Consider the following 72,089-nt stretch of genomic DNA (forward strand, 5'->3'; position numbering starts at 1 on the left):
ATTATTACATATATTTGAAAATATCTTCCAGATGGGAACAGGTAAAAAGTTCAGGGGTGGTGTCTTTAGAATTGTACAAAAAAATGGTAAAGGCTGATTTTGAATTTAAATTTTGCACTTTTAGAAAGTTGATATTTTCCTGCCTTTCCATTTAGTGCCTGTACTAGGTCATATGACTATGTGCAGTTGGCCTTTGTATATCCTCCTAGACAGACAAACACAAAACAGAGCTAAGGTGTGACTGGATGACCTACCCCTGGTAGAGTGGGAGGAAGGAGCTAGCATAGCCCCACATGTATGTGAATAGTCTGTGTCCTGCCTTCTAACGAATTATTGCATACCCCTGTAGTTAGTCTGGAACCATGGCAGGGGAGGCAGGAAACCTGAGCACTTCAAAGGTAAATGTCTAGAACTTGCTATCCCACTTCAAAGAAGGCACCAGGTAGAAATATTAGACCCCAGACACCAATTCTGCAGTACACTTCTGGAACTGTGGTAGTCTCTGACTGGAAGAATTACTGCTATGCAGCTGAAACAACTGCCATTCTTCCTGACAGCTGCCCTGCTGTGCTGCCCTGCCCTGCCCTCTTGCCTGGGTGAGAAGGACTGAATCCTGCAACCTGTAACCGGGACCACCAGAGTGACGCCAAGGACTACTCTCCAGCACTTGGACTCTGCAGCTGTGAGTCCTACCCTGCCAAGTGGTGGTACCCCAGTCCATGGGAATTGAGCCTGAAGGTGCTCTGCCTGCCCGTCTGTGGACCCAGCAGAACCAAATCATCTCCTTTGCTGCGCAACAATAAGCAGAAATGATGAAACGCCTCAGCTGCGTGGACTTTCCCGAAGCCAGGACTTCACATCTCCCTCACAGCCCATAGAATCATCAGAACTGCATGCTGCTTGATGCATCCTCGACACCGGCTCTCACATGAGAAGCTCCTCATCGACATCAGCCTTGATTACATCTCTTGAACCTAGACCCCAACGTGACTCCAAGGCTAATTATCTGGCCTCCTGATCTGAAGCTACAGGATCATAACAGGATTCCAACAACCTTTAATCTGCACCTGGACTCTGTAATCTGTGAGCCCACCCTGCAAAGTGGTGCCACCCCAGTCCTGGTCCCTTGGAAATGGGCTGAAGATTCATTACAACATTCTGTGGACCTGGTGAAGGCGATGCATCTCCTCTGCTACCCTGGTGCAACACCAAGCAGAACCAATGTATCTCTGTTGCTACTTGGATTGGATCCTTTGCAAAAACCTGCATCACAGCGGAAACCTGCTACACCTTTGGAACTGCCACTGCATGACACATCCTCAGCACAGGCCCACACATCTCTTGTCGAACGGCAGCCTCAACTATGCCGCCAGCTCTGCATCACAGCTTTGCAGGCCTTCAGAACCGACACATTGGCCCATGTGTGCACTACACCCTCGATGCCGAACTTCCCCATGGAAGCATTGTTGAAGGGATCCTCAATGACGAAACAGGCCCTCGCACTTCAGCCTCGCTGTATCTCAGAACCGATGCATCACTTCAGCTTCACGATCAAATTTTAATGCAGATCTATGCAACACTCTGCAATCCAGGATTGAAGGTACTTTTGTTCAGCAAGCCTAAATGAGTCCCTGCAGCTGGCCTGCTCTCCATCGCGGTCAGTCTGAACTTGTGACATTGTCCCGGTCAGGCATGGCCAGGTATCCAGTCAGCACTTTACGCCTATTGGCACTATTTTCTCTAAAGACGTTAAAATTCAAAAGCATTGGTTCTACCAATTAGATTTTTGTTGATTTGGTCTTATTTTATTTATTAAAAATCACTATATTTTCCAAATACTGTTATGGGCTCCTTTTGTTGTGCTTTTTCAGTGTGTTATTATTTGAGGTATTACACAAATACTTTATGCATCACCTTTGAGGTAAACCTGACTGCTCTGTGTCAAGCTACCCGAGGGCTCACCACAGGTTAATTTAGGGTTTGCTTGTGACTTTAGCCTGAGAAATATGGTGGTTGCTGCTTGAGAAGGATTTCACCCTCCTCAACTAGTAGCTCAATTTCATACAAGTAGGGTTTAACCCAAGTCAACCAGTCACTCAGTTTCTTTCACAGGGATTACTAGACTAAAGCATGATAATTGAGGCCTTTTACTCCTAATGTGCAGGGGCCTGCCCTAATATGGATTTTGAGCAACTGGACCAAGTACCCTTTCTGCACTTGACCATCATTATTACCATGGTTGAGCAGGCCAAGGCTCTATTTGTTGGAGGTGTTGGTGCAGAGGAGTGAACACAGACTCCAACTCAAAATGTGCACAGTAGCAGCAATAATTCATTGACCAGCCAAATGCTCACTTTTGTGAAAAAAATAGAAGTATTTAAGTACAACCATTACCCACAAAAGGAACGTTTTGACATTCCGAAACAACTAAACAGTGCCATAGCTCTAGTATTTTGTTCAGCGGTCCCCCCAGGTCCCACTCCTCTTTGCTTCTAGCAGTAGTGGTTTATCCTCATTCATTATAGGCATCATCCAGGCTAAGCCTTACTAGCAGTCTGTGTCTTAAGAGTCCACTACAACTCTATTTTAAAGTCAACATTGGTTTAGCTATGCAGTGCTAACTAGCAGCTAGCTCTCTCTGGGCCCACTGACCTGAAATCAGGCTTACCCGCACCTCACAGGATAAGAGTAGCAGGGGTTCCTGACCGCGTCCCTTCCACGAATGCTGCATTGGCAGTAGATTCAGGTAAGTTCCCTGAACATGGCCAAAGAGAGTTGCACTCAGCGGTTGGAGAGTCCTTACACCCAGTTGTGCATCTGCAGTGACCTGAGGTTTTTTGTGGCTCCTCTCTGCAGGGTAAATCTCCGGTTCCTCCTGCAATGAGGAGACGTAGTGATACAAAGCAGCTCCTGGTGGAAATTCTTTCTTTAGTCTGGACAGGTTTGCAGGTCCCACCACAGCAGCCTCCCTCACCTTGCCTGGGACACAATTTGTGTTTCCTAGAGAACCCCCTATGGCATACTGTGTCACCGTATCCTCATGGTATCGGATCGGATCCGATTGACGCAGCGAGGTCATTGACAGATGCCCTTCCTGGCATACAGCATCACAGACCACCACTGCACACAGGCTATGGCCCTTACCTAGCTGGAGTTTCCTAGCAGCAGTCCCTTCTGACACATGGGGTTTTTCCTTCCAACTACTCACAGGCTCAAGCTCAATCGGTGCAGTGATGCACACAGTTCAATTCACATAAACCCTCCTCTGGCATACGAGGGTCACTGATTTTGTGTCGAACATGGGCAGATACTTGATCGGCGCAGCAGCAATCTTATCACTCCTTACAAATGGAGTACACTCGACAGTGCTTCCAGCTGAATTTCACTCCCTTTAATGATCTCCTCTACATCACAGGGCACACTTGTCTTTGAAAGCAGGCAGGTATTAGTTTTCTAGGGCAGGTGGATTCCCTTGGTGACGTTCCCAGACTAGCAGGCCTTGACCCCCAGTCCTGGTCACAATTAAATACTGGTCTGTCTTTAAAGTACTAATTCATGCAGACACCAGCATGCATAAATGTGCACTTGTTCATGTTTGTGTTTATGTTCACAATACATTTCTAACCAACAGCTTTGCAACTGGTTGCCAGCCATATTGTGAAAAGTAAACAGCGAATATTAGAGTGTTCATAGCAATTGCAAAAAGTATTACATGTATTGCTACTCATGCTTTTCCATTATGGTGTCATTCAGGCGCAAAATATGCCCAGTATGGACAAAATGTAATTTCTGCTAGGGTGCCTCATTTTGGGGAAATCTACAAATTTTTCAAGCAATCCAGTGCAGCAACCAGTTTGCAGGGAAGCATCATGCATGAAGGGAAAAGCGCAACACAGAACAATATCTACTAAGATATGTTGCCTCTCATTGCACCCCCTGCACTGGCACTCATAAATGTTGCCTTTCATAACACACATGTCAGTATGCATTACTTAGCATAGGATTAGTACTGGAAGCGTATCGTTCCATCCAATTTCCTATGCCTAGAGGATCATAGAAGAATCCCTCACACTGGATGTGTGCTAGGCACTGCAGCACAAAGCATTGTCTTTTTTTGAGAAAGGATAACATTTCCTCTTGTTAGTGCCTGATTCAAAGAGGAACTCGTTTTTTATATAAAGGTTTGACTATTTTAATAGATCGGAATTTGTGTAAAAAAACTATGGGGCATATTACCAAGGGCATTTTCGCCGCTTTAGCTGGACTTTTTCCAGCTAAAGCGGCAAAAATTTCATCGCCCAATTACCAAGCTGTCGCTAACACCAGTTAGCGAAAGCTTGAAGGCGATACCGAGCATTTTGGGGCCCGCTTTGCATGTCAGCGATAATTATCGCTAATGATATGCAAAGAGGGCGTGCCAAAATGTTAGCGACTGAAAACAGTCGCTAACATCGCTATCGCCTATTACCTCCAAAGGCGAAGCTATGGAAATATTCGCGCTAAGCGCGAATATCTCCAAAAGCTAACGCCTGCTAATACCAGTTCTTAGCCATGTTATCCAATGGGAGGTGGATAACATGGCTAATAGCTGTTTCACGCTAATGCGTGAATATCGCTGTATTGTCAGCGATATTTATGCATTTCGCCTGATTTTTATCGCTTTGAGATAAACCTTGCTAATAGCAAGTTATCTCAGCGATAAAAATCGGTGAAGCGCAGCGATAATAATTTTGCCGCTAACCCTACTTAGCGATAAATATAGCTGTTTGTAGGTAAGAGGCCCCACGGGGTCTTACCACTGTATTCCCCCGTAACGCCCCTAGGAAGCACAGCTTTTCAAAGCGTTATTGGTACTGATAAAAAGGCACCTTTCTAGATCAAATGTTTTGTGCTGGAAAGTAAATACCCTTGCAAGACGTTGCGCTGGTGCACACCCTTAGTGAAATTGGGCATTAATACTTTTATCCATAACCATCAGGGATCTATTACCTTTCTTCCAATCTAACAATATTCATGAACATTTTCTCTCCCATTATAAACCAATGCTGTCATTTCTGAAGGAGAAATGCTTCAAATATTCCTGTAGAATAATGAACTTAATTCCTCTACATGTAACTTTGCATTAGATTGAACATTAGATATTTTTCTTCTTCCAGTAATGCCATTTCTTTCACCATACTTTGCCTATGGTGAAAGAGATTCCACCTGCAGTTTTTCTCATAAATGTATCTCCTTTCCTGAAATCTGAGGGATTTTCGTTAACTGTAAAATGTGGGTGCAAAAAACACTGGGGTGTACCATTAGTGCATGCTATTCAATCCGATTAGGGCACCAGTTCCTATTTGCAAAGGAAATAATGTGCAGTAACAACCGTCTTTAAACAGTAATTCCTGGGCTGGTATTATGTTACAATAAAGAAAGATCAATAGTCTGTAGGTGTTATCAGGATCATAACTTTATTTCTTCTTCAGATCCATGAGTTAGAGTAGAGATAGACTAGAGACCCCACCAGGAGCAGTTCCACTGCTCAGCCCTTCAAGCCAACTGACATCTCCTTACTGATAAAGCACAGGGAGGATGCACAAGACATGTTACATTACAACATATTACTGCACAGGAATTCGGCCATAGAAATTATTCACTTTAACATCGAGAAATGTGCTCAGACAAACATCAGGGACCCACAGCAACTGAGGACATTAAATATTTGATTATAAAATGTAATATATTATAAAATAAAGACATTGACATTGCCTCCAATTTAATGTTAAACCCATATGTTTTTATGAGATAATTTGTCTGAAAGTACTGAAAATTACACTTCTATAGAGAATACGGTAATTCACAATGTCAGCGTTCACCATAGTGTTTTATTGGACAATTTATTCAAGAGAGCTTCAGCACTGAAAAGCAACATGTTAAAAAATTAATCTATATTTAGTAATGTTAAATGTTGCCTGGTGTGTGAAAAACAACTATAAATTGCAAATCCTTAACCTTAACCTTTAGATTTCTTGGCACAATCATCGGGTGTACATTTCAAGTTTTATATATCACAATGCTACAGTTAAGATGCACATAAAGGACACAGCATTAATATAGAAGGCTCAACGCAAGCGGAGTAAACATGTCTTTCAAATTGAGAAAATCAATTCTTTTCAGACCAGTGGCCAGACGCTGACAACAAAAAGGTTAATATAATCAAATGTCTTTACTGCGCTTGGCAGGATAATTAAGCCCTTCAAAAATGAAGTAACACATTAAAAAATGTATTTGTTACATAAGGTCAGGCTTTAAATGTTTTATAGTCAGGGCTGACAGGTGAGGCGGAGACATGTCCCAGGATTAAATGAAGGTAAAAACATAAAATTCGTCAGTTTTAAAAATATTCTCATTTGCGCTGCTGCTTATTTAGCCCACTCCTTCAGACATAGAAAATATAACAAAAAGAAAAAAAAAAATTAAATTACGATTTGCCATAAATTGCCTTCTGTAGTGTATTGATGGAATACAATATAATTTGGAGTCAATGAAAGTGCTCTTTAGGTAGAACAAAGTGATGAGTTGATGCCATGCAGAAGAGTTGTAACACAGCAATTTTCCAAATGCCACAATATGTTTATTTTTGCCGACTGGTTACATTGATTATTTGTAAAACCTCTCACCTAACAATATTATGACCATTGCTCATTTAATTTAGTTTTACCACAATTATAATTCCAATTGCCTTACGTTCTGTTTTGCACTATGTGAGGGGAGTCCATTTTGAGTCCAGTTGCGTCACAATTGTATCTGCACCATTATTCGATCACTGGACTCTACGGTCTCTCCGCCTTCCCCAGTTCCTGTTGCTCCCCTTTTCGTCACTTTACTGTTTGACCCAGTCAGCTAGAAGGTTTTTTGTTGTTTCCAGTTTTTCACATCTTGCTAGATTTATTTGTGTAACATCACTAGACCTCAGCTAAAATCTGCCATCTGGGATTGCCTCAGGGGATAGAAGGCCATATCTTTGAACCTAGAAGACACTCTAAGCACCACCTAGAAGACCAGGGGCCCGATGTAGGTGCCCTAATACCGGTCGGAAACGGCCGAATTCGGCCGTTTCCGACCGGTATTAGGGTTTTTAGATGTAGGGCATGCATTTACAGAATCGGTATTTTACCGATTCTGTATTTACCGATTCGGTAATTTTACCGAATCGGTAAATACAGAATCGGTAAAATACCAATTCTGTAAATGCAGATGTAGCTGGCACATGTCAGAGTGCCCCAGGGCTTTAAGATTCGGTATTTTACCACCCAATCCAATTGGGTGGTAAAATACCGAATACAGGTGTGCATGCACATCTGTGCATGCACACCTGTGCAATGTGAAACACAGACATGCCCTTAGGGCATGGCTGTGTGCCACATGGCACACAAGTCCGGAATTGGGGTGCTAGAGGGTGTCAAAGTGACACCCCCTGCACCCTTGCAAAAATCGGTAATTACCGAATCGGTAAATACCGATTCGGTAATGACCATTGATTCCTATGGGCTTCAATGACCATAGGAATCAATGGGCTTTACTGATTTGGTATTTACAGAATCGGTAAATACCGAATCTTAACGATTCGGTATTTACCGAATCTGAAATACCTACATCCCCCCCCTCCATTTTACCACTTCTTAAATACTGAATCGGTATGATTCGGTATTTAAGAAGTGGTAAAATGAACTTACCTACATCGGGCCCCAGATCTTGACCATAGCGAACCTCCAATTCATTTCAGCTATTTTAGGCCTAATAGTAATTGCAGCTTCAGTACTAATTTCACATCACTATTTGTACACAGTCTCCTGCAACCAATGCCTTTTCTCTGTCCGTGTGGAACATGGATGACATGTCCATGTGTTAGTTCTCTGTGTAGAAGACATGAAATGGTAAATAAGATGGCTTTCAAGGGCTATGCAGATAACCTTTCTATGAGGTCAGACTAAAGTGGGTGGAGGAGAGGAAAGAAAGGGCTCATTTGAAGCTTAGGGAAATTCGCCTGCCCTCTTCTGCCTCATTGTTCATTGTATAGGTCATCACACAAAAGTTAAAAGATAGTTAAATGGGCTAGTCTCTTCCTCTGTGGTGCCTTCCGTGGGGACATTACCCAATTACACTGATATTCCTGGTGAAACCTGAAGGCAATGACCCCTGCTGGACCATTCTGAGAAGACTAAGAAAAAGGGAAGAATGTTGTAAGTGCTGACTGTTGAAATACAGACACAATTATTGAAACCTCAGTATAAAGACAATTTTAGCCAGTGGTTCAAGATTTCTCTGAAAATTCTGAGCCCCACATAAGTGACGACCAATAAACACTTTTTTGCTCGTAGGTTGGGTTTTTCAGACCTAACGTCCCTTTTCCGTGTGAGAGACCAAATACTTGGGAGTTATACGGCCTTCCAGCAGAAGTTACTTTGAGTAAAGAAGCTAACCGCCAACTTAGAAGGGCATTCAAGGAAAACTGGAATGCAAAAGACACTGTTTAGAAGAGCTGGATAGTTAAGGGGCCGTGAGACTCGCACTGAGGGTTCTGCAGCTACTTGGAAGCACCTACACCTACAAAGCTTCCAGGTGAGGTCTTAGTGTCCTGGATTTTCCTGGTGGGGACATTGATCTATGGAAGTGTCTCCGTAGCCTTACTGAAGAATGGCAATGCATCTGGTAGTTAAGATAGAAGCTAGCTCTTAGAAGGGCGGGATGCAGAGTAACTCATGTCTGAAGTCAGTAGCCCCATCTGACTGACCTATAGTCAGGGATGAAGGGATAATTTTTCAATGGAAAGGCTATTGATTGATGCCCGAAGATCATTGCAGCAACCTGGCTTGACCCCTAGCTTTGTTTTGGTGGGGTGCTTTTTTTTCCACCCAATAAGATTGCAGTCAAGACAAGATTTGCACAGAGGTACTTCCCCACTTTTACTGATATTGCCTACACTCCCCGACTAAGTGAGTACCTTTGCAGCTATCTTACACCACTATCATGTCAGTTGGGCCAGAGTCAGGCAGACAATACCCTCTCATCTGCTGTGCACTGAGCCCAGCACTATGAGTGTTAATGCTTGCTGTCCACCGACAACTGCAGGCCCAGCCTGCACACAACATCAAGTGATGCAAACATTGTACCCCAGACATCGGGGAGAATCTGTATTTCACTGGAACTTAAACTTTATCAGCTTTAGGTATGGGGGTTAAACTGAGCACATCACCAGGTCAATCTCCTGGAGAGTTTCCTCAGAGGGTAAGGTCTACTTGTGCACATTTATTAATTGAGATGTATCTGAGGAGGAGAAGCGGGGGCTGTTCCCCCAGTTGGACTGTGACCAAGGATCACAATAATGCTGTAACATGCGGCATGCCCTTTAAGATGTTTGTGCAGTGTTGCAAACAAAAATAAAGTACTGACTGGACATTATTTTATTGCTTACTATAACATTTTCAATTGATTTCTGAGTCGCTAACCACATACCACTTCCCTGAGTAAGCCTTGGACTGCTTACTGCTTAACTTCACAATCCTCAGTATTAAGTGGCAAAGGAGTATCATTTTTGCTCAGTTTGGGTTCATTGTAAATATCAGCACAAGGACACCAGTGATAAATACCTCTAACTGTCACAGTTTGAGCCCAACAATCCATGATTACCTTGGGAAAAAGTTTCCACATTTTATAAGGTAGTTCTCCTTGCTTAGTCCTGAGTTCTAGGGGAGAGCCAGGAATACTACAATAGTATGTCTGGTATTCAGGAGTAGGCAGGGATGCTTCAAGGATAAATCACATCTACTAATAGCAAAATCTTTGTGAATCAAGCCCCATACTCTTTATATCTGATAAATCATGTTTATTTCGATTTAAAGAAAATGCACATTTCTAGCCTTATAATGTTAATTTTGCTGCATACATATCCAAACATATATATACAAATACATACAATCAATGGTTTAGAAATGTGACTATTGCAGCATCCTCCCCAGTCAGGGTATCAGGCCAATTACTATGCCACTCTTAGATCTTAGTATTACACGTCTTTAGTAGTCTGTGTGTAACTGCAAACTCAACATTCTAAACCAGCCTTCATTGCATTGCTTTGTAAGACTTACAACATAGTTCTAAGGAGTACATCAGGAGCCAAAAGGGTTTCATTATTTCTAACTCACAAGACCCTACATCTGCCTATTATTTAAATAAAAAAAAGATTATTTTTTACAAAATATATTTAGATAGACATATGCAATGAAATCTCTACAATATATGTTTTGGCGCTTTCATTATTCGACATAATCTTGTGCTTGGAAACTGGGAACTTTCATCACCAATGTTCAGTATCTGCATTAATGGTGCAGAGGCAACAGCAGTCACTGATGTTTCATGTCCAGTTTCTCCTTCAACAGTTAGATATGATGAACAATTAGTTAAGTGCCTCTAATGAGTAGAGTCTCTGGTAATAGACTTCCCAGGATGCTGGGTAGTCACCACGTTTCCTTGGTAGACACTACTTGAAAAGGTTTTCAATCAAATGGAGCTTCAGGTTTGCTTCTCCACATCTGTCGTTCGAGCAAGCGATCTCCTTACTTAATGACAATGTTATTTCCACATCATCTTTGGTCAGCATATGCTCTCATCTTTTGTTTGTTCACCAAGTCCTTCTCATGAGTTGCTTTCTCATCTTTCTTTCCCTGATTTGCCCATTGAGGTAACTTGGTTTTCATTGCTCTCCTGAAAATCAATGTTGCAGGACTTTTACCTGTGGTGAAGTCGGGTGTTGAGCGTTAAGTTCTCAACGAACAATTTAATACCACTTTCAAATTGAACTTCTAAGAGTAGAACACTGCATTGCTTTCTTTAGCGTACTTACAAAATGCTCAACATGTCATTTGGCCTGGGGCCACACAGATGTGCTTGTCTGATGCTTTATATTCAAATGCTCCAATAAATCTTTAAACTCTTCAACTGCTGAAAGGCTGGCCATTGTCAAACTTTACCATGACTGGAACACCCTATGTTGCAAAGATGCCATCTAGTCTTTCAATGACTCATTCATGAGTAGTTAATGAAAGATCTTAAATGAATGAAAATCATTAATATTCATCCATAATCATGTGGTGATGTCCATTGTCGAGTAGACCGACAAAGTCAATGGCTATTCTCTTCCATGCATGCTTTGGCGAGTTCTGCCATGTTCAAGATGTGGTGAGTTGTTTTTGTAGAAAGGCAGTTGCATTGAAGACAGGCCTTTAATTCCCTTTTAACCCTGTTGTAAAGATATGGAAACCAGACTGGGTCTCAGAGAGCTCATTTTGTAGCAAAAATTCCACAATGTCCTTCATAGGCCACTTCAATTATTTCTGTCACAGACTCTCTGTAATCAGAACTCATTGTACAACTCCTTCCTGAGTGGTGGATAGTTCATCCTAGACATTTTAGTTTCTTTGATATTTACCCTCACTGGTGAGGGGTAGAATGCGTTGGTTTCATGACTGATTGTATCCTTCAACTTGAATATGTCGCCATCATGGCTTGTGGCAGTGATAATCTAGGTTAACGAAATAGCAGATGGTGTGTTTAATTTTACAATGAAGTTGATATAGGCCTCATTCATCTTGGATGGAGGACTGTGACCTTGTATAGGCACTCTGGAAAAGTAGTCAGCAGGGTTCTGATCCTTCTCTGAATGATACACAATGGTATAATTATAACCTTGTAACCCTTGTCCTGATCGTTCAATGTAAGTAGACGTTTTGGTCTTTGGATTGCCAAATATACGGCTAGATGTATGAAAAGTACATTTACCGATTCTAAAATACCGAATTTTACAGATTCGGCATTTTAGAATCGGTGAATGCTATGTAGGAAAAAAATCGGTAAAAATTACCAAATCGTTAAGATTCGGTGTTTACCGAATCGGTATTTCACATTAATTCACATTCATTCCTACGGGCCTGGAGGCCCATAGGAATGAATGTGAATTGCCGAATCGGTAAATACCGATTCGGTAAAATAGGGAAAGAGTCAAGGGTGGCAAGGTGTCACATTGACACCCTGTTGCACCCCTGAATAGAGCTTGCGTGCACATGTGGCACACATACAAGCCCTAAGGACATGTATATCTGCCTCATGACACTGGTGTAAATGCACAGATTTGCATTTACAGAGGTATTGCTTATTTACCACCAACTAATAGTTGGTGGTAAATAACGAATCCTTAAAGGACAGAAGCACTCTTCAAAGTGCTTCCTACATGTCATTTACAGATTCGGTAAATGATGATTCGGTAAATACCGAATCGATAAATACCGATTCAGTATTTACCGAATCTGTAAATTGGCCACCTACATCACAAAAGCAAATTTCCGGTCGGTAGCGTCAGAAATTCGGTTACCGACCAGAATTAGGCTTCCTACATCGGGCCCATAGTCATCAAAAAGCTTGATGATCAGTTACCAAGGTAAAATGATTTTCCATACAGGAATACATGGAAATGTTGACAAGCTTATACCACGGCTAAGCTTTTTGTTTTCAGGTTGTGAGTAAGCGCGTCCTGTTTTTGAAAAATTTCGGCTTGCATTTGCCCCAGTATGTCTTCAAGCATTCGGGTGTTCGCTGTGTTGTGCAAGGATAGCACCTAACCCAACGTGGCTGGTGTCAGCAACAACCTCAGAATAATGCTTCAGATTGAAATCTGCCATTTCAATAGCATTCTTAATGATTTGCTTGATTTCCTTAAAACTTTTCTCACATTCATAAGACCAATGAAATGTAACATTCTTTTTTGTCAAGTCTCTCAATGGAACAATTGCAGTGGCAAAGTCTTGTATATATCTGGAACAGTAACTGGCAATGCCAAGAAATAAACACACCATATAAACATCTTTTGGGGATCAACATTTTACAGCGCTTGTACTTTGGCACGATCTGGTGCCATACCCCCATCAGAAAAGTTAAGGCAAAATATTTTTAGCTTTGTCTTATATAACTCACACTTTTCTGCATTCAAAGTCAAGCCTGTTTCAGCAAGTAAACTATATACTTGTGCAAAAGCTTTATTGTGTTCTTTTTGTGCAGCTCTGAAAACGAATATGCCATTGTTGTAATTGGATGCATTCATGACAGGCTGTACGATACGTTGAATGATGTCTTGAAACAGTTCTTCAGCATATGACACACAAAAACGTAGTCTTTTGTATCGAAACAGACCAACATGCGTAGAAAAGTTTGTAATGTAATTGCAATCCTTTTCAAGTTCTAACTGATGATAACATTTTATTAAATCAAGGCGGGAGAAGATCTTTGCGCTATTTAATTGCATTATCATGTCAGCAATGTGTGGGCCTGTGAGGTTCCGTGACGGTTCCGTGACAATTTGAACCCGTGTTTTCAAGTTTGTCGGAAATACATAAAATTGGTATCAGTGAACCGCAAATGATCCATTTAGTATATCCTGGTGTTTTCGCTACGCTACAAGCAAGAGCACTCCTTCTATTGACATATTTCTGATCTACCCACGGCATCCATCTTAGATCATGGCCGCCATTTTGTGATTCTTGCCCTCACATATGCAATAGCCTCTGATCACTCCACTTTGATTAAGGACACGTAGCCTTAGCCGGAGATTCACCTCTTACATGACACGTACACCTTAAACCAGATCATGCTGTAGCTGCATGACTCGACAAAGGCTGCCTCCTCTGCCCGAGGCCAGCCCTGCCAAACTGGTCTTCGTGTCCATTGTACCTGATCATGATTAGGCGGCCGAAGCCGGTAGCCTTGCCCATTTACAACCCACAAACATCCCTTATCCCGCTTTCCTATCTTCCACACCTGGCTCTGTTTCTTTCTTTCTGAATCTTTATTAGGGGGAGGTAACGAACTTTACGATGAGGCGGTCCGGGTCCTGAATGCAATATTGACAGGGAATTGTGACAAACTAGTGGGAACCCCTCTCTTCGCAATGTTTGGCCTCAGATATTATCGACGGTTCCTGTGTAACACCAAATATTTATTGTTTTAGACACAAAGGTTTTGGGAATGTATTACATGTAAAGAATTCGCCCCCAGCTTAAAATTTAGTATATAAGGAGCAACCCGCTTTGTACAAATTGAACAGGCTCCTGGTTACTGCCCGTGTGTAGTATCTATGACTTCTGTGTCCCTGCAGTAATAAACCTTTGGTCTTTGACGCCACCATCGAGAAGCCCGTGTTTCTGTTCATTTGTGCACCAAGGCAGGTGGAACTCCGGGGTCTTTGGGTGTTGTACCCTGACACCTCTGGACGGAACCAAAAAGTCCAGAACTCCAATTGGCGCCCAACGTGGGGCGACGTCATTCGGTACCGGTCCAAAAGCCTGAAGAGTTCGAGAAGCTTCGTGTGAAGATTCCTGAGGGAGGCGCCCCACTTCATCGATCCCGGCATATCGCAAAAGTGGCCCAAAGTTCTCTTCCACGAGGGTTTCCCGTTCAGGACGGCTGCAGTGGGCCGTTGGCTTGACCGTCGCCCTGTCTTGGACCCGAAGAGGTGCAGTCCTTAGTACGGCGAAACGTGACGGGTTTCTCCTTGGTGACGTCTTCAGTGACTCAGTTAAGTATTTAGTGATAGCTAGCTGGTTACTCTTGTGAGGATTGTTAAAAATCCTTGATCGGTTCTTGGTTTGGTTTGGTTTTGTCAGATTATCATTGGTTGTTCTAGTTACGATAATCTATTTGGTTTAGTTTGGGTATCGATACATCAGTTCGTTTTGGTAGGCCTAAGTTCTTGGTTCGAGTGCACATATTTGTTCCGTGTTTTGTTTGTTTTGTGTTCCGGACTGAAAATGGTAAGTCGGAAAATGTTGTCTTGTTTTAGTTGCAACAGTGACTCACGATTGGAGGACTCTTGTCTGGTTCCTCCGATTGGGACTCCCCTATATGATTTATATTGCAAGTATGGCGTGGGTCCTATATCTTATAATGAGATATGGGTCCGTTATTGTAAGAAGGATGGTGTCCTTAGTTGGCCACTGCATGGTAGTTTTGAACCAGAGATTCTCGACAACTTAGAAGCGAAATTGTTTAAGAAGAAAGCCCGGCCGGCAATGTTTGATTCTTTCCGTTATTGGCGAAAAGAATCCAAACAGAGAGAAATGAAAAGGTTGAAGAAAGAACAGAAAGAACAAGAAGAGTTAACTCTAGAGCAAGCGACTAAACAGTTGCAGGCTAACGAGTGTGAGAAGGCCATAGATGTAGCAATTAGAGAGCATAACTTAGCGATCGACAAGTGCTATCCTACCTTGCCATCGAAAATGGCTAAGATATTGGAGGATTCCGAAAACGATCCTCTGTTATCTTATCTGTTACGATCACCTCCACCGTATGCACAAGGTGCTGCGGCTCCACTCGTCCCGAATGTTCAATTGCCGGTTGCTGGACAACCTGGTGCTCCTGCTCCTGTCCCCCAGAATCAAGTTCCCGTACCTCCTGTGATGAATGTGAATGTTCCTACAGCTCCTCCTCTTCCTATACTGCCAGCCTCTACATCTACATCTGTACCTACTGTTCCTCAAACTATTTTTCTCGATACTCCTACTGTTCCGTTATCTATTCCTACCTCTACTGCATTTTCTACGTCTGCGAGTGTGCTAACTCCGCTTTCTGTTCGTCGAAGAATCACTGATTCTGTTACTAATATGCTGTCTCCTATATATAAAACTTTGATTAAGACTCCTACTCCTGATTCAGTTCAGAGACGTAGTCAGCTACCAAGTACTGAGGAACGGGGAATTTTAGATTCCACGGCTCTCAGATGGATTTCGAAGGGTAGAAGGTATAGTACGAGAGATGTGTTAGACACATTTATGCAGTGGAAGGAACCAACGCAACGGTACGTCTTTGATGAGATGTGCTCGTTGTTACGTGAAGAGATAGAAGAGGACGATGTCGAATCAGATTTGGAAGATTTAATTAGGGTTCAAAAGGAGTTTGCTGCTGGAATGATAGTGGGTGAGAATATAAAGGAAGCAATGGAACTCATTTTAAGTTTCAGGAATGATCCATCTCTTCGTTCACCGAGAGATTTAGAAAAAGGTAAAGTGAAGCTAAGTCGCCAATATCCTATGAGGGAGGTTCCTCCAATTTGGCGCGAAGCAATACAACGTGATGATAATGCAGGTATTGCAGCTGCTCCAGCACAGTTCCAACGAGTGTGGATACACATTCCATGGAAGCGAGCAGAAGTGTTAGCGGTGAAACAGGCCTTGCCAGATCCACGTAAAAATCCAGCCGGATATTACAAGGAATTAACACAGACAGTTGAGGCTTGTATAATGAACCTAGCTGACATTGATATGTTGTTTGGTAACGTAGTTCCGCAACCAGTGTGGGCTAAAATTCGTAGAGAGGATCATCAAGCTGCTTTAGGTGGTGATTGGGCAGCTATCACTGCAGCAGATGGTCAACAAATAGGTGGTGCGAAACCCGAACCTTTAATTGCTAATCTGCCAGGTAGAATAATTGATCTAATGAAGACTCTGATGCCAGCATTGCGTGTAAATTGGGACAAGTTATCAGCATGCAGGCAGAAGAAAGACGAAAGTGTCTCCGACTTCTTCACGAGGTTTGAAGAGACTTTTGTAGATCATAGTGGTCAGGACATGAGTACAGAAGGAGGACAGAGATTGTTTGTCGATAAATTTGTGCATAATTTGTTACCTGAATTATGCAATAAATTAAAAGACTCAGAAAGTGCGTGGGCTGTATCTACGACAGCGCAAATACTTGCGACTGCACAGTACTACGAGAATAGAGATAAAGAGGAAAAGGAAAAATCAGAGAAGAAAACGAAAGATTTAAAAACTAAAGTTCTTTTGCAGCAGGCGTATCCGCCTCGCGCGAATCAGACTAATACGCAGCAAAACTCATACCAAAGGACAGATTATGGTTCATCAAGACCTCAATATCAGTGGAATCAGTGTGCGTACTGTAAGAAAGAGGGTCACTATAAAAATGAATGTCCGATCTTAGCGCAAAATAATGCAGCAGCAGCTCAGAGAGGTCGTGGTGGTTTTGTGCAGAATTCTAGAGGTCGAGGGCGAGGTGCTATGCCTCCACAAACGAATGATCGTCCCTCCAATCACTTTGATCAACGAAATGGACAATCTACTCAGCAAAATAGATCTCAACAATATCTTGTCGAGGACTATAATGAAGTAGATGAGGGTTATCAACAAAATGGGTACTAGGACAGCCATGGACAGAGAGAGGGAGTAGTATCAGTTCCAGTGGATCAGAGTGGGCCTTATGTCGCAGTAGCAACATCAGGTGTAGTCGAACCGTTTCTGTTGGATACTGGTGCCGCAAAAAGTTCTATCATTCATGCGAAACTCCCTGGCGCACCTTTGTCTGGCTCAACAAATGTTTCCGTAGGTTTTTCAGGCGCCCCTGTTTACAACCCGATATCTGGTCCGTTGTCTATTTCTGTTGGACCGTGCCAATTAAAAGCACCCCTGATTTTGACGACAGGTTGTAATGAAAACCTGCTTGGTTTAGATTTGTTAAAAAGACTATATGCGACATTGTACTGTTCTCCGGAAGGAGTACAGCTTACATTGGGTAAAAATATCACCTCTCCGATGTACTTGTCAATGGACGCACTCCCGCCGGAGCTACGTTCACTCCCTGATTCTCTTTGGGCGACTGGTCCTAATGATGTAGGTCTCCTAGAAATTCCACCGTATGTAGTGACTTTGAAAGCAAATGTGAAATTTCCAAGAATTTCCCAATATAAAATATCGAGTGAAGGTGAGCGTGCACTTTTATTGATTGTGCAAGATCTGATTAAGAAGGGTGTGGTTGAAGAAACTAGAGGAAATGTCTGTAACAGTCCTGTATTACCGATTCTGAAGCGAACTGATCCTACAAAACCTCCAGTTTATAGGTTTGTCATAGACCTTAGAGAAGTTAATAAGATTGTAATCCCGCAGTTTCCTGTAGTACCAGACATTACTGCCTTGTTAACATTGATTCCTGCCACAGCTACATGGTTCTCAGTTATTGACTTAAAGAATGCCTTTTTCAGCATTCCGATAGCTGAAGAAAGTAGGGATATTTTCGGCTTCTGTCTAGGAGGTCGCAGTTTCAGATTTAAACGCGCTCCACAAGGCTATTGTGAGAGTCCATCAATTTACAGTCAAGCTTTAAAAAGCCAGCTAGATTCTTTTGTCCTTCCTCCAGGTTCTGCCCTAGTACAGTACGTAGACGATCTTTTAGTGGCTGCCGATGACAAGGAAACTTGCAAAGCAGCTACCATTTCCCTATTGCATCATTTGTCTAATTTGAATCACAAAGTGTCTCCTTCGAAAATGCAATACTGCTGCCAAGAAGTGACCTACCTAGGTCATCTCTTGTCAAAGGAGGGAAGGAAGTTGACCCCAGAAAGAATAAAAGCAATTACGCAGATGAGTGTTCCACGCACACAGAGAGAAGTACGTGCCTTCCTAGGTATTACCTCTTACTGTAGGCAGTGGATTCCAAATTTTTCTCTGTTAGCGAAACCATTGGTAGCTTTGACTGGGAAAAATGTTCCGAGTCCGGTACCATGGTCTGATGAATGTCAAGAGAGTTTTACTGAATTACGAAAAGCGTTGTGTTCAGCTCCTGTATTGGGTACACCTGATTACAGTAAGCCATTCACGCTCTACGTTCACGAAAGAGAAGGTTGCGCGTTGAGTGTTCTGACACAGAAGTTTGGTGATAAACAACGCCCTTGTGCGTATTTTTCATCAACATTAGATCCGGTAGCCAGAGCGTTACCTAGTTGTTTGAGAGCTACAGCGGCAGCTGCAGCTTCCATTCGACAATCTGCTGGTTTGGTGATGAACAATATGCTAGTGGTCATGGTTCCTCATGCAGTGGATACACTCATGAACCGAACAAAGACACAACACCTTACTAGTGCGAGATTATCTGGTTACGAGCTGACATTACTAGCGAGTCATATTCAGATCAAAAGATGCAATGTATTGAATCCAGCAACATTGTTGCCGACTGATCAAGAGTCGAGTGATTCCGAGCCACATGATTGCTATTTCAAAACGGAGGAAGAGACAAAAGGACGCATCGATTTGAAGGATACTCCGCTATCCGACCCAGATGGTACGCTGTATGTGGACGGGTCATGTTTTAAATTGGAGAATGGTGATGTGACTGCTGCTTACGCGGTAACGACTTTGAAGACGATTGTGGAGACTGCAAGAGTGAGTCAGAATTCTGCCCAAGCTGCAGAATTAATAGCTCCAACGAGAGCGTGTGTTTTAGCTGAGGGAAAGAGAGTGAATGTGTTTACAGATAGTCAGTACGCATTTGGCGTGGCCCATAGTTTTGGCCGGTTGTGGAGAGAAAGAGGTTTCATTACGTCCCACGGGACTAAGATCCAGCATGGTCAGCTAGTTAACGACTTGTTGGAATCTTTAACCTTGCCGACTGAAGTTGCGATTGTGAAGTGCAGTGCTCATAAAGCAATCACGGATGATGTTGGTCGTGGGAATGCTTTTGCTGATGAAACTGCTAAACAGACAGCTAGAGACACGATGAGCAGAATGTATGTTGCTACGTCTGCAAGATGGATTGCTGAGTCTGGAATGTGTGAAGACACTATGGAAAGTGTGAAAGAGATTCAGAAAGAAGCGACTGAGGAAGAGAAACGTGTATGGAGAGAAAGTACGGGCAAGTTGGACTCGAATGGATGTTGGATTGATTTGACAGAACAGCAGCGTTGGATGTTGCCCGATGCGTATGTGCTTGCAGTAGTGACGATGGCGCATGGAGTAGCGCATATAAGTTCTAAAGGGATATGTAAGATGTTGGCTCCGGTCTGGAAGAATGAGGGAATCAGTAAGTGTGCAGAGAGAGTGGTGAAAAATTGTATGGTGTGCTTGATGCATAATCCTGGCAAGGGAACTCCAACTCCAGCTGGTCATTTCGCTCCTCCTTCCTGTCCCTTTGAAGTGATTCAGTTAGACTTCATTCACATGGAACGCTGCAACAATTTAAAGTATGTCCTGGTGGTAGTTTGTGCTTTTTCCAGGTGGATAGAAGCATACCCACTAAAGGACAACACTGCCCTATCTACTGCCAAAATTCTTCTCAAGGAATTTTTCCCTAGGTATGGAATGCCACGGATTGTATGGTCAGATAACGGAAGTGAGTTTATAGGGAAAGTTATGCAGAGTGTGTGTGCCGGTTTAGGATTGAAACAGAAATTTCACAGTGCAAACCATCCCCAGTCTGCTGGTTTAGTCGAGGGTTACAATGGCACCCTCAAGCTAAAAATAGCCAAAATACAAGCATCCACAGGTTTAGCTTGGCCAGACGCATTTCCTTTGGCCCTGTTATCAACAAGAGCAACAGTACATTCTAGAATAGGGCTTAGTCCATACGAGATTGTGTTTGGCCGCCCGGCAAATATCTGGGGTGTGCCAAGGCCTAAACAATTTTGCTCCATTGAATATCCTATGTTGATAGACTACCTTTACGACTTGACTGCTAAATTGAGTCTTATTCATCAACAGGTTTTCGATGCTTTGCCAAAACCTCCGGAGAGTCCAGGGCACCAGCTGAAACCGGGTGACTTCATTGTAATCAAGAACTTCGCGAGGACGAAGAACCTTCAGCCAAGATTTGTGGGGCCTTTTTAGATCTTACTGGCAACGAGGACAGCAGTTCGTGTAGCTGGCCGCAAACACTGGATTCACGCTTCTCACGTAAAGCGTGTTCCGTTGCCGCTCCCTTACGACGACTGGGTGAAAAAGGGAATTGGTGCCTCCGAATCTGAAATCACACCGAAGTTCATCTCTTTCAGCGATGCCGAATTGATTACCGACACTTCGAAACCTGACTCTCCTCCTGAAAAAACTCCTTTGAACATTGAACATTTGTCTCTAGCATCAGAAAAAACTTTGCTATCTGCGAACTTAAACTCTGCAACAGCTGCTAGTGATACACTATTTTCCGATCAGACAGTTCCAGCGAAGAAAAGATACAACCTAAGAAGCCATTAAATGGACAAATAAAGCAGGCAACTGCATATTGTGATTTTGATATATATTGAACTTTTGCCTTCAGCCAGGAAGTTTGCTATTGTTTTATTGTTTTTTTTAAATTGCCTTGCCGTCTGGGTAGCCGTAGGGTCGTGGCTGTGTGCCTAGTTTGAATTTGCAGGGGTCTGACACAAGGTCGATCTTTCTATTGGTTCTGGGAACTCCCAGGGCTGATAGAGGCATTTTCATCTACGTACACATCATCAGTGGTCGCGAGCGGATTGTAGAAGATGGAGCTTCCTGCGCTGCAACGAGAAAATGTGATTTATGTTCGCAGAAACAGACTTAATAGAATTCTTCATAGCAAATGCTTTCTGATGCAATGTGCCATTACATTCTTGATTGTTTTAGCAACATTGGTGGGTGGAATCGTCTTCAGCATAAATTTGATTTTTGTGCCAGTTTCTACAGTACCTCCCCTTGATCCTGCTATTTCTACTGTTTCTTCTATACACTCTTTTCACTCGTTTCCAGAACATGAGCAAGCCCGACGCTCAGAATTTACCAACAACACTTTTGTACAGCTCTTGCACCAACACCAACTGGTAGTTAACACTACAGACTGCTGGGTGTGTGGCTTGATACCTCACACTATGGATAAAGGTATTCCCTATCTGGTTTTGCCTTACAGCTATAATGGATCATTTCAGGCCCTTCAAACCATCTTTGCTTATGCCCTTGAAACCTATCCCCCACGTCCACCGCGTTCCACTAAATATAACTCTGCCAACAAAGCTTTAGTCCAGGGAATTATTGACATGGTCAAGGACGTCAATAATACTCCATCTTACCCTAGAGACGAATTGCGAGTATATTTAAGTTGGAATACTTCAGAGTATCGACTTAGTTTAGGAGAAAGCAAGCGTAAAAGCTCAACTCCAATCTGGGTCGTACCTCACCGAGGTCAGGTCTGTTTGCAAGGTAATGGGAGAAATCCGAGAGCTCAGCTAGGGAGGAGTGAGTGCGTAGAGACTTACGTGTTTCCGGCTAACTCTTCCCCTGCCTTTCTCACTGCTAGGGGTACCTACTTCATTTGTCGAGACAGAGCTTATACATGGTTGCCTGCCGACTTTTCAGGATCATGTTATATTGCTCGACTACTGCCTCCGACATACACTGCTTCACCTGATTATCACAGAACAAGAGTAGCGAGAGGTGTCTTCAGCAAGGAAGATACCGCTGGTCAGGAAGCTGGAGACTTCTTCAAAGGCTTCCTTCCGTTCTGGGGGCCTATGGCCAATAGTAGAAACATACGTCAGCTAACACGGGTAGTTGAATCTACTATTACCGAAACTGCTGGTGCCCTTAGCAATCTGACAGCTGAGCTTCAGGCGGATAGGCTCATGACGTTGCAGAACCGAATGGTTCTAGACGTTATACTTGCAGATCGAGGTGGGGTATGCAGAATGATCCAATCGAGCTGCTGTGTCTTTATTCCTAACAATGCTCCAACAGTCTATGAGGCGATCTCTAAGTTGCACAAGATTTCAGACTCCATACATGTAGACAAGGGAAACTGGTCCTTCATGGAATGGTTTTGGACTCTGATCTCAGCGTGGGGATGGAAGGTTCTAATGGTCATTGGTGTCATCTTAGTATTCCTATTCTCATGTTGTCTGATTATCCAGTGTGGTCCTGCTCTGTGTAGTCTTTGTGCTGCGACTTGTCTCAGAAAACCACCTGCGTTTGGAGAAAAGACACGAGAAAGGATGATGATACAACAGCATGTCACTGACCTGATGAGCATAGAACTAGATTCTGACATAGACTGAGTAATTGCCTATGTAAGGGCAAAAGGAGGGTCTGAGGTTCCGTGACGGTTCCGTGACAATTTGAACCCGTGTTTTCAAGTTTGTCGGAAATACATAAAATTGGTATCAGTGAACCGCAAATGATCCATTTAGTATATCCTGGTGTTTTCGCTACGCTACAAGCAAGAGCACTCCTTCTATTGACATATTTCTGATCTACCCACGGCATCCATCTTAGATCATGGCCGCCATTTTGTGATTCTTGCCCTCACATATGCAATAGCCTCTGATCACTCCACTTTGATTAAGGACACGTAGCCTTAGCCGGAGATTCACCTCTTACATGACACGTACACCTTAAACCAGATCATGCTGTAGCTGCATGACTCGACAAAGGCTGCCTCCTCTGCCCGAGGCCAGCCCTGCCAAACTGGTCTTCGTGTCCATTGTACCTGATCATGATTAGGCGGCCGAAGCCGGTAGCCTTGCCCATTTACAACCCACAAACATCCCTTATCCCGCTTTCCTATCTTCCACACCTGGCTCTGTTTCTTTCTTTCTGAATCTTTATTAGGGGGAGGTAACGAACTTTACGATGAGGCGGTCCGGGTCCTGAATGCAATATTGACAGGGAATTGTGACAAACTAGTGGGAACCCCTCTCTTCGCAATGTTTGGCCTCAGATATTATCGACGGTTCCTGTGTAACACCAAATATTTATTGTTTTAGACACAAAGGTTTTGGGAATGTATTACATGTAAAGAATTCGCCCCCAGCTTAAAATTTAGTATATAAGGAGCAACCCGCTTTGTACAAATTGAACAGGCTCCTGGTTACTGCCCGTGTGTAGTATCTATGACTTCTGTGTCCCTGCAGTAATAAACCTTTGGTCTTTGACGCCACCATCGAGAAGCCCGTGTTTCTGTTCATTTGTGCACCAAGGCAGGTGGAACTCCGGGGTCTTTGGGTGTTGTACCCTGACACCTCTGGACGGAACCAAAAAGTCCAGAACTCCACCTGGATGTCCTTTTCATTTATTGGCCTTGTTTGCCAGGCACCTGTCAACACATATGCATACAGCACCTTGACTGTCCTTTTGGGCACTTCCACAATGGGAGAAATCCATGGCATGGACCAGGAGATTGCTCAATAATATCATGCTTAAGTAATACTTCAAGTTCTATTTCAACAGCATCTTCTAATTGAAAAGCAATTTGTCTATTTCTCTGAGCAACAGGATCGACATCCTCATTATTAAGCAATTTTAAATTCTCAGTCTTAAGCTTTCCCAAACCATGAGATAAAAAAGAGAAATGAATTTCTATTTTGTGGTGAGCATTCATGTTGTAATTCACAGAAATCAGTTCCACATCAGTGGCTATGCTGAAACCGAGTAGACATGCACTTGACGCTATGCCCTGAAGCACATGGACGGGTGCTTGAACCTTCTCATTCTTGTGTTTCTTTGGCGCTAAGATGAACCTTGACTTTTTAAGGGCGTTGATGCAGCTCATGTATTCACTTTGGCTATTAATTCTGTAAGTTGCGGCAATGAAGATAGTTCATTGTGCTTCTCCTTAGGCATAATGTTTATCGATGCACCACTGTCGATAATGAAAGGTATCAAACCACTATTTACTTTGAGTGTAATCTTCAGATAATGTTTGAATGACTTTGGTGCTTTGGCATGTCAATCTTTCTTTGACTGGCATATTTCTTCACAAGTGACCAAACCAACATGAGCACACTTTCTTTAGGTAAACATCGAAATAGCACAATCATTTTCATCACTTTCACTTAGTGCTTATACAGAAGAATTGTTTGACAATGATTTAGATGACAATCGACTTTGTTCATTATCGATTTCTCTTAACTGATGTCGCAGCTTGGCCTTGTGGGTGTGGCCGAAAGTTGTTTCTAGTTGTTTCTAGAAAGCGCCAGGACACTCTTTTTGAGTAGCCGTGCGCTCAACAAAAGCCATCATAACATAACATAACATAACATAACATAACATAACATAACATTATGGTGGCCATTTTGTCTTCGCACAGTGATGCACCTATTTTTACCTTCACTTTGCAAACCATCACCATATGGTTTTCCTTCCCACAGCCTTTAAATATCTGTCCAAAAGTGAGATATTTACCTTCGTGTGGAAAAAAACTTATTTTTACAAGTAGACATCACCTTGTGTCCTTCAGTCTTTGTTTTGGCTTAATTTTCACTCTCATGAGAGATTCATTCTGGGCACTTCTTCTCCCATGTCAGCACACTCTTAAGCTCTGGCAGCCATTAACACTTGCTCCAGACTTAGAGTTTCACTCAGTATTGGTCTTCTCAATAAATCTGACAAGCATTCATTAACCCCTTCCATGCTGATGACGAACCTCAGCCGTCATGCACTACGGTGCTCGTGTGCTGATGACGGTTGGGGTTCGTCACGGCCCGCCCCTGTTCGTGTTGTTTACAGCACACCAGGGGAATTGCGGCAGCATGAAAGGGGTTAAAAACTCTTAGATGCATAGCTTCATTAAAATTCATTGTCCTTACAATGTCTGATGAGTATGTTGATTCTCTCTAATACATTCAGCCCAGCAAAAAAAAGCAGGTAGTCCAAATGGCATTGCCTCCTAGCAACACAACAGTTCTCTGGCAATGTGCATTTTGTGGAGCCAGCAGCGTCTTGTTGTAAGTCCACACAGAGCCCCTGTATTTATAGTCAAAATTGTCTTTTTTCAAGGGATGACTTTAAAAGAACCTTTAGAAGTGCTCAAAAATCCCTTTCAACCCATCCATGGCTCAAGATGTTGGTAGGGTAAATCAGCCCCTTGCATGAGGGCAGGAAAGAACCTATCAAATGTAAAGTGTGAACGACCCCTCTCCCAACCCAGGAAGACTGTCAGTATGCAGATGGGACCCCTGACACCCAGCCAATTCTGTGTTGTATCTGTCTAGAAAGTATGCACAAAGTGTAGCTGTCACCAAGGCCCAGACGTAGGTTAGAGTCAGGCTGCAAAGCACTGAGTAATAAGCACAGAGAAATGTCACTTTCTAAAGGTTTTATAAAGTAACAAAATATCAATTTGCCAAACATTAATTATCTTTGCAAAATAAAAAAGACCAATAGTATTATTTCATTAGCCATTGTGTTTTATTTTACTTTTCTTCTGTATTAACTGCAAGATTTCATATGCATCATCCCACTTGTCTTTTGGGAAGGGCAAACTTTTTTGGGGAAAACAGATTCATATATACACTTCAAAATACATTTAACTTTGCAACAAATACAGACACCATAAAAATTTGATTACAATAAATGAAAACAATAAAGTTGTCCCATCAAATTAAAACAACACAATGTGAATGATCTATCTCAGACCAGTCGTTCATTTAACATATTGATACCTGGCAGAATATTACGTTTCTATTTCACTGCACACTATATCCTGCCGGTGTAGGCTACTGGGGGCCACTGCCTCGAAAATGTTATTAGGTGGAGAATGGATGTTTTTATAATCTCTCCCGAGTGTTGTTAATTTGATTGCAGGTATTCTTCCCTTGGGAGCATAGGTCAATGCGTTTCAAACCCTCAACGATCGCAAGGTTCTCCTAAGGACCAGGACTTGGTCGATTCCTCAATTTTTCTTCCCCTGAGTCAATGTAATATTGACAGTTTCCTATTCATATAACGTGTTTCAAACCCTCAATGATTGCAGGGTTCTCCTCAGGACAAGGACTTCATCAATTTCTGTGAAAGGTAACGTGGGACAGTGTGTTAACATTCTAAACTGTAGTCTCTATTAGCTCCATACTAAGTATCATGGTAAACAAATATTCACTTCATTTTTTTTCGAGGTGAGTCAATGTAGCAGTTTTAATTTTAAATTGACTTGTGACTGGTTCACTGACATATATATATCTATGTCCTGTAATTCATGGAAAGTTGTGTGCCTGTGGAAGGAACAATGCATAACTGCATTGCTTTTGTAACGTAAGTGTGAACATCTAGTTAACTGATCGTAGTTAAACTCGAGGAGAAAAATGCACATGACCGTTTTTAACAATGTTGAGAAACAACTTGCTACACAATTCCAAGCACTCTCTTTGTCTTGATCAGAAAGTGGTCAGTTTCATGCTGACGCACCTGTAAATTAAAGAAACAATGTTGCAAAATGGAACTTCAGTTTGGAACTCATAGGCTGGTTTTACGTTTCCGTGGGAAATCGGTACATTGTATCCTAGTGGTGTCTTTGTATGAATTTGCCTGCAACATGAAGGTTGATCCTTCATCTCAATAAGGCTCGGTTCAGGTGTTCCGGCCTCCATCTTAGGGTTTTTCAGTTGCTGAGTGCTTCATGTGAGTAGATCAGTTAAGGTCGACAAATCAAACGCCATTATTATCAGGTCTGGGCAGTGGATTGTGGAAAAACGCCTGGCTGCATGGGCTAATGAAATGTTAGTATTGGTTCTTTTATTTTGCAAAGATAATTAATGTTTGGAAACTAGATTTTTTTGTTAGTTTCTAAAGGCCCAACACCTCTCTATCATTGAAACAACACTTTCTAAAAGTGACATTTCTAAAATAGTAAAAAAAATCCAACTACACCAGTAATCGGGATTTATCACCCCTATTCTAAACATACCAAACATCAGAGGATTACTCCATTCTGAAAAGTAATTGCCACTTAAAAATATGTATAATGGAATTCCCAGAGGTAACCTATGAGAGGAATGGGCCTCATAGGAGTGATAAACAAAATAGGCTGTTTGTCACTACTAGGACATGTCACCCATAAAGGCACATGTCCTACCTTTTACTTACACAATACCTTGCCCATAGAGTTAAATTGGGGTTACCTATGTATAATAAAAGGGGTGTTTTAAGGCTTCGAAAGTAGTTTTAAATTCCAAGTGACAATGAAATTAAACTGTGCCAAGGAGGCCCTGTAGTGGCATGTTTGAGATAGGTTGGAAAGGTTACTTCTGTAGGTGGCATAAGCAGTGCTGTAGACCCACTAGTGTAAAAATAACAATTGATGGACGGAATGCTGAACCAATGTCAAACATTCACCCACAGCACAGAGATCTGGACCAAAAGCCATTGTTTGTTTCCACACCAGATCACTCCAGTTTCAACCCAGCCATATGCAAATCAGTCTTTACCCTGCTCCTCATGGGAACAGTTCAGCCAGAATTGTCAGGCCAGGTCCTCCTTGGCCATAAACAAGCATCATGGGACCGGTTTCAGGGTATCAGCCCTCATCAGCCAGGCTAGATTCAGCCTGCTCGCAGGGCCGGTCGCTCCACACACCGCACGGCTCCCCGTGTGTGACCAGGATCCCTGCCCTTCACCGCTGCTGCCGCGAATTCGCTGCTGCACCCGTATTTCTGAGTATTGTTGTTGACTGCCCCCAGTGTTTTACTTGCATTGTGCCCTGTTTATTGCCTGTTGTCAGTATATTTTGTGCTTCTCTGTGACTGTGTTTCCTGCTTCTGTGCCCCCCCAGTCCCCGCTTCCCGCCTCTGCTCCCCTGCAGCCCGTCCATTTTCTTTTGTGCCACGCTCCCTCTGTCACCCATTGGTCACCCCGCTCCCGCCTCCCAGCTGTTCCTCCCTCCCACTTCGCCATTTATGGAGGACGTCACGCGGAAGCGCAGCATACACGTGCAGCGGGTGCGCCAAAGGCAAGCCCTCTGTGCCCGTCCGTGCCTGGACCACGCCCAGCACTAGAAACCCTTGCCCCCACCGACACCAGGACACCCGACTAAGATACGACACCGCCGCCCTCATCGCACTCAACACCGGACGACCAACCGCCTGCTGCCAAGCCACCCCAAAGCGCACCCACGGACCCTTCACCTGTCAAGCCTGCAGATTCACCTGCCTTCGACCCCACACCCCTCCCGCCAAACCAAACACCAACAACAACCACCTTAAGTGCATCCTCCTCAACACCCGCTCCGTTCACAAGCACGCCATCGAACTCTGGGACCTCCTCGACACATCAGCACCAGACATCGCCTTCTTCACGGAAACCTGGATGAACGCCTCCTCAGCCCCCGACATCGTCCATAGCCATCCCAGACGGCTACAAAATCACCCAGAAGGACCGCACCAACAAAACGGGAGGAGGAGTCGCCATCATGTACAGAAGCACCATCAACGTCACGACCAATGCCGAAGACATCGTCCTCACCGCCGAACACCTACACTTCCAAATCCACACCAACCCCCAGAACACTCTCAGAGGAACGCTCAGCTACACACCCCCAGGCCGGCACACACAATTCAGCAAAACCATCGCAGACTTCATCAGACTGCACGCCCTAGCCTCACCAGAATACATCCTCCTAGGAGACCTGAACTTTCACCTGGAGAAGAACAACGACAACGCCACCTCTATCCTGCTTGACAACCTCGCCAACCTCGGACTCAAGCAACCGGTGGACACCCCCACCCACCTCGCCGGCCACAGGCTCGACGCCATCTTCTCCACCAGTAACCACGTCGCTTTCAACCACTCCACCGGACTACACTGGACTGACCACAGCTGCGTACACTTCACCTTCAAGAAGACTACATCTCACCATCTCGCACATCGGATCCCCCGCAGATGCTGGAGCAAAATCACCACAGACCGGCTAACCACATCGCTGAGCCAGAACCTACCAGCCGACACCGATCTACCCGACACCAGCAACGCAGCCCACAACCTCGCTTAGTGGATCACCAACTGCGCCAACAACCTCGCTCCACTGAAGTACCCCCAAGGCAAGACCGGCAACAGAAACCCCCATGGTTCACAGACGCCCTCAAAGCCGCAAAGAAATCTTGCTGAACACTCGGATAACAGAAAACATGACAACCCTCAAAAACGCCACCCGCGAATACCACCAGCAGATCCGGGCCACCAAGAAGACATGGTTCAAAGAGCGACTGGACAACAACACCCACAACAGCAAGGAGCTCTCCAGCATTGTCAAAGAGCTCTCCAACCCCAACGCCAGCAACAACGACATCACACTGTCACAAGACCTCTGCAACGCCCTCCACACGTTCTTCTACCGCAAGATCGCAGATATACACGACAGCTTCGGACGCCAAACTCCACCTCCGGACACCAAACCAGCAACCCCCACCACCACCCTCAGCGTATGGACCCCCATCAGCAGTGAAGACACCATCCACATCATGAACTCCATCCACTCCGGCTCTCCCTCCAACCCATGCCCCCATCACATCTTCAACAAAGCCGACACCATCATCACACCCCACCTTCGGAACATCATAAACAGCTCCTTCGCATCAGCCACCTTTCCTGGGAGCTGGAAACACGCAGAAATCAACGCCCTTCTGAAGAAACCCACAGCGGACCCCAAAGAACTCAAAAACTTCCGCCCTATCTCTCTTCTCCCCTTCCCGGCTAAAGTCATTGAGAAGACCGTCAACAAACAGCTGACCACATTCCTCGAGGCAAACAACTTGCTTGACCCTTCCCAGTCCAGATTCCGAGCCAACCACACCACCGAGACTGCCTTCATCGCAGCCACAGACGACATCAGAACCCTGATGGACAACAGAGAAACAGCCGCTCTCATCCTCCCAGACCTCTCAGCAGCCTTCAACACCGTCTGCCACTGCACCCTAATAGACCGCCTCGACAACACTGGACTCCAAGGAAATGCCCTGGAATGGATCACCTCATTCCTCTCTGGCAGAACCCAAAGAGTCCGCCTCCCCCCTTCCACTCCGAGGCCACCAAGATCATCTGCGGCGTACCCCAAGGATCCTCACTCAGCCCAACACACTTCAATATCTACATAAGCCCCCTCGCCACCATAGCACGCAAACACAACATCAACATCATCTCCTACGCCGACGACACCCAACCAAAAGACCCAGCCATCGCCAAAACCAACCTTCAGGAAGGTATGAAAGAGGTAGCGGACTGGATGAAGCACAGCCGTCTAAAGCTCAACTCAGACAAGATGGAGGTCCTCATACTCGGACATTCCCCATCAGCATGGGATGACTCCTGGTGACCCACGGCACTGGGCACCGCACCGACACCCACGAACCATGCTCGCAACCTTGGATTCATCCTGGACTCCTCCCTCACGATGACCAAACAAGTCAACGCGTTTCATCCACATGCTTCAACACCCTGTATATGCTCCGGAAGATCATCTGATGGATCCCCACCGAGACCAGAAGAACAGTCACCCAGGCTATTGTCACCAGCCGACTGGACTATGGGAACACCCTTTACGCAGGAACCACGGCCAAACTTCAGAATCATCTCCAGCACATACAGAACGCCTCTGCATGACTCATCCTCAAGATCCCTCACCACAGCCACATATCCGCCCACCTGAGGGACCTCCACTGGCTCCCCATCAACAAAAGGATCATGTTCAGGCTGCTCACCCACGCACACAAGGCGTTCCACAACACGGGCCCCGAATACCTCAACAGCCGCCTCTCGTTCTACACCCCCACCTGCCAGCTCCGCTGCATTAACCTCGCCCTCGCCACTGTCCCACGGATTCGCAGAACCACCACCGGAGGAAGATAATTCTCCTACCTGGCAGCGAAGACTTGGAACTCCCTCCCCAAACACCTACCACTGACCCAGGACCATTTCACCTTCAGGAAACACCTCAAGACCTGGCTCTTCGAGCAGTAGCGGCAACCCCCACCCCAGCGCCTTGAGACCCTCACGGGTGAGTAGCGCGCTTTATAAATGTCTTGATTGATTGATTGACTCCAGAGACATGGTGAGCACAGGATCCATGTCTGGGCATGCCGTTCCCACTTAAGGCAACACATGCAAAAAGAACAATTGATTGACTGCTGAAACAATGTCCACCATTTACCGCCAGTAAAGGGATCTGGGCCTAAATCCATTTGTTTTTTTTACCCCATGCCATTCCAGTTTAGATCCAGCCAAATGCAAATCAGTCTTGACCCTGCTCCCCATGGGAACAGTCCAACCAGAACTGCAAGACCAGGTCCTCCCTGGGTCAGAAATAAGCCTCCTAGGACCGGTTTCAGGGTGTTACCCCTCATGAACCAGGATATCTTGACTCCACTGGCATGGTGACCACATGACACTTTTCTGGGCATACCCTTCCCACGGCAACAAATGCAACAAGAACAGTATATGGATGGAATGCTGTAACAATATCAAATATTCAATCCCACTACATGGATCTAGGCCTAAATCCATTGCTTTATTTTTGCACACATTGCCATTACAGTTTAAACCTAGCCATAAACAAATAACTCTTAAGGTTGCTCCCCATGGTAACAGTCCAGCCTGAAATGCCAGGCCAGGTCCTCCCTTGGCTGAAAAAAGCATCCTGCGATCAGTTTCAGGGTATCACCCGCACATCAGTCAGGCTAGCTTGACTCCATGGCATGATGAGCACGGGATCCACATTTGGGCATACCCTTCCCACTTAGGGCAACAAATGCAAAAAGAACAATAGAGGGACGGAATGCTGAAGCAATGTCAAATATTCACCCCCAGTACAGAGTCCTGGGCCTAAATCCATTGTATGCCCCTTAGTAGCATTTAATTTACAGGCCCTGGGTTATGGGATACCACTTTACAAGGGACTTACAAGTAAATTAGATATGCTAAACAGGTGTAAAACTATCATACCATGTTTAGAGGAGAGATCACATGCACTATAGCCAACAAAAAGAAAGTCAGAAAAATAGGCGGGGAAGGCAACACGTTAGAGAATAACCGTGCAAAAAGGGGCAGGTCCAACAGGCTGTGACCTCTGATGATTAGATGACATACTCTTCATGACTCTCGCTTCATTGTCATTATCAGGTTTGGCATTGTGGGTATGAGGAGATGGATAGTCTGCAAGATTGTGAGCCATGGGACTGTAGACAAGATAAAAAGAATGCTCCTGTAGCTGTAACACCCATTTCTCAATGTAGAGTGGGGGCTTGGATGGCGATCATTTTAACAGGGGAACCAGTGGCTTGTGGTCAGCGTGAACATTAAAATGCTGGCCATAGATGTATATGTATGAAATGAACACAACTCCAGTGCACTGATAAGGCATCTTACTGGGAGTAGCATCGGTCGGCAGGTGTGAGCACTCAGCTGGGGAATGCTCTTTAGGCTCTCTCAACCTCTTCGTGCTGTTGTGACAGGACAGTGCTGAGCAAGTCTGGCTGAGGTCTTCAGATAAATCAGTTGATCTGGCCAGATTAAAGTAAAATAAGATTGCGTCTGTGGACCACGCCTCTTTCCTTGGCCAAAATGCTTCTTCCAGATGCTCAACCCAGACACATGGGATGTAGCCTTGAGCAGTTCCCTCCAGGGACCGTGATAGCATTGAGCTTCTGAATGAAAGGCTCACAGTAAATGGCTGTGCTGAGGAAGCACTTTAGTGCCGATGAGCACTCAGAGTTTTGATATCTTGCACTTTGGCAGAGCAGGGGCCACACCTTTCTTGGTGAATTGACATCCATTAAAATCGATGGAATTCTTCAGGAACCAACACTTTTCCTGTTGATGGGTCAGTCTGCTGTCCATAACAATTTGAATACCATTCATACTCACTAGTTTTTTTCTCTACCGGGATATTGGCATGGATGAGGATGTTGTCATTCATGTTGAGTACTCAGGGCAATCTAGCCAGAACCTCTCGCTCCACAGTTTGAAAAACTTCTGCAGGACTAAAATGCCAAAACTGAGCCCCTTGTATCAGTGCAGTCCTAAGTGTGTTGTGAATGTGGTGAGGTATCTCAACCCAGGAGCTAAGAGAATTTAATGGTACAATACCCTAAATTGATTTTGGAAAGCCAGTAGGCTCCATGGAGACCAGATCATCCACTGTGGGAATATGTTTCCAGTCTCTTTTTATGGCTACAAATGGCAACATCATTACCACATAAATGCACACTTCCCCAAGCTGTTTTGGTAACCTGGTCACCTAAATAGGGGACGCCTAAGGGAGGATGCCTTAGGTGATTTCAATAATATATGCTTCTTCATGTTTTTTGGGCTCTTCTTTGAATTTGGGAAGGAGGTGGAGTGACACTCTCTAATGACACACTATTGGCTGGACTGTGGGATCAATGTGGAGCTGTACTTGCTTGCCCTTTATGTATCCAGTCCCTTGAAAGAGCCTTGGAAACTCTTTAAGTGACTTTTCTATTTCAGTATGGTGGATGTGGAAGGCAAAATGCACAACGGATAGGCTGCTTTGCAAATCCGCAGCATACCTTATCGTTTTTGCATTACATATACTTTGGCAGTCACTGTATGGCCTTGGTGTTCCATGGTAGTAGTGAAGCCTCCATCAAGAAGCAAAGGTGTAGCTGCCCATATGCAAATACCTGTTCCTGGATGGGTTTCAGCGCTAGTCGATCAGTCAGCTTCTTAAAAAGCTTCCACGCCATCATATTGACCCATGCCCCAGCGTCAATAATGGCATTATTAAGCTAAAATGGGGTAACTGATCTTGGGGAATAAAATGTTTCCTGGACTGCAATAGGTGTATGAAATAGAAATGTTCTTCTTCAATGTTATCATTCATGTCTGCTGATCCCTGATCGTAATCTTTTGAAGCCAATGCTCTTACTGATGTCTTGCTGTACCCTGGTAGAACTCAAGATGACTGGCACTTTACAAAGCAGTTAGCTTTCCCACAGATGGTGCGCATCTTCCCCATTCTCAGTCAGTCGCCTAGGTTTTTGTGCCATAATGCTGTATCTTCCGCACCGCTGCACCATTTGGGTCTCCTTTTGATTTCTCTGTGGGCCTCATCATCACATAATTAAAGGACTCAGTTTTGATCAGCTTGTTGAGGACTGTTTCCATGTATGATGCGCGTGCCCAGGTTAGGATGTTGGCAAGTGATTTGCTCAGCTCCTAAAGAGTTTGCTCCTAGAGGTTAGCAGGTGCACAGACCTGCTATATTTCTGATCAGATGTTTTTAGAATCGCTGCCGGAGGTGCACATACATACGAGCTCTTTCAAGTGTGAGTAGAACAGGATCAAAGACTCATCTGCTTTCTGCCTAACGTGGCAGAAGATGAGGCATTCAAAGTAAGAGTTTGCTAATAGTTCAGAATAGGCATTGATAGCCAACACCAGTGTGTGGTTGGTGTTTGGTGGGCCAGCTTCACAGAGAGTTCTCAATAGCTTATACACTTCTGTCCCACCAGGTGTAGTGGGAGAGGTTATTTTCTGTCATTTTCCACACCTGTTGACTCAAAATATGTTTCCGTACTCTACCCACAACCTCCATTTAGGGTTCAATGGTCAGAATGTTGGACATTGGTGCAGCAGTGCTTAAAACCTTCAACACTGTCTCTTTGGGTGGCAGGTAAGTGATGTACCTCTGTTGGTGGAGTCCCTTTCTTTACAGTGTTTGGTTTCCTTGGCCCATTCAGGAGGATCACTGCTGATTTTCTTGTGGGGCTTTTCCTTCCATTTTGAGCATAGCTGGCAGATGAGATCCTCCTGAGAACTCTGCGTACTTACACATGTACCTCTGGATGTTCTCTTGACTTCTGACACCATCTTGAGGTCTTTCAGATTCACCATACTCCCGGGCATGTGAGTGTGCTTGCTGTTGTGCTCAGGTGTGGAGTGCTCTGTCCCTCTCATCTGTGAGGGGAGCCAGCGCCCTTATTGTGCATTTGTTGTCCCACTTGCTTGCAATACAAGCCCTTTTCCTTTGGTGGCAACACTGTGCAGGGCAGATTTTTTCTGCCCCATATTCAGCGGTTTTCCTGAAGCATCTGATCTTTGGGTGGCATTACCACTAGATTCAGTAGTGTGCAGCATTCAATTGGGGCTGCTGCAGTATACTTTCATGAGGGTGGTTCTCGCATGCAATCCTTGCTGCCAAAAGCTATGTGGGGCCTCAGTGCAGTAATCAGGGGGCAACAGAGGGTGGGTGTTGGGAAAACACTTGCTTAGCTACCCTGCCACTCCCTCCTCAGCTCACATCTTTTACAAACCTCAGTGACCTCACTAAGGAATCAACCAACTCAGGCATAATTCTAGGGTAGGTGGTAGATGTTACAGCACTCTGTTCTCCCACCACAGCTCAATCATACTGAAGGCAGCTGGCTTGTATTCAATTGTGTTATTTTATCATTCAGGATTTCTAAGTAATAAACTGTTCTTATCTTATTTGCTTATTTGAATTACCGTGATTTTGATTTAATTTATTTTAGAGACCTGCTGTTGTACTTTTTTTTAGATGCTTGTACAATTGTGAACAACAAAGTTACCCCAAGAGTTCCAGTTAATTAGCAAAAGTAGTGTGAACCAACCTAGACAAGCTTCATTCATAATGGTAGACATACCTTGGCATTCCTCCCAGTCCACAATGTATCGCACACATGCACTCCTTGCGCTCTCCCATTTTTACAAAGGGGATTTGGGGGGGCAGCCGACCGAAGGGGGCTCTCCTCCCTCGGAGATTTGGGAGGGGCAGGCAGCCCCTGGAGCTTCCATTTTGCAGATCCTTTGACTACATATTTGTAGCCAAATCCTAGCCCAATGCCTATAAGTCTGTAGGGCTTGGGCACCCAGCCACTATTTTAGGTTTGGTGACCTGGTGGCAGGGAGCATAGCGTAGTGGGAGGAAAAAACTTTTTGTAGGGCCTAGTATATATGGATTGTTAGCGTTATTAGACTGGGAGGGCTAGCATCATTACCTCAAAGGCCATGGAGGATTATAGAGTCCTGGAGGCACTGCGGTTGCTGACCAAGGCTGGGAGCCACAATTTCATTGTTTCAGAGGCTAAGGGGTCAGGGCGCCAGACATGGCAGGCATCTGCTGGTGTAGCCGCGATGATCGCGACATGCATATCGCCAAGAAGATCAAGGCGTGTGCAATGAGTGAGAGGGGCCGCTCGAATGCCAGAGAGCGGCCCCAGGAACCTCCATGCAGTAGCGTAGCGAGGCTTCGGGGAAAGTTGCAGGCCAGCCCGATGCATGACAAAGCGAAGTTCCATGCAGAAAGGGGCCAAAAAGCAAGCGCTGACAGCCCTGGAGCACAAGGGGGTTGCGCCCAGGGCTGTCACTAATGAAGGGCTTACCGCTTGAGAGCATGCGAAGGCAGTCAGCAGGGGGTGGGTTCTAGGCCTGAAGACCCAGCGTGAGACCAGGCCCGAGGTATGCCCTGAGGGCCCAACCACAGGAAAACATGCAGGTAGGAAAGGGGATAGAGGCCTCCTTGTGTATGAGGGAATGGAGGGGGTGGGCCCTTGGGCACTTTTGAGGATCTGGGAAGGGATGCTGTAGGGTGGGGGGCTTGGTTTTGGCCCAGTGGAAGGGGTAGGCCGTTGAGGGAGGAGAGCGGTGGGCCCTAGGGACAGAAGGTGGGAGGAAGACAACTTACCTCTTGAGCTACAGCCTGCATGAGGTAGCCAGGCCTGGGTGGGCCTGGATATCTTCTCCTGGAATAATGAGGTGAGGGAATGGACAGCTTTGGTCAACTGGACACTTACATGTCAAAGGGGGGTTCTTTGCAAGGTGAGGTGAGGGCCACAGGCCAACGTAGGGGGCCTGGGGGAGACAGTGTAGGAAGGTAAGTATGGGGATGGGACATGCTTCGGCCCTTGTCACCACCTTGTTAGAGTGGATCGGGGATGAGGAGTGGGGTACAATATTGGGGAGGTGGCAATGGAGTTGGGGGAAGCACGTAAGTAAATGCTACACAAGGTAAGAAAAGGATGGTGTACCAGGTAGGAAATTGGCAGGGAACCAGCTCATCAGACCAGACAATAGTGTTGCAGGGTGTGGAGCGGCACAAAGCAGCTGACTCAGCAGAGCTGGGGGTAGCTCGGTGGTGCCAAGGAAAAGCGAGGGTGGAGCCAGAATGGCACGCCCGGTCCCAATGGAGGAGCCTGTCACGGCCAGCAGAAACAGGGCCAGAATTACCTCGCTAGCTCCAACACCCAATGGGTCTAAGTGGAACGAAGAGCAACACCAGACGGGTGGGGTGCCGGAGGAGTACCAGCGGGTACAGTCAGCTCCACCTGGGACAGGAAGCGGGGGGTCCAGTAGGGCCCATAGTTTAGAGTTAAATCAAGAGTGGCCTCAAGAGTTGGGGCAGGAGGAGCTAGATTTTGATGAAGAAAGCCTTAAAGAAGGTGAATTACAGGAGGAGGACAATTGGGAAGGGGGGTAAGCTAATGTGCCAACTAGTATGATTCAGGCGCAGACAGAGCAGCCCAAGGAGGCGTTGGGGCATGCAGTGAGGCCACCGAGGGTATCAGAAAGTACAGCGCCACTGGCGAGGCGGACTGCAAAAATAAGGGCACCCTCCTTGGAGCCTGGTAAGGCCAAAAGTGGAAAAGCGTAGGCATAAGGGAGAGTAGGGGCAGGAGGAAGGGGGGTTTAAGGAAAGATAAGTACTTCATGGACATTGGGGTATGCACAAGGGAAGCAGGAGACTCAAAGGGGACAAGAATAGAGAGTGGGACCACCACGGAGAAGGTGTACGTGGATAGTGAGAAGAAAGAAGGGCCAGAGAGCAAGGAGATGAAAATTAGGAAACTCCCATACATGGGGGTGGCAAAACCTCTAGGGACCCACTTAATGCTGGCAACGAAGAAGCGCATCTGTAAAGGGGAATATGTAAACATGCTAAAGCTGTTGCATAGGGAGGTGAGTTCCAAAGAAGGGTCCACAGAGGAGGAATGCGAATCGGCCAAGCAGCAGAGGGTCCTGTTGTTAGAGAACTGGACAGAAATATTTTTGATATACGCAAGCATATAGTGTGAAAAATAACCAGAGTGCTGTGTAGCATTATTTACATACATTGACGTAATCAGGAAGGCACTGATCGTGGGAGGGGGATACGCATGGGCCCAATATGATGAGGAATTTAGAGCGCACCTCGCATGGGACCCCCGAAGCGAAATGGGGGAACAGGACACATATTTGTGGCAGCATACAATCGGAGCCGCCAAAGAGGGGAAGACAATATTTATGGCCAGCGGTTTGCCTATTGTCTATCGTCCCTTTCGGGGGAGACCCACCCGGGGAGGGGTGGGGGGTATGGGGAAGAGTCAGTGAGGAGAAGGGGGGGCTTGATGGGACTTTAACAAAGGCTTGTGCATACAGGAGTTCTGTAACTTTCGCCACAACCGCTCAAAATGTGGAGGCCAGCATGCACTGGTCAACAGCTTCGGGGTGGAGGCGGATACCAACAGGGAGGTTCGCAATGGCACCATACAGGGGTAAACACAGGAGAGCACCACCAACAGTTTTCTGCTATGCAGGGAAATAAGGGGCCCAAGGCCCTGGGGCAAAAGGCTTGTATTCTAATTAAACTCGAGAGACTGGAGGCGGGGCTACAGGGCTATGAGGGTCAAGGGGTAGCACAGGTTTTGAGAGATGGGTTTAGATGGGGGTTTCATTTGGGGTAAAGGGGTCCAAGACACAGAATACGAGCAGAGAATTTTAAATAAGCCTCAGAACATAAAGAGATAGTACAAGAACAGCTAAATAAAGAGGGGAGAGAGGGGAAGATGGCAGGGCCTTTCGAGGACTGGCCCACAAAGAACCTAATCATTTCTCCCATCGGAATAGTGCCAAAAAAGGAAACAGGTCATATAGACTGATACTAAGGTAAATAACAAGGACCCCCTGTTAGGAAAATCAATTCGTAATGCAGGGAAATAAACAGTGTCAAAAATTTGGCATAATATCAACAACGTGGGAGGGAGAAATTGCACAGAGGAAACACAAACCAAATAATTATAAAAAACTATGTGTCATTTAATAGGTATATAAATGTTCATATTAAAAACAGTTAATAAAAAGCATGAATTTAAATCAATTATACAAAAAACAAGATATACAGTTTTCATGCAATACATAAAAAATACATGTAAAAAGGTTCTATAACAGTGACAATCAATATTATTCGATGCGCATTTCGGCGTTATGGGAAACGCCTTCCTCAGGAGCCACAAATAGTATCTAGTTACGGATGGTGAGGGCGGGTGTTGCCAAGACAATGCTTATCTTTCTCTCTATATCTATGTCCATAAGCTAAAGTCGTGGCACATAATCACTAGTTTCTCTCAATGAAGAAACACCTTCTGGATCGAACGTTACTATATCCTTTTATCCATGTGACTGGCCTTCATACAGATTATCGTCAAAGCGGTAAGAAAAATCAGTAATCAATTTTCTGTATTATAACACCCACAGTGGAGGACATCTGGGGATTGAAATCATTTATGTGTCCATTTCAAAAGGATTTAAGAGAATGTCAGTGCCAATGCGGAGGCACGAATGGCTTACTGCTGCCGTTTTCATTGTATGTTTAGGAAAAGCAGCTGATGCCTGCCGTCGTTTTTGAGCCGTGGGAGAGTGTATCACCACGCCGAGTTTGCACTTCGGAAAAAAGGTTCCTGTTCCGTCTATATCAACCCGCGGGAGCTGCACAGAAGATGGCTGCTGGCGTCCCGCAGCCGTTGGGCATTAGCTGCTTTTCCTAAACATACAATGAAAACGGCAGCAGTAAGTCATTTGTGCCTCCACATTGCTACGGACATTCTCTAAAATCCTTTTGAAATGGACACATAAATGATTTCAATCCCCAGATGTCCTCCACTGTGGGTGTTATAATACAGAAAATTGATTACTGATTTTTCTTACCGCTTTGACGATAATCTGTATGAAGGCCAGTCACACGGATAAAAGGATATAGTAACGTTCGATCCAGAAGGTGTTTCTTCATTGAGAGAAACTAGTGAATATGTGCCACGACTTTAGCTTATGGACATAGATATAGAGAGAAAGATAAGCATTGTCTTGGCAACACCCGCCCTCACAATCTGTAACTAGATACTATTTGTGGCTCCTGAGGAAGGCGTTTCCCATAACGCCGAAACGCGCGTCGAATAATATTGATTGTCACTGTTATAGAACCTTTTTACATGTATTTTTTATGTATTGCATGAAAACTGTATATCTTGTTTTTTGTATAATTGATTTAAATTCATGCTTTTTATTAACTGTTTTTAATATGAACATTTATATACCTATTACATGACACATAGTTTTTTATAATTATTTGGTTTGTGTTTCCTTTGTGCAATTGCTCCCTCCGACGTTGTTGATATTATGCCAAATTTTTGACACCATATAGACTGATACAGCATTTGTCCTGTCCAGAAGGGACCTCTGTCAATGATTTTATCAACGAGGAGGCAGCCACTGTATTATATTATTTTTGTGCGCATTGTTTGAGTGCTTCAGCATGTTTCTACAGTGGCTATTTTCACGGCGCGCAGGGCACCAGCTGGTAACACACTATTTGGATAACTTTTTCTTTTGGGTTCTCTGCGGAATGCCAGGCAGTACTGGACAGTTTCCATGAGCTGATGGGGGAACTTAGGGTACCACAGGCACCAGAAAGGGCGATGGGCCCCAGCTTGGCATTGTCTTTTTTAGGAATTGAGATCGGCTCTAGGGCAATGTGGTGCGCTTGCCAGGGACAAAAGTGAGAAAATGTTGGTCTTGTTGAGAGGCATGTTAGCACAGGACTAAGTGAAGATCAAAGAAATGCAGATACATTTGGGCCATTTCAACTTTGTGTGCAGATTAGTGAGGGCAGGGAGGATATTCTGTGGGAGTCTGGGGTGAGCATTGTCAGGGCAACATTTACCTCACCATCACGTGCAGCTTTCTGCTGAGGTTAAGGAGGACTTGAGGAGGTGGACTGTGATTTTTACAGTCATTCAATGGTGTTCCGCTGGCAAGAGAAGAGGACCTTACATGGGATGTACAAATATTTTCTGATGCATCAGGCAGCTGGGGCTTTGGCTTGTTCTGGTAAGGGAGGTGGTGTGTAGAGCAATGGCCCTCACACTGGAAAAACAGTGGTAGAAGCATAGCTTTCCTGGAATTTTTTCCCTTAGTGTTAGCGGTAACAATTTGGGAGGAGGAATTAGCTCATTAGAAAGTTCTCTTTAGGGTGCACATCTTGGCAGTAGTCAAAATTGTGAACCGCCAGTCTAGAAGGGTTGAGCAGGTTTTGAAATTGCTAACAGTATTTGTATTGGGTTGCTTGAGACACAATATCGCTTTCAGGCCATTACACGTGCCGGGAGTGGACAGTGACATAAGGGATGCTTTGTCTCGTGCACAGTGGGGGAGATTCCATGGGCTGGGCCAAGGACAACAATGCTGTCCCATTTGTGGTATGTAGACAACGTAGGATTCTACAATTGGTGGTAGGGTCATTCCCAGAATCGTCCTGGGCAGCATACAGTCTAGCATGGAAATAGATTCTGCGGTCAGGTGCACAGTGACGCTCCAAGTGTTGGTTGCAGTCGGAAGATGTGATTCCGTTTAGATTGAATCTCATTGACAAAGGTTTGTCGAAGGTCACAATTGCCGGGAAGCTAGCAGGTAACGCCTTCATGTGGCAGCTGCTATGGGGCTACCCTCCTGCAGCAGGGGAACTAGGAACTAGAATTCTAGAGGGATGGGCATAGGAGAGATGTTCTGGGTGAAATTTTAGGAAGCCTATTTCTTGGCGGATGTTGATTCAGTTTTTAGAGGTACTGCCAGAGGTATGAAAGGACGAGCTTGTTCTCAACTTTGATGGTGTGGATGTTCTTTGGACTTTTAGAGTATCAGAAATACTGGGTAACAAGAGAAGATGGGGAGTTTTCTGGCAAGATGTGGTCCCACACTGGACTGAGGTGCAAATATAGTTGACTCGGTCCAGAACGGACTAGAAGGGGTTAGGAAAATGGGTGCTTTTACAGGCAGTAGACCCCCTTCTATATGCCCGCTCAGGTGGGCATCTCAATGGTTCAGCTTGTCGGGAAGGTCAGGGAGGGTGGTATTCGAACACTCGAATGGGAACAGAGTAACGGCTTACCAGCTTTGGGCAGTTTTGAGTAAAGCTTTGCACCTCCTTGGGGTAGAAAGAGCAGCTTTTGTGACACACTCTTTCCGCATTGGGGCAGAAACAGAGGTGAGCAACATGGGCTAGGCACAAGAGGATATCATGTATCTGGGCTGCTGGTCTTCCGATTGTTTCAGGCGCCATGTGAGAAACGGAGAAGGGGAGGCATGTAAGTTGGGCAGCAATATATGAAACTCATGTTAATATTTCTTGTTTCAGATCAGTGCCCGGCCCCCAGGAGGAGGAATTGACCATTTGGGCCATGGGGCATTCGTTTGTTAAATGGACACAAGTGTAGGCATGACAGAGCTACTTTGATGTACTCTTAGATTTTAAACAAACGCATGTTTCAAGTTTTGTGGAGGGGCAAAGGGGGCATGTGCTGGAAGGAGCTAATACCCTGTTTAAATAAATGTTTTTTGAGCGGTAGGTGCGCCGATATTTTGGTGTCATACCTTGGCAAGAACGACCTGTGCAAAGAAAAGGGAGTGATTTTGATGAGGAGTATGAAAATGGACTTGGCTTTAATTAAGGAACAGTGAGAAGGTTGTTTTGTGTTGTGGACCAAATGTGTGCCTCTCAAGGTTTGGCGTGAAACCGTCAATCTAGGTGCTATTGATAGGGCTAGGCGAAAAGTGAATACTGAAATGGCACTTTTTTGTAGGAGTTTAGTTTTTGGAAGGATTAGTCACTCGGAGAAAAGTGGAATTTTTCAGGGATGATGGTGTACTCCTTCCTAGGACGGGCATGGACCTATACGTTTTAGAAGTCAGAGAGTTGTTGGCTAGGTCTTTGAATGTGCAAAGGCACACAGGCAAAGGGACAGCTGAGTAGAACAGGAAGGAAGGCAGAAAATGGGTTGTGGTCACGCCCCCTTTTCTGGGTGGGGCTTACATTTTGCAGCTCATTGGGCTACATATTTGGGGCCCAATTGTAGCCCAATGCCTATAAGGCTGTTGGGCTTGGGCTCCCAGCCACCATTTTAGGTTTGGTGACCTGGTGACTGGGAGCAGAGCGTAGTGGAAAGAAAAATGTTTTCGTTCCCACCCACCCCTTTTTTTCTGTTAAATGAATTTTCATACTGTAGCTTGGGCCTATGGTTTTCTGGCTTCTTTGATAGAGACAGATGCGCAAGGGGATATTGTATTGTCGCTTGGAACAGGAGCTGTGCAGGAGTTTTAAAAGTTTGCCAGGGTTGGCAGATATTTTTTGGTCACTGTTTAAAGTTGGGATTATAGCCAGGGAAAGGGCAGGCAGGTAGTTTAAAGTTCAGTTGTAGAACATTGGTGATTTATAGATTTAGAGAGGCATAGGATGTTGGTTAATAAAAGTGTATATTTTATTTGTAATACATTCTAATGTTGTTTATAAGTTAATGGCAGGAGGGAGGTGTTAGGGGATCATGTGGGTGGGGGTGGGGTCAGAGGTCAGTTATCAGATGTACAGCGTGGTTTTAGTTTTGTAAGGCAGTTGCCAGGTATATTATTGTAATGTTAACCTGTTTCAATAAAGTATCCTTTTTCACACAACAAAATGGTTCCATGTCTGGTCATCCCCACTTCCTCCCAAACCTCCATGTGTGGTGGACTATTGAGCTGGGCTCAGCGCGCCGTGCCATTTTAATTTAAAGCTGAGGCTCTGCTTAGTGGCCCGTTCTGCTGAGGATTACTATTTCAGAGCACGACGATCAGCTCTGTCCATCACCTGCTGCACTGCGAGAACACCCTTCAGCAGGGCCCTGTAAACTGAATACCACACTGCACTTCAAGAACTCCTCAGTGGAGCCCTTCCCCTCGAATGTGCTAGCTGAGTGATGCTGGAGGAGCCTACCTCAACTTCCAGCCCCGCCAGCATTTCTGAGCTGCGTTCCTGCACTACTCGCTTCCCAGCAATGCAGACCCCAGGTGTGAGGCCCGCCGACCTCAACCCGTGGGCAGAGCTGTGTAGTCTTTCAGGCACGAGTACGTGGGCAGCCAGGAAAGACCAAGGCATATCTCCCACACCCTTAATTCCCCACACTCTCAGTGACTTCAGCAGCTGCCCTGTGCACTTGTGGGCAGCTGCACTTGCCACTCTTGCATGCGGGTATTTATCAAAACAACAAAAGGTCCTGAGCAAACAAGAATAAGGAAAATTTGATATATATAGATCACAATGGAACTCTATATAGTCTTAAAATTCCATGACCAGCCGGCCAAGGAATATTTATTGGTTCGATTGTTTTGTAATGTCAAAGTTACAGCAATTAACCCAAACAGTAAGGGTTAAGTTGGGGCACAGTCCTGTGCCATCCAAGAAAGGGGAGGGCAAGAGGGTAAAGGTAAGTGGGGAAAGTTATCAGGCAAACAAAGTGAGCTGACAGGTCACTGGCATTTAGTATACATTTAGCAGTGTATCCTGAAGTCATTCATACATACAATAGTATTATGTAGATACATGTATGAATTACTTTAAGGTCGACGTTTCGATCCCTAGCTCAGATATAACGGGATCATCATCAGGACAAGAAATTAACATTGCCTGAACATAATTATTAATAACACCGAGTTGGTGACCCGGGAGGGTATTGGCTTCAGTTCAGAAGGCCCTCTTGGCGGGGGTGCGCGAGCCAACGTGATTCTTAGTGGGTTCACTGTACTTCAAACTGAGGTTGGGTTGAAGTTCTGTCGAAGCGCTGGTTAAGGTTTAATGGCAAGCCCCAATCTTCAGGGTTTATTAATGAGGTTCCAAATCTTGGGAATACTCAATTTATGTGCGTCTATGCCTCTTCAGTTGTTTGCATGGTTTCGAGTGCCAAAACCTAGATGTGGCATGGGTTCTAGGCGGTGAATGAAGTTGCTGGCTGATGCCTCTCACTCGAGCCTAACAATATGGCCAATCGGATGCCTACAACGTGGATGCGCTGTCCTCACGTGTCTTCAATCAGAACCAGGCGAGGGAGTGCGGCCAGGCAATTAACTGGTCCGCTATGGGAGACAAACGTTCTCCTGGAGGACCTTTTGTTGTTTTGATAAATACTTGCTACCCATGGTCCCGAGTGATTTAATGGGTTCCCCCTTGTCCTCTTTAATGACTCTTGCATGCGGGGGCGCATCGAGGTTTCCCTGGTGGGATTTACCATGTGTGTGCTTCCCTTTTCCCCATTTTTGGGCCACACCTTGGAACTACTAGTTCTTCAGCTCACATTATGGGGTGACCCCTCAACGGAGGCCCCCCTGAGCACAGGCTAGTATCGCCGCTAGAAACGCATCTGGAAATCCATGAATTACCATATTACCGGTAGTAGGCACATAAGCCCTACATGGGGCGTATGTGCCTTGTTTAGGGATGCCTAATAACCACATACAGTTTTGTAGGGGGCAGGTGTTCCAGGATCTCTGTTAATGTGCTTGTGGGGATGTGTTGTGACCCATGTGCTCATGGTGATACTTTGGTGATTTATCTGTGTTTCCTCTAACCTAATTGGCATTGCTTACACTGATGTTATGATGTATGTTGTTTTGATTCTTGCATTGCCCAGGATAACCAGTACTATCTCAGTATTTGCATAATATACCCATATTCATGCTTTATCTTGTTTAAGTATAATATACTATATATTTTTATATAATCCTGTGTGGAGTCTCTTTTGTGTTGTATTTATTGTATTTCTATGAGTGTGTTGTGCAAAGGCTTTACACATTGTCTCTGATGATAAGCCTCCCTGCTTTGGGACGAGCTACCATAGGGTGAGCACAGGTTATCTTTGGTGTGTAACTTACTTGCCCTGACTAGAGTGATGTGTTCTGTCCAGCAGAGGTGCATATCCTATCCAACCAGAAACCCTATTACTAACACAGCCCATTCCTGCATCACTTGAAGACATAGTCAAGGCCACAGCACAGGATGAGTGCATCTAGCTTGCCCTTGTCACTGTAAAGTCTGGAAACTGTGGTTGTTTGAAACTGAATCTCTCCTTTAGGTCACCCAATGCCCAACAAATCCTATTCTCACTGTACAATGTCCATTAAAATCTGGTGGCATTTGCAGAGGGGTGTCTGTTGAGGGGTCACCGATTAGTAATCCCCCAAAGTTTGACTCCCAAGGTCATTCAGTTAGCACAGGGAGCCGATCAAGGGGTGGTTTTCAAAAAGAACCGCCTTTGAAACAAGGTATGGGTCCCCTTACTGGATAACGATGTAGAGAATGCCATAAGGGGATGTACCATGAGCCAAGCTAGCCGAGGTCTGGACCCAACCCTCCAGTAATTACACAGGACATCCCTAGCAGCTGTGGATTAGAGCGAGATGGGCAGTATATACTGGCAGCCATTTACAATTTTTCTAAATACCTTGAAATGGAGGTCGTGGGTCGTGAATAGCATGGCTGCTGATTATGTCATTCTCAAATTAGATAAGATTCTAGCCTAGTCAGGGAACTGCACCCATACTATTTGCCTTAATTTCAAGTGTGTGAATTTGCAGAGGAACTGAGATCCCTGGGAAATCCATCACCTCAAGGTGATGGTCACTAGCAGGTAGCTAACAGTGAGATGGAGCAGTTCCAGCATACTGTTACTAAAGCAATTTGCATTCCACATGCTCAGCACCACAATCTGGAGTGAGCACTTTACTCGTTTGTTAGGGACTACAGACAAACACCACATGCCACCACAGGAAGGCCCCAACCAGCTATGCTGTGGCTGATCCATCTATAATGTAAGTTGAGCTCCTGAGATGCTAGATATTGAGGCAGTCTTGGCCAATTGGCAACAGGGAAGTGATGGGATGAGTCTAAAGAGTAGAGCCAGTGTATCAGACATCTAAGTAGATGATTCTGTAATCGTGCAGGGTCACAATCCAGGGAGCAAGTTCTGGCTCCCTTTTGATCCTCACCCTGAGAGGTAATACAGATCAAAGGCTCAATTATTATACTTCAGCAGAGGTGACACTGTAACATGAAATGTAAGTTGGATCAAGAAGTTTGTGCAGTTTCCCAAGGTTTCTGAGAGACTCAACAGTGTGAGTGAAACAGCTGACAGTGGTGCTACCATTGCGGTCCAGGCATTAGCGGTGGTGTCAGGCTCTGCCCCAGCGCATCCGGTGCTCCTGTTGGACACTGTTGGATTGAGAGAAAAAGAACTGGAGGATAGTTTGAGACCTTGTTAACAAGAGACTGAGGGTTCGGGCACATCCTTGGTATTATCTGAATGCTCATCCCCGCATGACCTCTTACTACCAAGACTACGTCCAGAGTTGAGATCGATGGAGTAACCGTCTGGCTTGTACTGTTGTGTTTTGTGAGGAATGTGACAAGCCAGTAGCCTCTGTTATGATTGGGCAGTGGGAACAAACAGTGTGCTGTAACATCTTCCCCTCCCCTGGGGTTATGCCAGAGTTGGTTGATCCTCTGGTGAGGTCAGCGGAGATTACAGAAGATGTGAAACAACGAGGAAAGGGCAGGTTGGTCAATAAAGAGGTTTCAGCAACCCCCATGTATCACCACCTTATTTATGAGTCGAGGCCATTCACCGGCAGTATGACCTAACAATCACAAAGTGTTGTCATACACATATTTACAAACAAATCTCGGACAAAAGAATGTTTTTAACACATTGGCTATTAGAAATGTTCCACAAATAACAAAATAATAATCTAGTTAACATCATAATCACCACTGATTGTCGGCATAGTAACTGAACTATGCTGAGCTACGTTTTCAAGCTAGCTACAGTGCATCATTTCTCTGCTTCAATATGCAATAAGCCAAGAGTGGATAGAACTCCACCCAAATCATAATAATCCAGAAACTTTTAAGATTACATTATAATTGTCGACTAAGATTTCATGTACGAGCAATGTAAATGGCAGAATTAAGTCAAAGGCTGTACTGGAATTTGAAATAAAGATATCTTTAAAAGACTTGAAACACCTATATGACAACTACAAATACCACTAATAAAGGTATTTCTTTCTAAAATAGTTTAGTTGCTGCAAACTGCAAACAGTGGACCATAATAGAGACCCAAAGACTAAGACAAGAGAAACATTCCTGTTGTCGTCATTCTTCATTTGAGTTTAAGCTGTTACTCATAAGAAATCAATAGAACATGAATAAATTGAACTTAGGAACATACAGTGGGCTCACATTTCTTTGGTCTTGTCAGAATATGGACAATAATGTCAAATTTGTAGCATTTCTTTTCAAGTGTAAGTTAGTAATGTGTTTGAAAGAATGATCACTCTAAATTCCAAGTACAGATTTCTCAAAAGACTATGGTACATTAAGACCAGCAATTAGTACAAGCCTAAGAGAAGGTTATTGACTAATATTATATCTTATGGTGTTAATTTATTGCTCAAGTTTGCCACCCACCCAGAAGAAAATGTTTGCTTTTGAAATGGGTAGAGTCTGTGTAGTTCCACAGTGAACTATGATCATTTGTTGGTGTAAATCTTTATTTCATTATTCAACAATAATCCTAAAAGAATAAAACATGAGAAAATACTAATAACATTACGTAACAAACGAATATGTGACGTTATTCCGCAAACAATACCCCGCATACCATGACTCCTCATTTATTACCAATTGAGTAACAATCCTCAATTCAGAAAGACCAATCTTTTAGTCTGAAATCTTATGAATAATTCTTTTTATTTTAAATTTTCATTTGAAGTTTTTTTCTTTTTGACGTTATGACAATATATTTATATGAACCTTTGTTTTCAAAAAGAAGAGACTTGTAAGGTATATACAAAACATTCAATATGAACACGAATACCAAAATAGACAATATATCACAACTCAAAGACAAAATATATCATTTTGCAAAACGTTTTGTGAACACATGGGACATTCGAAACACTACACTTAATACACTTAGAGACAGAGACATACAAGACAAGACAAATTGACAGAAATTGTGCCAAAAAATTCACTATTCTGAAGTGAATATACACGCCCTGCTTTTAATAAAGTTCTTTTGAAGCAACAGGTGCGAGTATTGGTGCTTAGTACGAGATTTGTTCAAGCAAAATTTATGCAATAGACCATCCAATAGTTCATATTTGAGTTCCAATCATGGGAGGATTGGTCTATTTAGAGAACGGAGGTTCGTGCAAACAGGGGTCGACGCGTTTCGAATCCCTTATGTGAAAGGGATTCTCATCAGGACCGTGTGGAATCAATCTAAAAAATAATAAACACACAATCAGTCAGTCATGCTAGGAAACACCCATCTTCAACACAGTACCGCACTCACTCAGGTCATACCTGTATTTTTATTTTCAGTTGTTGTCCCAAAGAATGGTTTGACGATATAGCTGAAATATTTAAAATTGAATGAGCGTTATTGAGGTGGTATGCCTAATAAGCAACTCTAGCTGAAGACTTGCTTCAATTCAGAAACTTACATGAAACGGCTGTGTGGCCGCGTGGTCGATTTATTCACTTTCTTCAAACGAATCTGTAAGGAAGGAAAAGGACATGTGATATCCTTTTGTTTACTCTATATTGACTCAAAAATAAAAACTGGACTAGCAGCGGGTGCATAAATCACGGGAAATGGGTGGCCGGCGTGCGAGTGCACCCATGCTCCTGTGGTGGCGGGGGGGGGTTTGATTGATAAAACATAACGCTACAGTGCTCCGAGAGTGGGCATATGTGTCAACGGGCATGCGTGACCAGTAGCGTGTAATTCGGCGTGTCACAGTTTATGGATTTACGTATTATACAACTAACATGCGGGTCCCCGGGTGAGTCCTGAAATTCGGCGGTCTAAGAGTGAACATGTATTTCACCGGGCATGCGAGTCCCCGAATGTGTCCTGAGATAGTAATGCATTTAGCGCGGGGTGGAAAATCTTACCGGTATCAATCCTGCAAGTCTCCTTCTTACGCGTCCGCGTCCATTGCTGAGGCGCGTTGGTGTTTGATCCGGGTAACCCGGTTGTGGAAATAGTTGCAACCCGTTGCTCGGGTTTCTGGGGAATGTAGTTTGTTGTGGAAATGGAAGTGAAACGGTCCTTCCGGATGGGGCAATTCCGTCAGTCTAATAAATTGAGAGCATATGGGTTTATCATAGATCGTGTTTTGGAGAAAAAGTAGTCCAAAAGTCTGTAAATTTGGTTAGAGCCCGCTGCTCGGGTTTATGTGAATTGTAGTATGTTGTAATAATGGAGGTACTGTGAACATTGTTGTTTTGGTCCTTCCAAATGTCGCAATTCCGTGAGTCAAATTCATTGAGAGTATGTACATAGATCGTTTGTTGGAGAAAGTAGTCCATAAATCTGTAAATATGTAGTGGATGTGGGGGACAATATAATTCTGTTTATAAGTTGTAGAGTTCCGACATTTCATTCAAGCCACGAGTGGCTGAATTGAATTTCAGGATCAACATTGCTTCTCGTTGTTTGAGTTTGGCCTCTAAATCTCCGCCCCTCTGGTCATGCTCTAATTTAGAGATGACAGTCCATCGGAAATCCAAGTCTCCATGTGACGCGTCAATCTAATGTTGTACAAGAGGTGCTGTAATGATTTTTTTCTTTATTCTTGATTTATGTTGGGATATTCTCTGTCTGATTTCCTGATTTGTTTTTCCTATGTACAATTTAGTACATGGGCATAGGATGGCGTAAATCACGTTCTTCGATTTACAATTTGTGAAAGCGTTGTGCTTCCATGAGATTCCTTCATGTTGGAATACATTCCCTTCTATTGTGGAGTTGCAGCACAGACATGTGCCGCATTTTTTATGTCCTGTGACTGGAGGTAAGTTGACAAATTCACGTATAGTAAGGGCCTTTTTGTCGGGAACAGCGGCCCTGATGACTTGGTTCGCAATGCTCTTGTCCTTTTTGAAGGCGAAAAGTGGTTTGGCATTCAACTGAGTATCCACATCCTTAATCAGATGCCAATTCTGGTGGATGACCTTTTTGAGAAAATTAGATGAGGCACCAAATGTGGTTACACACACTGTGCGCTCGAGTTTATTTTTTTCTTTCTTTTTTAAGAGTTCTTCTCGTGGTGTCCACCACGCGCGCTTTATTGCTTGTTTTATCAATTTAGATGGATAGCCCCGATCTACAAGTCTCTCCATGAGTAGATTAGCGTGGTACATATACTCGTCTTTGAATGAACAATTCCGACGTATACGGAGAAATTGGCCTATTGGTAGATTTTCTTTAAGACTGCGCGGGTGGTTGCTTGAAAAGTGCAAAGATTTATTACGGTCAGTCTCTTTTCTAAAGAGGGTGGTCACCAATTGTCCGTCTGTACAATAAACTTCCACGTCTAAAAAAGAAAGTCTTGTGGGTGATGATTGAATGCAAAATTTAATGTCCCTTGTGCGATTGTTTAGCCATCCATGAAATTCAGCTAGCTGTTCCGTTGTTCCAGACCATGTGAAAAAAATGTCGTCTATGTACCGGACCCATCCCCCTATCCATTGTGAAAAGGGGTTGTTGTTGTGTACGTGTCTGTCTTCATACTCACTCATGAAGAGTATGGCAAGCTCCGGGGCAAAGGGGCAGCCCATGGCTACTCCCTTTATTTGTAGAAAGAAGTCTTCATGGAATTTAAAGTAATTTTTACTCAAAGCCATTCTAGCTAGTTTCAAAATGAAGTCCGTGGGGACTTTTGCTGGACGATCTCTTTTGTCCAAGAATAATTCCACCACTTCCAAAGCCTGGTCCTGAGGGATTTGGGTGTATAGTGAAACTATATCCATGCTTACTAATAAATCCCGGCCTTCTGTGAATGGTAATTGTTGCAATTTGCACAGAAAATCAGAAGTGTCTCTCAAAAAGGATTTTACCGTCAGTGTGAATGGTTTGAGGAAGAAGTCGATAAACTTAGAGATGGGTTCAAGAAGAGAATCGCACCCAGATATTATGGGGCGTCCTGGTGGTGATTTGGCATTTTTGTGTACCTTTGGGAGTACATAGAACAGGGGAGTTCTTGGGTGTTTGTTAACCAAATAATTAAATTCCTGTTTGCCCAGAAATCCTTGGTCAAAACCATTCTGTAGTATTTCGTGGAGTTCTCTCTGGAATTCAGTCGTGGGGTCTGATCGTATTTTCCGATAACATTCTATGTCAAGTAGCTGTCGATTGGCTTCCGCTATATATTCCTTGGTGCCCCAGATGACAATCGAACCGCCTTTATCGGCCTGCTTGACTATAATATTCTCATCATTTCTGAGAGAACAAAGTGCTTCTTTTTCTTTTTTAGACAAATTTTGTTTGACAAAAGGTTTTTTCTTTTTTTCTTCAGATGCAATAGCTGACAAAACAGTTTTTTCAAAATATGTCACTTCTTTAGGTGTTTTAAAAGCTGGTGGACAAAAGGTAGACTTCCTCTTTAGACCCGTGGTTTCTGTTTGCGACATAATGCCTTTGCCTGAAAAAAATGCAATCAGACGGATCTTCCTGCAAAACTCAATAAATTCCAGCTTGAGTCTAATAAAGTCAGGAGGTTTTGTGGGGACAAAAGTAAGGCCCTTTTCCAATACACTTATTTCTGAAGAAGACAAAACTCTGTTAGAAAGATTGATGACTGATGACCTCCCTAATTCTTGTAATTTTGTCGCCTCGTGGACATTTCCCATGGCTGATTGTATCTTGTTTTGCCGCGTGGTTTCGGTTGGCCTTGCTCTAAAAAAGGCTGTTGTTGTTGTTTGTTTTGTTGAAAGTTTTGTTGGTATTGCTGCTGTTGGTAGCCTCCACGTCTATTGAATTGGGGTCTATATGTCCCTGGTTCCGAATTGCTTCCTCCTGACGATGATGTATCTGAGAAAGTTAGGTATTTTGTTCGGGAACGACCTTGGTTGTCCGATAAGAAGCGTCTCGCTTCTGGGCGAGAGTAAAACTCCTGTTGCAGATACGGATAGGCCTTTTCAAGAGAAAAATTCCGTTTGTCTCTATCAAAATTGTTTTCTTTTTGTTGCACAGTGTAGTCCTTGAATTCTAGGATTTCCTTTTCGACTTTTTCAAGAAGAATTTTAGAGTCTTGAATCAATGGATTTGCTTTAATTTCTGTTTCCAATTTTTCGATTTCCTCCAGTTGGGCTATGGATAATCTTTGTGCCGTTTCAATGGTTAGAACCAGTAGGTCTCTGCTGCATTTGGTTTCAATGAAACTAAATCCCTTTTTATATATGTTATCTTCCGTGAAAATCACGGGGATGTTTTTCACAATCAAGCCTGTAGGTATTGTGCCTGACCTGAGGTGTTGGAGAAGATAGTGGCCATGTAAATCCGTCCGGATTTGTTTTTTCTTTAACCTAATTAATTTGTCCGATTCGTTGTTTGTTTGAGCGGTACTACTGAGAGTGGCGGAACCGAAAGAAGGAGGGTTCCTAAGAAGATTTTTAATGTGGTCTTCGCTGTATGCGAAGGTTTGTTCCTCTGACATATTAAGTTGAGAATCACAAGGTTGAATAAATCAACTGTCAAACGATAAAGGCACCAGATATACTCATTACCACATACACACCATGCAATCAAATACTAATGAAACCTAAGTGCAGGAAAGGGGTTGGGGTTTAAACTGGAAGGGGGTTCCAACAGTGAACCAGGGGAGCCGTGTTCAAATGGTCAGAGCTTTGGCAGCGATGTGAAGAACCTCGCGGGTGGATACCCGCTATAATAAGTAACAACAATGGGGGTTCTGGCTTGGGCAGTAAGGCTGCGCCATAAATATAACTTTTCACAAGGTACCCAAAAGCAGAGTGCACTCCCTGCTTGCCTTCTCCATTAAGGGGGGGTTTGCAGATGCAATCAATGCCAGCAGAGCCTGACGCGTTTCAAGTTATCCACTCTTCCTCTTAGGCTGTCTGCAAATTGAGTAACTGCAAGCAAAAAACAAACCAGTATCTTAGTCCCTTATTTATTGCCATTATGCACCATAGAAATCACCTGATTCATTTCATCACAAACGAACATTATCAACATGATGTGTGCTGGGTCTGGTAGTCTTCCATATAATACCCAAGTGGGCTGCCTGCAGTTGCCTCAATCAAATAGTTCATGTTCACGAAAGCACCTGCATTATAACCTCCCGGTTCAAATTATCGGCAAACCAGGTCCGCCCTGTCGATTTTGGCACCAGCAGCGAAACCGCTCCGATGTTCGGCGGTGCTCTACCCGGCCGGGTCGGCCGTAAATATAACATTTCACAAGGTGCCCAAAAGCAGAGTGCACTCCCTGCTTGCCTTCTCCAGTAAGGGGGGTTTACAGATGCAATCAACGCCAGCAGAGCTTGACGCGTTTCGAGTTATCCAATCTTCCTCATAGGCTGTCTGCAAATTGAGTAACTGCAAGCAAAAAACAAACCAGTATCTTAGTCCCTTATTTATTGCCATTATGCACCATAGAAATCACCTGATTAATTTCACCACAGGTGAACATTATCAACATGACGTGTTCTGGGACTGGTAGTCTTCCATATTATACCCAAGTTGGCTGCCTGCATTTGCCTCAATCAAATAGTTCATGTTCACCAAAACACTTGCATAATAACCTCCCCATTCAAATTATCGGCAAACCAGGTCCGCCCTGCCAATGTTGGCACCAGCAGCGGAATCGCTCCAATGTTCGGCGGTCCTCTCCCAAGCCGGGTCGGCCGTAAATATAAGTTTCACAAGGTACCCAAAAGCAGAGTGCACTCCCTGCTTGCCTTCTCCAGTAAGGGGGGTTTGCAGATGCAATGAACGCCAGCAGAGCCTGACGCGTTTCGAGTTATCCAATCTTCCTTATAGGCTGTCTGCAAATTGAGTAACTGCAAGCAAAAGACAAACCAGTATCTTAGTCCCTTATTTATTTCCATTATGAACCATAGAAATCACCTGATTCATTTCATCACAAGTGAACATTATCAACATGATGTGTGCAGACTCTGGTAGTCTTCAATATAATACCCAAGTGGGCTGCCTGCAGTGGCCTCAATCAAATAGTTCATGTTCACGAAAGCACTTGCATAATAACCTCCCCGTTCAAATTATCGGCAAACCATGTCCACCCTGCCGATGTTGGCACCAGCAGCGGAACCGCTCCAATGTTCGGCGGTGCTCTCCCCGGCCGGGTCGGCCGTAAATATAACGTTTCACAAGGTACCCAAAAGCAGAGTGCACTCCCTGCTTGCCTTCTCCAGTAAGGGGGGGGGTTTACAGATGCAATGAACGCCAGCAGAGCCTGACGCGTTTCGAGTTATCCACTCGTCCTCATAGGCTGTCTGCAAATTGAGTAACTGCAAGCAAAAAACAGACCAGTATCTTAGTCACTTTTTTATTGCCGTTATGCACCATAGAAATCACTTGATTCATTTCATCACAAGTGAACATTATCAACATGATGTGTGCTGGGACTGGTAGTCTTCCATATAATACCCAAGTGGGCTGCCTGCAGTTGCCTCAATCAAATAGTTAATGTTCACGAAAGCACCTTCACAATAACCTCGCCGTTCAAATTATCAGCAAACCAGGTCCGCCCTGCCGATGTTTGCACCAGCAGCGGAACCGCTCCAATGTTCGGCGTGCTCTCCCCGGCCGGGTCGGCCGTAAATATAACGTTTCACAAGGTACCCAAAAGCAGAGTGCACTCCCTGCTTACCTTTTCCAGTAAGGGGGGGTTTACAGATGCAATCAACGCCAGCAGACCCTGACGCGTTTTGAGTTATCCACTCTTCCTCATAGGCTGTCTGCAAATTGAGAAACTGCAAGCAAAAAACAAACCAGTATCTTAGTCCCTTATTTATTGCCATTATGCACCATAGAAATCACCTGATTCATTTCATCACAAGTGAACATTATCAACATGATGTGTGCTGGGACTGGTAGTCTTCCATATAATACCCAAGTGGGCTGCCTGCAGTTGCCTCAATCAAGTAGTTCATGTTCACGAAAGCACTTGCATAATAACCTCCCGTTCAAATTATCGGCAAACCAGGTCCGCCCTGCGGATGTTGGCACCAGCAGCAGAACCGCTCCAATGTTCGGCGGTGCTCTCCCCGGGCGGGTCGGCTGTAAATATAACGTTTCACAAGGTACCCAAAGGCAGAGTGCACTCCCTGCTTGCCTTCTCCAGTAAGGGTGGGTTTACAGATGCAATCAACGCCAGCAGAGCCTGACGCGTTTCGAGGTATCCACTCTTCCTCATAGGCTGTCTGCAAATTGAGTAACTGCAAGCAAAAAACAAACCAGTATCTTAGTCCCTTATTTATTGCCATTATGCACCATAGAAATCACCTGATTCATTTCATCACAAGTGAACATTATCAACATGATGTGTGCTGGGACTGGTAGTCTTCCATATAATACCCAAGTGGGCTGCCTGCAGTTGCCTCAATCAAATAGTTAATGTTCACGAAAGCACCTTCACAATAACCTCCCCGTTCAAACTATCGGCAAACTAGGTCCGCCCTGCTAATGTTGGCACCAGCAGCGGAACCGCTCCAATGTTCGGCGGTGCTGTTCCCGGCCGGCTGGGCCATAAATATAACTTTTCACAAGGTACCCAAAAGCAGAGTGCACTCCCTGCTTGCCTTCTCCATTAAGGGGGGGTTTGCAGATGCAATCAATGCCAGCAGAGCCTGACGCGTTTCAAGTTATCCACTCTTCCTCTTAGGCTGTCTGCAAATTGAGTAACTGCAAGCAAAAAACAAACCAGTATCTTAGTCCCTTATTTATTGCCATTATGCACCATAGAAATCACCTGATTCATTTCATCACAAACGAACATTATCAACATGATGTGTGCTGGGTCTGGTAGTCTTCCATATAATACCCAAGTGGGCTGCCTGCAGTTGCCTCAATCAAATAGTTCATGTTCACGAAAGCACTTGCATTATAACCTCCCGGTTCAAATTATTGGCAAACCAGGTCCGCCCTGTCGATTTTGGCACCAGCAGCGAAACCGCTCCGATGTTCGGCGGTGCTCTACCCGGCCGGGTCGGCCGTAAATATAACGTTTCACAAGGTGCCCAAAAGCAGAGTGCACTCCCTGCTTGCCTTCTCCAGTAAGGGGGGTTTACAGATGCAATCAACGCCAGCAGAGCTTGACGCGTTTCGAGTTATCCAATCTTCCTCATAGGCTGTCTGCAAATTGAGTAACTGCAAGCAAAAAACAAACCAGTATCTTAGTCCCTTATTTATTGCCATTATGCACCATAGAAATCACCTGATTCATTTCACCACAGGTGAACATTATCAACATGACGTGTTCTGGGACTGGTAGTCTTCCATATTATACCCAAGTTGGCTGCCTGCATTTGCCTCAATCAAATAGTTCATGTTCACCAAAACACTTGCATAATAACCTCCCCATTCAAATTATCGGCAAACCAGGTCCGCCCTGCCAATGTTGGCACCAGCAGCGGAATCGCTCTAATGTTCGGCGGTGCTCTCCCAAGCCGGGTCGGCCGTAAATATAACGTTTCACAAGGTACCCAAAAGCAGAGTGCACTCCCTGCTTGCCTTCTCCAGTAAGGGGGGTTTGCAGATGCAATGAACGCCAGCAGAGCCTGACGCGTTTCGAGTTATCCAATCTTCCTTATAGGCTGTCTGCAAATTGAGTAACTGCAAGCAAAAGACAAACCAGTATCTTAGTCCCTTATTTATTTCCATTATGAACCATAGAAATCACCTGATTCATTTCATCACAAGTGAACATTATCAACATGATGTGTGCAGGGACTGGTAGTCTTCAATATAATACCCAAGTGGACTGTCTGCAGTGGCCTCAATCAAATAGTTAATGTTCACGAAAGCACTTGCATAACAACCTCCCTGTTCAAATTATTGGCAAACCAGGTCCGCCCTGTCAATGTTGGCACCAGCAGCGGAACCGCTCCAATGTTCGGCGGTGCTCTCCCCGGCCGGGTCGGCCGTAAATATAACATTTCACAAGGGGCCCAAAAGCAGAGTGCACTCCCTGCTTGCCTTCTCCAGTAAGGGGGGGTTTACATATGCAATCAACGCCAGCAGAGCCTGACGCGTTTCGAGTGTCCTCTCTTCCTCATAGGCTGTCTGCAAATTGAGTAACTGCAAGCAAAAAACAAACCAGTATCTTAGTACCTTATTTATTGCCATTATGCACCATAGAAATCACCTGATTCATTTCATCACAAGTGAACATTATCAACATGATGTGTGCTGGGACTGGTAGTCTTCCATATAATACCCAAGTGGGCTACCTGCAGTTGCCTAAATCAAATAGTTCATGTTCACGAAAGCACTTGCATAATAACCTCACGTTCAAATTATCGGCAAACCAGGTCCGCCCTGCGGATGTTGGCACCAGCAGCAGAACCGCTTCAATGTTCGGCGGTGCTCTCCCGGGCCGGGTCGGCCGTAAATACAAGGTTTCACAAGGTACCCAAAAGCAGAGTGCACTCCCTGCTTGCCTTCTCCAGTAAGGGGGGGTTTACAGATGCAATCAACGCCAGCAGAGCCTGACGCGTTTCGAGGTATCCACTCTTCCTCATAGGCTGTCTGCAAATTGAGTAACTGCAAGCAAAAAACAAACCAGTATCTTAGTCCCTTATTTATTGCCATTATGCACCATAGAAATCACCTGATTCATTTCACCACAAGTGAACATTATCAACATGATGTGTGCTGGGACTGGTAGTCTTCCATAAAATACCCAAGTGGGCTGCCTGCAGTTGCCTCAATCAAATAGTTCATGTTCACGAAAGCACTTGCATAATAACCTCCCTGTTCAAATTATCGGCAAACCAGGTCCGCCCTGTCAATGTTGGCACCAGCAGCGGAACCGCCACAATGTTCGGCGGTGCTCTACCCGGCTGGGTCGGCCGTAAATATAACGTTTCACAAGGTGCCCAAAAGCGGAGTGCACTCCCTGCTTGCCTTCTCCAGTAAGGGGGGTTTACAGATGCAGTCAACGCCAGCAGAGCCTGAAGCGTTTCGAGTGTCCACTCTTCCTTATAGGCTGTCTGCAAATTGAGTAACTGCTAGCAAAAAACAAACCAGTATCTTAGTCCCTTATTTATTGCCATTATGCACCACAGAAATCACCTGATTCATTTCGTCACAAGTGAACATTATCAACATGATGTGTGCTGGGACTGGTAGTCTTCCATATAATACCCAAGTGGGCTGCCTGCAGTTGCCTCAATCAAATAGTTCATGTTCACGAAAGCACTTGCATAATAACCTCCCCGTTCAAATTATCGGCAAACCATGTCCACCCTGCCGATGTTGGCACCAGCAGCGGAACCGCTCCAATGTTCGGCGGTGCTCTCCCCGGCCGGGTCGGCCGTAAATATAACGTTTCACAAGGTACCCAAAAGCAGAGTGCACTCCCTGCTTGCCTTCTCCAGTAAGGGGGGGGGGGTTTACAGATGCAATGAACGCCAGCAGAGCCTGACGCGTTTCGAGTTATCCACTCGTCCTCATAGGCTGTCTGCAAATTGAGTAACTGCAAGCAAAAAACAGACCAGTATCTTAGTCACTTTTTTATTGCCGTTATGCACCATAGAAATCACTTGATTCATTTCATCACAAGTGAACATTATCAACATGATGTGTGCTGGGACTGGTAGTCTTCCATATAATACCCAAGTGGGCTGCCTGCAGTTGCCTCAATCAAATAGTTAATGTTCACGAAAGCACCTTCACAATAACCTCGCCGTTCAAATTATCAGCAAACCAGGTCCGCCCTGCCGATGTTTGCACCAGCAGCGGAACCGCTCCAATGTTCGGCGTGCTCTCCCCGGCCGGGTCGGCCGTAAATATAACGTTTCACAAGGTACCCAAAAGCAGAGTGCACTCCCTGCTTACCTTTTCCAGTAAGGGGGGGTTTACAGATGCAATCAACGCCAGCAGACCCTGACGCGTTTTGAGTTATCCACTCTTCCTCATAGGCTGTCTGCAAATTGAGAAACTGCAAGCAAAAAACAAACCAGTATCTTAGTCCCTTATTTATTGCCATTATGCACCATAGAAATCACCTGATTCATTTCATCACAAGTGAACATTATCAACATGATGTGTGCTGGGACTGGTAGTCTTCCATATAATACCCAAGTGGGCTGCCTGCAGTTGCCTCAATCAAGTAGTTCATGTTCACGAAAGCACTTGCATAATAACCTCCCGTTCAAATTATCGGCAAACCAGGTCCGCCCTGCGGATGTTGGCACCAGCAGCAGAACCGCTCCAATGTTCGGCGGTGCTCTCCCCGGGCGGGTCGGCTGTAAATATAACGTTTCACAAGGTACCCAAAGGCAGAGTGCACTCCCTGCTTGCCTTCTCCAGTAAGGGTGGGTTTACAGATGCAATCAACGCCAGCAGAGCCTGACGCGTTTCGAGGTATCCACTCTTCCTCATAGGCTGTCTGCAAATTGAGTAACTGCAAGCAAAAAACAAACCAGTATCTTAGTCCCTTATTTATTGCCATTATGCACCATAGAAATCACCTGATTCATTTCATCACAAGTGAACATTATCAACATGATGTGTGCTGGGACTGGTAGTCTTCCATATAATACCCAGGTGGGCTGCCTGCAGTTGCCTCAATCAAATAGTTAATGTTCACGAAAGCACCTTCACAATAACCTCCCCGTTCAAACTATCGGCAAACCAGGTCCGCCCTGCTAATGTTGGCACCAGCAGCGGAACCGCTCCAATGTTCGGCGGTGCTGTTCCCGGCCGGCTGGGCCATAAATATAACTTTTCACAAGGTACCCAAAAGCAGAGTGCACTCCCTGCTTGCCTTCTCCATTAAGGGGGGGTTTGCAGATGCAATCAATGCCAGCAGAGCCTGACGCGTTTCAAGTTATCCACTCTTCCTCTTAGGCTGTCTGCAAATTGAGTAACTGCAAGCAAAAAACAAACCAGTATCTTAGTCCCTTATTTATTGCCATTATGCACCATAGAAATCACCTGATTCATTTCATCACAAACGAACATTATCAACATGATGTGTGCTGGGTCTGGTAGTCTTCCATATAATACCCAAGTGGGCTGCCTGCAGTTGCCTCAATCAAATAGTTCATGTTCACGAAAGCACTTGCATTATAACCTCCCGGTTCAAATTATTGGCAAACCAGGTCCGCCCTGTCGATTTTGGCACCAGCAGCGAAACCGCTCCGATGTTCGGCGGTGCTCTACCCGGCCGGGTCGGCCGTAAATATAACGTTTCACAAGGTGCCCAAAAGCAGAGTGCACTCCCTGCTTGCCTTCTCCAGTAAGGGGGTTTACAGATGCAATCAACGCCAGCAGAGCTTGACGCGTTTCGAGTTATCCAATCTTCCTCATAGGCTGTCTGCAAATTGAGTAACTGCAAGCAAAAAACAAACCAGTATCTTAGTCCCTTATTTATTGCCATTATGCACCATAGAAATCACCTGATTCATTTCACCACAGGTGAACATTATCAACATGACGTGTTCTGGGACTGGTAGTCTTCCATATTATACCCAAGTTGGCTGCCTGCATTTGCCTCAATCAAATAGTTCATGTTCACCAAAACACTTGCATAATAACCTCCCCATTCAAATTATCGGCAAACCAGGTCCGCCCTGCCAATGTTGGCACCAGCAGCGGAATCGCTCTAATGTTCGGCGGTGCTCTCCCAAGCCGGGTCGGCCGTAAATATAACGTTTCACAAGGTACCCAAAAGCAGAGTGCACTCCCTGCTTGCCTTCTCCAGTAAGGGGGGTTTGCAGATGCAATGAACGCCAGCAGAGCCTGACGCGTTTCGAGTTATCCAATCTTCCTTATAGGCTGTCTGCAAATTGAGTAACTGCAAGCAAAAGACAAACCAGTATCTTAGTCCCTTATTTATTTCCATTATGAACCATAGAAATCACCTGATTCATTTCATCACAAGTGAACATTATCAACATGATGTGTGCAGGGACTGGTAGTCTTCAATATAATACCCAAGTGGACTGTCTGCAGTGGCCTCAATCAAATAGTTAATGTTCACGAAAGCACTTGCATAACAACCTCCCTGTTCAAATTATTGGCAAACCAGGTCCGCCCTGTCAATGTTGGCACCAGCAGCGGAACCGCTCCAATGTTCGGCGGTGCTCTCCCCGGCCGGGTCGGCCGTAAATATAACATTTCACAAGGGGCCCAAAAGCAGAGTGCACTCCCTGCTTGCCTTCTCCAGTAAGGGGGGGTTTACATATGCAATCAACGCCAGCAGAGCCTGACGCGTTTCGAGTGTCCTCTCTTCCTCATAGGCTGTCTGCAAATTGAGTAACTGCAAGCAAAAAACAAACCAGTATCTTAGTACCTTATTTATTGCCATTATGCACCATAGAAATCACCTGATTCATTTCATCACAAGTGAACATTATCAACATGATGTGTGCTGGGACTGGTAGTCTTCCATATAATACCCAAGTGGGCTGCCTGCAGTTGCCTAAATCAAATAGTTCATGTTCACGAAAGCACTTGCATAATAACCTCACGTTCAAATTATCGGCAAACCAGGTCCGCCCTGCGGATGTTGGCACCAGCAGCAGAACCGCTTCAATGTTCGGCGGTGCTCTCCCGGGCCGGGTCGGCCGTAAATATAAGGTTTCACAAGGTACCCAAAAGCAGAGTGCACTCCCTGCTTGCCTTCTCCAGTAAGGGGGGGTTTACAGATGCAATCAACGCCAGCAGAGCCTGACGCGTTTCGAGGTATCCACTCTTCCTCATAGGCTGTCTGCAAATTGAGTAACTGCAAGCAAAAAACAAACCAGTATCTTAGTCCCTTATTTATTGCCATTATGCACCATAGAAATCACCTGATTCATTTCACCACAAGTGAACATTATCAACATGATGTGTGCTGGGACTGGTAGTCTTCCATAAAATACCCAAGTGGGCTGCCTGCAGTTGCCTCAATCAAATAGTTCATGTTCACGAAAGCACTTGCATAATAACCTCCCTGTTCAAATTATCGGCAAACCAGGTCCGCCCTGTCAATGTTGGCACCAGCAGCGGAACCGCCACAATGTTCGGCGGTGCTCTACCCGGCTGGGTCGGCCGTAAATATAATGTTTCACAAGGTGCCCAAAAGCGGAGTGCACTCCCTGCTTGCCTTCTCCAGTAAGGGGGGTTTACAGATGCAGTCAAGGCCAGCAGAGCCTGAAGCGTTTCGAGTGTCCACTCTTCCTTATAGGCTGTCTGCAAATTGAGTAACTGCTAGCAAAAAACAAACCAGTATCTTAGTCCCTTATTTATTGCCATTATGCACCACAGAAATCACCTGATTCATTTCGTCACAAGTGAACATTATCAACATGATGTGTGCTGGGACTGGTAGTCTTCCATATAATACCCAAGTGGGCTGCCTGCAGTTGCCTCAATCAAATAGTTCATGTTCACGAAAGCACTTGCATAATAACCTCCCCGTTCAAATTATCGGCAAACCATGTCCACCCTGCCGATGTTGGCACCAGCAGCGGAACCGCTCCAATGTTCGGCGGTGCTCTCCCCGGCCGGGTCGGCCGTAAATATAACGTTTCACAAGGTACCCAAAAGCAGAGTGCACTCCCTGCTTGCCTTCTCCAGTAAGGGGGTGGGGTTTACAGATGCAATGAACGCCAGCAGAGCCTGACGCGTTTCGAGTTATCCACTCGTCCTCATAGGCTGTCTGCAAATTGAGTAACTGCAAGCAAAAAACAGACCAGTATCTTAGTCACTTTTTTATTGCCGTTATGCACCATAGAAATCACTTGATTCATTTCATCACAAGTGAACATTATCAACATGATGTGTGCTGGGACTGGTAGTCTTCCATATAATACCCAAGTGGGCTGCCTGCAGTTGCCTCAATCAAATAGTTAATGTTCACGAAAGCACCTTCACAATAACCTCGCCGTTCAAATTATCAGCAAACCAGGTCCGCCCTGCCGATGTTTGCACCAGCAGCGGAACCGCTCCAATGTTCGGCGTGCTCTCCCCGGCCGGGTCGGCCGTAAATATAACGTTTCACAAGGTACCCAAAAGCAGAGTGCACTCCCTGCTTACCTTTTCCAGTAAGGGGGGGTTTACAGATGCAATCAACGCCAGCAGACCCTGACGCGTTTTGAGTTATCCACTCTTCCTCATAGGCTGTCTGCAAATTGAGAAACTGCAAGCAAAAAACAAACCAGTATCTTAGTCCCTTATTTATTGCCATTATGCACCATAGAAATCACCTGATTCATTTCATCACAAGTGAACATTATCAACATGATGTGTGCTGGGACTGGTAGTCTTCCATATAATACCCAAGTGGGCTGCCTGCAGTTGCCTCAATCAAGTAGTTCATGTTCACGAAAGCACTTGCATAATAACCTCCCGTTCAAATTATCGGCAAACCAGGTCCGCCCTGCGGATGTTGGCACCAGCAGCAGAACCGCTCCAATGTTCGGCGGTGCTCTCCCCGGGCGGGTTGGCTGTAAATATAACGTTTCACAAGGTACCCAAAGGCAGAGTGCACTCCCTGCTTGCCTTCTCCAGTAAGGGTGGGTTTACAGATGCAATCAACGCCAGCAGAGCCTGACGCGTTTCGAGGTATCCACTCTTCCTCATAGGCTGTCTGCAAATTGAGTAACTGCAAGCAAAAAACAAACCAGTATCTTAGTCCCTTATTTATTGCCATTATGCACCATAGAAATCACCTGATTCATTTCATCACAAGTGAACATTATCAACATGATGTGTGCTGGGACTGGTAGTCTTCCATATAATACCCAAGTGGGCTGCCTGCAGTTGCCTCAATCAAATAGTTAATGTTCACGAAAGCACCTTCACAATAACCTCGCCGTTCAAATTATCAGCAAACCAGGTCCGCCCTGCCGATGTTTGCACCAGCAGCGGAACCGCTCCAATTTTCGGCGTGCTCTCCCCGGACGGGTCGGCCGTAAATATAACGTTTCACAAGGTACCCAAAAGCAGAGTGCACTCCCTGCTTACCTTTTCCAGTAAGGGGGTGTTTACAGATGCAATCAACGCCAGCAGAGCCTGACGCGTTTTGAGTTATCCACTCTTCCTCATAGGCTGTCTGCAAATTGAGAAACTGCAAGCAAAAAACAAACCAGTATCTTAGTGCCTTATTTATTGCCATTATGCACCATAGAAATCACCTGATTCATTTCATCACAAGTGAACATTATCAACATGATGTGTGCTGGGACTGGTAGTCTTCCATATAATACCCAAGTGGGCTGCCTGCAGTTGCCTCAATCAAGTAGTTCATGTTCACGAAAGCACTTGCATAATAACCTCCCGTTCAAATTATCGGCAAACCAGGTTTGCCCTGCGGATGTTGGCACCAGCAGCAGAACCGCTCCAATGTTCGGCGGTGCTCTCCCCGGGCGGGTCGGCTGTAAATATAACGTTTCACAAGGTACCCAAAGGCAGAGTGCACTCCCTGCTTGCCTTCTCCAGTAAGGGTGGGTTTACAGATGCAATCAACGCCAGCAGAGCCTGACGCGTTTCGAGGTATCCACTCTTCCTGATAGGCTGTCTGCAAATTGAGTAACTGCAAGCAAAAAACAAACCAGTATCTTAGTCCCTTATTTATTGCCATTATGCACCATAGAAATCACCTGATTCATTTCATCACAAGTGAACATTATCAACATGATGTGTGCTGGGACTGGTAGTCTTCCATGTAATACCCAAGTGGGCTGCCTGCAGTTGCCTCAATTAAATAGTTCATGTTCATGAAAGCACTTGCATAATAACCTCCCCTTTCAAATTATCGGCAAACCAGGTCCGCCCTGCCGATGTTAGCACCAGCAGCGGAACCGCTCCAATGTTCGGCGGTGCTCTCCCCGGCCGGGTCGGCCGTAAATATAACGTTTCACAAGGTACCCAAAAGCAGAGTGCACTCCCTGCTTGCCTTCTCCAGTAAGGGGGGGTCTACAGATGCGTTGTAATATTTTGCAGAGTAAAGGTACTTGCGTTGTAATGGTATGAGGAGTGAAGGTATGCGGAGTGAAAATTGCTGAGTGAAGGTGTTTTACCGTAACAAACATGTAAAAATTGGCATGTATATGTATTTACATAATAACAACATACAGGTTCAATAATACATCTATAAATTTCATAACAAGAGGTTTTAATTGTTGTTGACTTAAAAACATATGTTATGTTAAACTGGAGAATATACTAAATTTGCATTATTTTCCACAATTGCAAAGTGCTTTATAAACATGTTCCTACGACATAGCATAAGGCTGGCTGAAAGAGCATTGGAAGATAAAGAACGCTGGCCTATATAGGTGGTAGCCTCGAGTTTTGATGATGGGTAGCAGGTACCTATGTTGAAAAGATGCATAGTAAGTGCTGAAAAAGGTAAAGGGTAAAGTGCTCCAGTGTCTAAAGGGAAGTGTTGTCTTTCGCCTGGGCAGGACCATATAGACTTTGTGTCAAACTCGCCTGCTGGGAAAGAGACATGGGTTCTAATTGATCCTATTCAGAATTTAGAAAATGGATCTTTCCCATGGGTTCTCCACAAGTAAAAGGTAAGACTCAGGTCCATCATTAGCCTTTATGACCAAATAATCTCTTAATGTTAGTTTTCCCAGGGCCATATTCTCTCTTGCATCTGAAGTGTGCTTCATAAATAATTCCTCAAACTTCACGTGCTCACCATTACTCAACACATGCGGAGAAGCATACAGATCAGATCTGCCCAGCAATTCTATAGTTCTCTTTACGTAATCGAGTCATGGAATTTTGTGGCCATTCTCACAATTTAGACAGTCCGAAATCACAACATGATTGCTCCAAACCACCATCCATAATAGATGCGAAGCAAGTTTAATAAGGTCTTCAGTGTAAGCGAATTTCAAATCTTTGTGGACAAACACATTAGGGCTACCTGGTTCCAATCCTTCTGGAGAAACAAATCTTCTCTTGCTATAGTTTAATACAGTACCAATATGCCCATATGGCTGCCCCGTAGGACAAAATGGAAAGGCATTCCATTTTATGAACTTCCAGCAGGAGCAGGTTAGGTTTACTTCCAACAGTAGCGGCAAATCTAAACAATGCTCTGGAAGAATAATTGAAGCACATGCAATGATGAGAGAGGCAGGGTGTCCAGCAATGATGCGAGTCAAATGTGATACAGGTATTCACTGATCCTCTCAATGGTTTTTGCCTTGATAGAAATTGGCCTGTTTTTGCAAGACTGCCATCCACACAACATATAATGTGTCCTATAGATGTTGGTGTCTAAGTCCAAGCCATCCATAAACCTGACAAAGGCGTCAACAAAGCCCCTAAGATCATTAGGGATGTGGGAGAGCACAATTGCATCACTGAATGAATTGAGACCATTGATGTAAAGCAAAATAAAAAAAATAGTTGCTAAGACAGCCTTGTCGAACTCCCCTAGATAGAGCAAATGGTTCACTGCCTTCCCTCAATACCATATCTGAAAGAGGTACTAACCCCCAAATGCAACCCCCTTATGCAGAACCCACAAACAAATCAAGGCACACCAATGTAAGATAAGATATCCCACAATGTGGACCGGTTGACCAAGTCAAATGTACTGTTTATGTCCATGGAGGCTAAGCAAAGTGCCCTTTTTTTTGCTGTAGCATACTTCTCAATGATAGGATTGAGGTTCAGACATTACTCGAAACACCCCAGGCCTTCCGTGAAACCATATTGCAAAAGACAGTTCAAAATGATGCGCCCCACAAACTTAACTACAGAGTCTACCAGAAATATCAGTCTGTAGCAGCAAGGGTCCTGTCTATTGCCCTTCTTAAAAATGGAAACAATAGTTGCACTTTTCCAAGAATCTGGGATTTTACAAATGCAGCAGCATTTAAAACATAAGTGATGGGAGGGGCCCACAGCTGGAAATTAGCCATTTAGAGATCTATAGGCACCCCGTCAGGTCCGAGGGCCCTATTGGACGGACTAGACAGGATGGCGGTGATATTGTCTTCATTCTCAAAGATCTCCAAAGGGAACTGTGGGGTCTTCTCTGCAAGATCTACATTGGATCTAAGTTTTAATGAACAAATCTGTTTACAATGGCCCACCCATCTTTCCAGGTTGATATTGGACCTTAGCCTATCAAATGTAGAAAAAGGATTCTGTTTACCGTTGATGATCTCCCAAAAGCACTTTGTATCACTAGCTCTACATGAGAGGACTAGGCATTCGCATCTTTCCTCCTTGGGGCTAGTTTCCTTTTTGCAGTTTAGCCTTGCTTCCATAATACTTTGCTGGTTCCTAGGTCTTGCATTAATAACTTTTTGCAGCCTACAAATAAAAATCCTGCACCCTTTATCAAGCCATCCCAGTTTGCGTGCCCCCCTAGATCCAGAGAGATCTAACATAATTCTTCTAGTGGATTTGTTTATTGTCAGAAAGGCATCTAAAATACCAGTAGATGAATAATTAGTGGTTAAAAGGCAATCAACTATTATACCCAAGTTCAATGCTATTAATAGATGAATCAGACTATGAATCTGAATTGTCTTCCACTTTAGCCTCAGGCCTTTGGCCTTTCGGGAATGGCTGGTTATGCCAAGTGTAACAGGGGAGCGAGAACAGTTAGTTGGACTGAAAGAAAATTCAATAGAATTATGGTCACTAAAGCAATTTTCTATTTTCACCCCCTCCGCGCCCCCCGAATAAGCAAAAGCTTCCATAATCTTAGAAACGAAAACATAACCGATCATTGAGCATTGGCCCCAACCAACAAAGGTAGGGGGTTGGTGGTGGGGATCATCGACTAGTTCCACGATGCTAGAAAGACTCCAATTACACACAGCCTCCATCCCCTATGATCAGTTGATTAACTGCACATGGGCATATCAGACAGCAAAAAAAGGTCAGACACAGTGGAGTTAAAACCCAATTTAGCATTAAAATCCCTGCCTAATATTATACTAAAAGTATTAGAAAGGCTAAGTGACCTGGCTTTCACAATTGACAGCACCTGAAAAAGTGCCTCTACATGACAACCTTATTCATAAACAGATAAAAAAATACCAAGAAAAAAGTGAATTTGTTAGGTAAAACAATCCATAGAATATTGATCCTACAAATGGTTAAAAGAAATCAGAATGATCTTCAAGAGCTTATAAATGCGGATCATAATACTCAGGACAACCTATGCTCTCTACCCTAAGGAGGTCATGGCTGGTATGGTAAAGCTCTTGAAACAGTCCTGTGTAATCTCCTCAAGAGCTCAGGATTCCTGTTTCATGACTATGTCAAACTGAGTAATGCAATCAACCCACTTTGGATCCTGTTGTTTAGCCCTGATAACTGCAATTTTCTTACAAACAAGTCTTAGGACAGAACCTTGCTCTTCACCCGGATCTCTGGTGGGAGGGGGAATTAGAAATGTCTCAGCTGCATCTGAGGTCACAATTAGGACCCCTGGGCATCAGTCGTTACTGTCCAGGTCTGACAGGGGGAGAAAAGAGTGAGAGAGGGGAGTGCAGATGGTCTGACCAACTCATCAATCATGGTGGGGAACTCTTGTTCCCTGCCTCCTTCCAAGGTTGCAAATGTTCTGGGGATTTTTCCTAGTGCATTAGGATCAAATGATGGGCCAAACAAGGATATTGTTAGTTGATCACAATCAAGTCCCCCCTCAAATGCTTAGCTGAAGGACCAACCACCCAACCCTCCTCACAAGCAGAAAATAATTTGTATTAGTTGATATTAAAGTTTGAATTATGGGTCAACCAATGGCATGCTTTGTTTTGAACTGGTGGGTGGGTTCCTCTAGAGGTGGTGGGCAAATGAGGTATGCCTGTCATGAAAGCAACATAGAGACAACATTGGGCGAAGATTTAAGCGTGGCTGATTGGAGGTAGGTGAGGCATGGGCTCCAATGTCCTGTTCTGGGAAGACATGTAGGCCCCTTGACCCCCCCTTGACCCCCTTCCACTCTGTGAAAAACCAAAGTACTCCCAACATGTGAGGTAAAAGGCTCAGTATCGAAAAGGACTGTATCTTCTTGAGTTGTATGTGTGACCAAACTAGGAGTGGTAGTGGCTGTGGTCGTACCCAAAGGCCTTTCTGTATTAGGTGGGACAATCTGAATATAGCCAATGAGAGCCTTCCGATTAGTATGCAGTTTAGTTAGTTCCAAAATGGTACCTTCCAAGCTTAGCAGCCAGTCCACTAAGGGAGTGACACAAGCAACAACAACGCATTTAAATTGATCCAAAATGTGATTCTAATTGATGTATGATGCTCAATTAGCAGGAGATTGAGACAACTCAGACTCTAGATTTCCCCACTTTCTTTTGCTCAAAGGCCAACAATCGCTGACAACGGAGGTAACAGAGTCATTAAGTATTAGTGGATGGCAGATGAGCTAGTAAATCCGGCACATTAGGCCAGACAAGAAAGTCACTATTCCCTATGCATGATTGATGAGGCAACTGGCCTGGTAGAGGACAGCTGAGACCATCCCCGATATCTAAGGATATCTAAGATCGATTTCTTTAGAAATCACCCCAGCAGTACGAACCAAGAAGGAATCTAAAGTGGTTCCTTGGGGTGGTTTGATGTTAGAATTGTCACTCCTCCTGGGTAGTTTACATTTGCCCATGCTTTTTCTGGAGAAGCCCCAACAGGTTTTTTAAAGAATAGCATTAACAGAATACCACTTTACGATTTCTAAAAATCAGAATGCGCCCAACTAATGGGAACTCAACATATCTAGAAATTTAAACCAGTAGCCAGGAGGGGTGATCCCGTTGGCCTCTTCTGGCCGACGACATCAGGTCTGAAGGACAGCTCAAGAGAGCTAGCTGAGAGGAAGCCCTTCCTCCTGGGGTAAACAAGGTCTGCTGGGGGATGTAGTCCCACCTCAGCATCAGTAGCCACCAGATGGTTTTCAGAAAGATTAGTTCTGTTTATGTTACTCACTTCAAAAAATGCACATCACTTAATAAAAACAACATCTTCAATAGTCCCATACTGAGACCTACAGTGAGATATTTCCATTTATGAACACAGAGCTTCAATTAAAGAAGGAATTATGACTCTCAATGCATTGGAACGCAGATTCTGGTCGAAGCATTAAAGCTGGAGTGCATGTAGCACACGGAATATAGATGCAACTAATTTGACTTGAATAATGGAGGAGACATTGGAATTCAACCTGAAATATGTTCTGTGTAGCACCATTACAAAGGCCATTATTGGTCTCAATCTCAGCTATTCATTAACCTTTCCTGACCAACATTCACACGGTCATTATTGAGGTATTTTGTAACCAAAATCAAACATGTTTTATTTGAAGCCACCTAGTAACATCAGACACCCAGGTATTGAAAATAAAGCATATTGAATATTTAAATTGAAAACATCCTTAAGCTCTAAAAAATCATTTC

This window comes from Lissotriton vulgaris, chromosome 4_1 (assembly GCF_964263255.1).
Source record: "Lissotriton vulgaris chromosome 4_1, aLisVul1.2, whole genome shotgun sequence".
Taxonomy (NCBI): Eukaryota; Metazoa; Chordata; class Amphibia; order Caudata; family Salamandridae; genus Lissotriton; species Lissotriton vulgaris.